The sequence below is a fragment of the Ziziphus jujuba genome, chromosome 2, assembly GCF_031755915.1.
Source record: "Ziziphus jujuba cultivar Dongzao chromosome 2, ASM3175591v1".
Taxonomy (NCBI): Eukaryota; Viridiplantae; Streptophyta; class Magnoliopsida; order Rosales; family Rhamnaceae; genus Ziziphus; species Ziziphus jujuba.
In genome coordinates, this window is record NC_083380.1 from 25,196,651 (window position 1) to 25,268,739 (window position 72,089).

Below are 72,089 nucleotides of genomic sequence, written 5' to 3' on the forward strand. Positions count from 1 at the left end.
TAATATTTTATTTATTTAATATTCTATCCTATATTTTTAATCCATTTTTTTAATAAAATCAAAAGATAAAAATAAAATAAAAAACAAAAATTTAATGATAAATAATACATTCAAATGCAAAGTTTGATACATGAAACTAAATTAAATTCCAATAAAACATCTTTTAATATATACATACATATATATATATATAGGATGAGTCTATGGTGCGGTCCATCCCCATGCAGACTCGCACCACTAACGACAGTTTTGAAAAAAATTATCATTAATATTATCTCTGTATAATAGCATTGACGACAGTTTTTCTCAAAACCGTCGTCAAAAGTGCAGCTCCGCATGCGAACAGACCGCACCATAGCATTTCTATATATATATATATTCACAATAGACTATGCTAGGGATGGATTTCATCATCTCCATTTCTTTGAATTTCACTATAGTTTCCACCACTATAAACTAGAGTCCAACTCCAACCATCTTTGCAAAACCAAAAAACAGCTTTAAAGGGAACATTGGTGAGGTGAACATTTATCCATCTATGTTCAAGTCAATCGCTATAATAGGAGCTCTCCCTCTCTAAAGAAAATAGTTTTTCATGGAAACATTATGAAAAAGCTTACTGGTTGTTCATAGGAGGAAAAGAAAACTCTAAAATATGTGTGTGTGTGTGTGAGAGAGAGAGAGAGAGAGAGAGAGAGAACATTCAAAAAGGTGGAGGCATTGGGAATTGAAATTTTGCATTATTAAATATTATATATATATATATATATGTATATATGGAGGGTGAAAATTGTTTAGGCCAAACCTTATAATTCTAAGATTAGAGAGATATGTTTCAAATTTATAAACTTTAAAAGCTTTTCCATCAAAATTTAACCAAATAGGGCCCATCTAACTTAACCATATGAGCGTTGCTTGGTTTCTTTTCTTTTTTCTTTTTTTTTTTCTCCTATAGTCAAAACAAATATTTTGTCTCTTTTGTAATGCAGGACGATTGAAGAATAAAAGGTTTTGAGCTTTAGGCTCAAGTGGTTTAGACATATTATTGAGCCACTTTTATGGGTTATCAAAATTTGACATAACAAATTACATTCATGATAAACTGGAAATACTTTATATTTTATCTCTCTTGCCACCAGAGGATTTTCCTACAAATAAAAAAATAACAAACATTATAACTTTGGAAAGTCGAATGCATGTTTGATTTGATAAAATATTATCTTTAATCTTTGTAATTTGTCTAATATTATATAGATCATTTTAATTCTATTGTATATGTATCATATATATCATAAGGATTCCATGCTTTATTAATAACAAATATAATAATGTTATATTAGTTTTAGATTGTATTTTTAAAAGTAAATATCAATACAAAAATAAATAGGGATTTATGTTGATAAGTTATATTGTCAAAAAAATTATTACCATACAATATCACCCATTAAAAATTTTTTAACATATACCCATTGAGAATTCTCCTACTATATAACCGATAACAAACATTATTAATTTAGTATGAACAATATTTCATTGTGCGTTAGTAATGTGAGTTCCACCATTTGTAATTTTGCAAACTTGAGATGACATTTCTTCTTTCCTATTCGAACACTCGTAAAATCAAATATACTCCTTTTCAGCATCTGTTAATGAAGAATAAGACTTGTATATATTTTCTTTAAATCTAATACCATATTCTAAACATTTAGTCCATGAATAATAAATATCTTTATCTACATCCTCTAAAAACTATATAATTTTTTTCTCAAGCTACTTCTAAATTATGTTTATAACAATAAACAATAATAAAGAAACATTAATCAAAATGTGCATTTTCATAACTTGTAAAAACTAAGAATAATCATCCCTATACCACATATATTGCAGTGTTATTTCTTTCATTTTTTATTCCACGCATTATAAAATTAGCAAGTGTAAGGTAATTATGGACTATTTTTATTCTAATTCTTTCTACAGCCACACTTTAAATTCATTCTAATTTATAATCATTTTTATTTCATGGTCTATCCAACAAAACTAAAAACCTCTTTTTCTTTTAATTTTTTTTTCATTTTCCAATTCAATTTAAAAGTAATTTGCAGGCAAACAAAAGCCTACGTACAACAAAGCTTAAACCATAATAAAGACAAAAACCAACAACAAAACTCAAAAAGTGATAATCATATCTATTGAGAACAAAGATTTTGCTACCATCTTCAATGGTCAAGCCCAAATAGATTGAAGTAAAAATCATTAAAACTTCCAAATCCATCACATTTTTTTAACATACAAATATGATCGTATTAGTGACTTCATCACATAACCCATAAGTCTTATTCAGCAATATAAATACAAATCAACCTGAAAACTAAAAACAATTTTATCATAAAAAGGGATGAAAATGAATAATGGATTATAACAAAGACAACAAAATTATCATTACCATGGAGTTAAAAGAGTACATGAAGAGCAAGAAACTACAATTCAAACATATTTATTATATAATCTGAACATACAAATAAAGATACTACAAACACATAACAAAGCAAAGAAATTTGTTTTGACCATACAACATAATATCTAACACATAATTAAATTCATGATATATGGTTGCACAATCCTCTCAACTATCCCCATTTTATCCAAGTAACTTTCTAACAAATCTCTCCTTAAAAGCATCATTGAGGGTTTTGATTGTTGACATGAGGTTTATCTTGTCTGAAAAATTTTAAGATGATCATCTTCGGAAAGCACCATTGAATCTAACTCATTGGAAATGTAGAACAGTCTTCATTTCCTTTCACAAGCTTGTCAATCATCACACTTAATTGCTAAACACTTTTTTTGAACATTTCTTTGAATGTTGCAATTGTAGTGGCATCATTATCATCACCTGGTCTATTTCTCTTCCTAATATGGGAGGAAGTGGTGGTGGAACAATTTTAAATTGGCAATGGTGAGCTCTTATCAGCAACAATATTATTCATATTATTAATACTCATATTATCCAAATTTCCTTCTTCCTGATTGACATCTTCCTCCATCTCAACAAGAGTTTCAACTTTTTACCTATTGCTCTATTTTTCCCAAATATAGTAACTAACTGATTAAAAAGAGGGAAAAAGTTTCCTTCCATCCATTAGCATCCATATTGTGCTACGATAAAGATATGAAGAAATGTTAACTAGGTTATTTCGATATTTAGAAATAAACAAATAATTCTGCCATGCCTCATCAATGTCAACCTCAATGCATTTGGTAATATCATTCCATGCAAAATCACTTTTATTCATCAAATATATATAAGTCCATAAGTTTTTTCTTTTTTCTTTTCCACACTTCCTCATCTTTGAATCTAAGTGAGAATTAACTTTCAATCCAGCATCATAACATAACTTTTGTTATGCTTTCTTTATCTTGATCAAGGTTCCGGATCTTAAGGTACTATTCTCATATTACCACCATCTGTCACTGTATCTTCAAGAAATTTTGATAATGTCTCTTTTTCATTCCTAGTCTATGATCTTCTCAATCCCTAGGCTTGAGTATTTTATCCGACATCTATTTCTAAAAATTAACAATAGGATATTTAACCACATAAAAAATATATTAACAATACTTCGATGAAAATAACAAGAGAATATATATATATATATATCATTACACACCACACAAACATATATATATATATATGTATGTATATATAAATAAGTAATTTTTACCCAAAAAGAATTAACTACATATATGTCTACATTGGATAGATCAATTTCTGCATTAAACAATACCAAGAAAAAGAAGTCAACTCATGTTAAATTGTCTCTAACTAATAATATGCCAATAAGCGATCTTTATTACTTTGTAACAATCAACAATATTCTGCAAATAGCCATGCTAAAAATCCAGCCAACTCAACTAGCAACCCATGATGATGCTATGTGGCTTTTTGACGTCGATCTTGGCACATCAATAGTTCGATTACCGTAAAATTTTGCTAGCTACTGGCTTTAAGATGGACAAGGGTGTGGTCTGGCACGTGTGATGTCTAGACTGCCAGAATTCAATCAATTATGGCATGCCCAAACTACTTAAATGTGGGTATGCGAGTCAACCCGGTTTTGGATAGGTTTGTAGGTGTTCACATGGGTTTTGATTTTTTTTTTTTCAAAGGCATTTTGAATAATTTTAGAATGTTGGGTTTCCAAAGGACACCTTCCTAAATATATAAAGACTCTTAGGTCACTAACAAATAAAAATCGAGAACTAGTTTCGATATTGATATGATACTTATGTTTTGGGTGTCAAAATTAGACACGTCGCCAATTTACAAATTTGTAGGGATGAGCTCTACAGTATGGTGTATTCGTCGAACCAAAATTCTTGACAATTTAAAAAATCAAACATGGGACCCACTAACAATCTAGTTGGTGGTAATCAGATGTTTTGGGAGATGGGGTGCTACAATGTACTCCCTCGAAGAAATTTCATCATCGAAATTTGTATATACCTACCAAGATATTGAGGATGGCCCCAGCCTCCTACTGGGTCATAGTGGAAACTCCACATATGCTTGTTGGATGTCCCTTCTGACCTCTAACTCTAGCTGTAGTTGTGGACTATCTTTCAGTATTAATAGATCCTTCTATAGTCTAACCTGTTTATACAATAGTCTGGCCTACCTATGCACTTTATCTCCCATAACTATCAACTTGCTAAAGCTAAGGACCAGATCTAGAGGCTCCTGCTTCACTCTATCCCAAATAAGGATAACTCTTTACAAAGTCCTTTGGATACACACAAAGGAAACATACTCCATCCCATTGACCACACCTAATAAGATATCGCCCACAAAGTCTGCAATCGATATGAAAACTATCTCGACACTGTGTTGACCCATTCTCTACTATCCAGAGCTCTGAGTGTAACCACCTCTCTAAGACATATCGCCTTTGAGACTATGGTTGCCTCCTCTGAATCCTCTACTATTAGATATCCCTAAGCAGAAACTACCTCTCTTGGATGGCTCATGTCAAGGATCATCTAAATATGTACCATCGAAAGGTTGTTGTCGAGGCCTATAAATCTCCATCTGTGGCTCAAACTGTAAAGCTGCCTCTTGTAGAGTTTGATGGTAGGATGATGAGCTCCCAAAATGCCTGCAACAATAAGCTCACCTAACCCATTTAAAAACCTCTACTTATTCTATTTGTCATTAGGAACCATGAAAAGACCAAGCTATGACAGTTTCTTGAACCTCTGCTCATAATCAGTAACAATCATGGTCCCCTAAATCAACCTCTCAAACTCTAGTCTCTTAAACTCCTTAAAGGTTGGAGGATAAAACTCTGCATTAAAAGCCTCTTTAAATTGATTGAAGGCGTGATCTTGTATCTCTCGCTCACCAACCCTCCAAATGAAGGCATTACCCTTCGAAAGAAAACTAGCAATCTTAACCTTGTCCACATCAAACATTACATGTCCTCCTCCAACATCTTCTTAACTGTAGCCAACCAAGCCAAAGCTACTAATGAATCAATGGTTTCCTCAAATATCACTGCACCCAACTCCCTAATCTATTTAATTGTGGGGCACAAAGGGTTGATACGCATAGCAACTTGTCACAACTTCAGCCAACCTCTCTAAACGCTTAAACCCTAAATGTGGCCTCACTCACACCCTTTACTGGCTCTTGCTTATATCTAGGACTACTATGTTTGGAATAGCATCCTCTAATCTAGATAATGAGGACAAAATCAACTCAACACAATACTTAAACTGGGCAAATAAATAAATAAAACTAAATTTAGGAAACAAGCAAAACACTGAGAATAACAAGACAAAGGATGCACATATAAGTGCGAGGCTACAAGATCAATAAACCTAACGCTCTGATGTCAAATTGAAAAGATCACTCCCAGGCTTCTTTTAGGATACCCAAAGTGGTCCCTCCTACAAAAACCCCACCAAATCAATATTGAAAAGTCCAGTGGGACCTCCCCATAAGATGGATATAAACCAACATTATAAATAGAATGTCAATAATACCTTTAAAATATTTTCCATAAATCAATAATATCAAATCAAGAGTTCCAAACCCAAATCTAAAGAAAGAGAAATAAAATAAAGAGTTGGCATTTTAGTTCAATCCATCATAGTAATATAACGAAGTGCAACAGTTTAAAACTAAATAAAAAAACAACATAAATGATAAATCTAGTTGAAGTACAATAAAAGGAAAATACATCAATAATGAAATAATAGTAGCGATAAAGATATGAGATGATAATATACTAGAAAAATTATGAAGATGCCAGACATAGCGTGTGTAACCTATCAGGTGAGGCATAAGGAAACTATTTAAAAATTTAAAACTATAAGATAAGCTCATGAGTGGAACAAAACAATAATATGAATATAGCCACTTAATTTTAAAAAAAAAATTCACTTAATACCTCACTTTCACTCTTTTAAAACGTTCTCCTTCTTACAACCATTTCACAAAATATCTCCAAAACAATATCATAGAAAGAGCATTTCATAATTAAAGAATTTAAAATATAATTAATCAATTGAAACATAAATTTAATGCTGGACAATAAACAATATAATCGTAATTTAGAAACAATAATGAAATATAATAAAACCACCAAATATATATATTAGAGAAAACACATACAATGTACCATATAATAAAACCACCAAATATATATATATATATATTAGAGAAAACACATACAATGTACCACATAATAAAACCACCAAATATATATATATATATATATTAGAGAAAACACATACAATGTACCATACGATATATTTAGTGCTATCAAATGGTGCACAGCGTCTCGAAACACCACTAAATAGTAAAAAAAATATACAGAAACCAATATCATAAAGGAGTAGGAAATGTAATAAAAATACCTTTTAGGCTCCAGAAATAAAATCCGAGGCTTTCATGCATACCAGACATCTTAAAATACTTTATACAACTTTCTGATGGTATATAAATTGGATACCGAAAAGTCCAATTAGGATCCGATATTCAAAATTGAGATTTTTCATCCGAAAGCCAATTTAATAAAATAAACCTTCCATTGAGTCCCATTAATACCTAATTACTCAAATCCAACTTAAATTTTATCTAATTTATCCAATTGTATCTTAACACGGTCCAATTTTTATTCACTACTTAATAAATTGATTCAAAAACTGAAAAATTATCAAACAACAACCAAAATTTACAAACTTTATAGCAATGGAAAGCTTATAGAATGGGTAACAAAAATCTAAACTTATTTTGGTCCAAAAATGTTGTCAATCTTCAAAAAACACATTTGAAAATTTGGCCAAATTTGATGTTGATAAATCTCTCAAACCATGAAGAATTTCGATAAATGGAGTGTGCCAATGGATTTAGAGGGTCAAAAAAAGGGGAGAGGGTGAGTGGTACGGCCTAAAATGGCCAAAAATTTGACCAACTCATCAGCCATCAGAGACGATGCTATCGTGGCTTCTTGGCACCAATCTAGGTGCATCAACCATCTGATTGCCTTGTAATTTTGTTGGCTAGCTTGTTTTAAGATCAAGAAGGCTGTGATCTAGCACATGTGATGTTTAGACAGTCAGAATTCAATAAAATCTAACAAATCAAAACTGTTGAAATGTGAGTATGTGTGTCGACCCAATTTTGGGCAAGTTTGTAGGTGTTCACATGGGTTTTGGGCTTTTTAGAAGCAATTTGGGTAGTTTTAAAATGTTAGATTCCCAAAGCACACCTTCCTAGGTATGTATAGGCTTTTAAGTCAGTAACAAATAAAAATCTGAAACCGATTTAAACATTGATATAATACTGATGTTTAAAAAATTTTCAAAACCATAATTTTCTAGTTGTAACTACGAATTAGGTGTGCCACTAGTTTATAAATTCGTATCGATGAAATCTACGCTATGATATATTGACCAAACCGAAATTGTTAACAGTTTAAAAAGCCAAACTTAAAATCCACTAACATTTTAATTGGTCAAACCCGGTTCAAAATATCAAGCATTTACAGGGATGGGATGTTACATGCACTCTTAGATGAAGAAGAGGAAGAAGAAGAATTGCCCAGAATGGAATGAAGAAAATGAGAGGAACGAAATAAAATAATAAGAAGAAAAAGAAAAAGAAGAAAGAGCAGTAGAGAGATTTTACAGGTCTTCCTTGGATTGGAATGAAGTAAATGAGAGAATGAAATAAAATAATGGAAGTTGAGACTTTTATAGCCATATAGTTGACCGTAAAATAGTAATTTCTCAAAATTCACAAGGAAAGGTCTGGAATGACCTTGAGATTCTTTAAATTCTTTTTCTAAACCACCATCAATTTTGCAGAAAAAAATTTAAATAAAAACCATTTTGCAACTTTGCTAAAATAAATAAATATGAATAATCAAATACTATGCACAAATAGATTCTCATAATTGAATAATTTAAGGTTTCTCAATTCCTAAGAAAATATTTACGCATTAAAATTTACACACAAGAATTCAAGCATTATCTTAAAATAAATTCAAGAAATTTAAGGTCCAACAATTGTAAGTCTTAAAAGAAAACCAAACCAAAAAGAAAAATCCACCATTTTCATAAGGAACAAATAACAAATTTCAAATTTCATCACCAAGCACCATAAGGTTTTCTTGTAATTTAAGAACTAGAAAAGTATAGATTTTTGGGTTGTTTATATCATATTTAAAAGACAAATGAAAAAAAAAAATCAAGATAAACACTAAGAAAAATATATGGTCAATGAATTGGGTAGTTTTATTCAAGAAAATTTTTGGGTTAAATTTGATTTGGTATAGTATCTAATTTGTAGGCTAAATGAATGAAATTTTAATAAAAAACTCTATCCTAAGCATCAAACTCCCACACCTCAGAATACTAAACCTTTTGATATTTAATTTTAGCAAAACCCACCTCCGATTTGCATTTCTTCTTCTTCGTTTGAAATATTTTCTCTCCGTTTACTCAACCCTAAAATTCCCATGGGATGATCTTGCAACCTAAATCTTACACCTCAGTTTACCATGACTTAGAGGGAAAGAGAGTGAGAATTGGCACCAAGAGAGGGAGAGTTTGTGCCAAGCATCAGTGGAGATATGTGGAATGGCCAAGGTCGAGACGAAGCTTACTTTCTCTCTCCAAGCTTACTTCCACATGGGTCAAGACACGTCAATCAAAAATAAGTGGATATCATATATAAAAAGACCATTTTGCCCTTTAGCTATTAAGTTTAAATGCTTAATGGATTGTTTATAATGGTAGGAGCTACTAACGAATCATCAGAAAAGTTAGAGATTAAATTTGATTTAAGTCAAATCTCAAAAGCTATAGTTGATATTAACCGCCCTTATAATATATTTTAAACAAAATAAAAAGGGGATTTTATCTAAGTTTGGTTGAATATAGAATCTAGAAATAAATGGAACGGTTCTATTACTGAATTAAGCTTATGAATTTGATGAGAGATTCCATATTTAATAGACATGAGATTTCAAAAAGCCTAATGATATATTTTTTAACATTAAAAAAATGATATATTTTTCAAAGAAAAAAAATAAAATATATTTTTGTTATTTTATTTATTATTTATAGTTTTGCTCAAAAAATACTATATTAAATAAAACAAAAATACTTTGGGTTTTATTTAAAGTTGAATCCTTGTTAAGATACCAAAAACAAAAGGAAAGTAGGGCGGAGGATGTATCTCACCAAAAAAATCTAGCAACTAAAAAATGAGCCACCTTACTAACTTATCTAGGAGATTAACTTCTTCACTTTTTTTTTTTTTTTTTTTGTGGTAATATATTAACTTTTTTCAATTAGAAGAACAATGGAACCACCATTCCGTATTTTTTTCTACTAAATTTATTAACTAACCCTACCTAGGCGGCTATCTACCAAACTATAATAATCATTACTAGTCAAACTTAGTGTATAGTCAGTAATCATTCTCTTTTTATTATTATTATTTTAAAAAAGAAAACGTATAGTCAGTGATCATTCACACTTTACTCTTGTAAAGTGCATAATATGTAAATCTTGTAATTTTTCTACTGGGTGATGACCTAGCTTATGCCCGCAGCAACACGCCTCATCACAATAGAGGTGTAAATATTTTTACACTTAACCATGTTACCTAATGCAATAAAATTAGTATACATAAATTTTTATTCTACAAAACAATGTTGAATAGTTTATGACATTTTACTGGTATCCTAATACATGTAATTCATGTCAAAATTATCAATTTCTATGTCAAAAAATATCTATATCCAAAATAAAATTGGTGACTTCAAAAGGGAGAATAAAATGATATATTATCTATAGATTAATGTATTTTTCTAGGCAATAAAGCCTAAGGTATAATGGGAGGCAGTAAATAGATATTAAAATTAATTTACATATCTATCCTTTTAAGGACATTGAATGTTATTGCCTAATATAACCTCAATTACATTCTGTAGGAAAAGATTGATATATATGTATTATATATTCTTAAACTATTGTTTTTTTTTTATTATTTTTGTCCAATTATATATTGTTACCTATGAATTAGTTTTAGCAAATTAGTCATACACATTACATAATAATGTAATAAATATTGAAAATAAGTTTATGAGATATGTTACCAAGGTCTACATGGTGAATTTAACTAAATCCAAGTTTAAATGCATGATTGAGCTATAAAATAATAAAGAAACAATAATATTAATAATGTAAGAGTTTTTATACTTTGGGGACAAAATGCAAAATATATCATAGTTTATGAGACAAAATATCATTCACCCTAAAAGTAAATTTTTAAATATTAAAAATATATAATCCTATATGATTGAAATAAGAATTTTCATAAAATTTATTCTTCAATACAATCCAAGAGGCGGTTAATTGTTCTTGTAAATCATATAGGCCTTCTAAGAACAAGATAGAGCTACCTTACCGACCAAGATTTTGTATCGATCACTTGACGTACAAATAACAAATAATTATGTGTTTATATATATATATTAATCAAGCAAAGAAGGTCACTTTTAGATTTTCATCCTAATATTATTATTACAGCTCCTACCAACAAATTATATGACTGTCTTTTTACTGCATGATTCTAATTAATTAATTGATTAATTAGTTGTAGTTGCTGGCCATAGGTACATAATAAGAGAGAGAATGAGATATCAAAATCATGGAAATATTAATAATTTAATATGCATGCATGGTTACTTTCCTTATCAATAATGTAATCTGTCGTGCAAGTTTCCCATTTGGTAATAAGAGATCAATTTGGTAATAATAAGCAACAAATACACCGATAATTTACTGCAGCATAATATAAAACATACATATATATATATATATATATATACTTATTTTATACTTGTATATTATTCTTAGATTATACACCAAAAAAGCTATAGAGACAAACTCTTAAATCCTTTCTTACTCAAAGTCCTCTATAAACCAATTTAATTAGCACTACTGGAAATTATAAATTAAGAAATTCAAAGACATAAACAAACACACACACACACACACACACATATATATATATATATATATATATATAAGCTTCCATATTTACATATATTTGTTTCTTGTAGTAATGAAGAAGCAACAAACACAAAAGTTGGAAAAAGAAAAAGAAATGGGGGCTCACTCTACTTGACCACAATTAGTTAAAGAAAAATGATTATAAAAAAAAAATTAAAAAAAGAAGAGAACTTATGTTGAATAAACATTTTGACTGTTCCATGATTATTATTGTAGATGTTCCCTTGTCTTGAAGATGGGGCATTCTCCCAATATGTTGTGGGCACTAAACCAACTACTCTACAATTTCATGACTTTCATAAAATTGATGTTAAATATAAAAATTTTGCTCTTTGTTATTATTAATGATGATCGACAGCTTATATAATAAATTTTAATTGGAATATATAATTCTATTATTTTTTATATTAAAATTTTAAAAATAAACACTTTAATGATAACATTCAAATTATTATATAACATGTAAGTCTTACGAATAATTATTTACCAATGATAAGAAATAACATTTTTTAAAAATATAAAGAAAATATGAATTGTTTTATAATTTTGAATTGTAAGACTTTTTTAAACTTAGACTAATTAAAATTGAAATAGTTTAATTTAATTAGCAAGCTATAATATATGGACATTTAAATTATTATATAGCATATGAGTTTTACTGGTGATCGTTCATCAACAATGACAAATAATATTTTTTAAATATAAATAAATGAATTTTTTTAAAAGATTTTAAATTAAATTACACTTTTTAAATTTTAGACTAATTAAAATTGAAATAGTTTAATTCAATTAGGAAACTATAATAATATATATATATATTATCCACATAAATATTTGATGAAATTGATTTTTTTTTTTTTTGGTTATATTATCTGAACTATGATTCTTAAATTGATATTTCTTTGTTATATTATCCATATAAATATTTTATGAAATTGACTACTTAACATTCAAAATACAATTTTAAGTGCAAATATATATATTAAAATTGATTCTTTTAAAACAAAATTTATAAAACAGTGAAAGAAAAAAAAAAGGGAGGCATTTTTGAACGATAACACATCTCAATCTTAAAATTAGGTTTTAGAGTTTTTTTTTTATATTTTCTTCCAAAGATGATCAATGAGAAGAAAAATAAATAAAAAGAAAATAACAATAAGAATGTGAAACAGGCTGTGTGCTACAACTAATTAATTTAATAGAACATATATTAGAAATGTAGGACAGGAGGAGTAGTACTATTAACTGAACCACTGGGCAAATGCCAGGTGTGCAAATCTTATTGGGGGCGGCAATTCAGCTGATTAAATCAACAGCCAGCCATATTACCCAACCTGGTCCCTGCTCTGCTGGCCCAGGCATGAAAGAAAAGGCTTCGAAAGCTAGAAAGGTCACCTCTTTTTAGTTTTTCTTTTTAATTTTCTTTTTGCTTTCAATAATTTTATTTTTAAAGTAAATCAATTCCGAGTTTATATGTTAGTTTTGTAAAATAAATTCATTCATTTTTTCTTTGGGGGTATATTTTGGATAATAATTCAAAAATCGGAGATTATTGCAAGAATAAAAGTAAAAATTCGAGATGACATTTCCAACATTTTGACTAAATTAATATACCAGATTTTTTTTTAGCAACGAAAATTGATTTTATTCAATTAAAAGGTCCAGATACTTCCAAAGCAGAACATCGGACAGCCATGAGGGAACTCTTCCATCTATACAGTTTCGTCCACAAGACGTAATGCTTTGATTTGGTAACATGTATTATAAGAAAAAAGAAAGAATCATATAAAATAGTTTACGAAATTGTATAACAAAGTCATATTAATTTTTATAGGTGGACATCATTAATTTATTAACAAGTAAAATTTATATTTATACATGAAATGATTCTATGTATTAAAACCTATGATAAAGATTTTTTTATGAATATCATCTTAACTATTAAATAAATAGATCTAACTTATATAAATTATATTATACAAAATAAAATTTATAGAGTATAAAATTCATATAATTTCCAATTCCTATCCACCCTTATATATATTCAATCAAGAATCAATAATTTTCAAAAAAAAATTATCAGATATTTTGGCACATTAAATTAATGTTACCCATTTTACATAAGCCATAACAACATTACCTATACCCCTTTATTTACCAAAATTAAAATATTACCCATAATAAAAATATATTAGCCCTACCATTTTTTAAAAAATTTATATTATTTTGATAGTATACATAAACAAATATTATCAAATAAAATGGATTAAATAGTATACATAAACAAATATTATCAAATAAAATGGACTCAATTAATAAATTATTCATATCTACTTTCTATATTTTAAAAAAAAATACAAATTTAAAATATCAAAATAAAAAAATTATTATAAATATAGAAAAATATTAATATATATGATAAATAAATATATATATATATATATATATCTATTTTATTGAGGGTTGGGAAATTCAAAATTTTAATATTTTGACAAAGAAATAGTGGCTTCATTACTATGTGTTTTTGGTAACTACATGGTACAATATACACAGATGATCAGAATATATAAATATTCATTGCCATGAGCTTTTATTTTTTCTTGTTTTTTATTTTTTATTTTTTTTTTTTTGAGTAATTCATTGCTAATTGTCAAAGTCTAAATAGAAAGACTGAAAGAAAGACCTGCTTTTTTTCCCATGCTTTGAAGTTTACGTCAGTAGGGGTTTTCTGTAGGGACAAATTGATGATAAATCTATCTACTTTCCCATAACACTTTCTGCTTTTGTTTTGGATTTCGAGTCTTTTAATTCATAACTCTTAAATCCCAAGCAAAAGAAAAAAGTTGGTAACTAGGATTCCATAATTCATGCAAGAATGTCGTCTAAGATTATGAAGAATAGGGCATCAAATGCTCATCTAAACACAGATTTTGATAAATTACAACAAAAGGCAAAAGCATTAATTTTTTCTTCTTCTTCATCAAACTTTAGGAGCTGATTTGATAAAGATTTTTTTTACTAATTTCAAAATTTGTCTTTAATTAAAACCTTCCAATTCCAAATGGAACTTTTAATTACATTTCTTTTTTTTCTTTTTAAGTTCAAAAGTATAAGAAAAATCTAAGGTATTGATTTCTATATGGTCACGTTTGTCGCCTAGTTAGCAAACCAATTTTATTTTCCAGCATTATTATTATTTTCCCTTTCTTTGCGTGTAACAACCATTTTTTGGCCTATATAAACCCCCTTAACCCATAACAAAATTTCCCACACACAATAAAAATTCTCAATTTCTAAAAACCCACCATTTCTTTACCTCCAAAAAGCTCATTCCAAAACTGGGTTTTTTAATTTGACCCCAAAAAAAAGAAAAAAAAAACTGGGTTTTGTGTTTTTTGTTTCATCTTTTTTTTTTCTCCCCACCATGGTTTCTGAGAGGTGTTTATCAAAAAATGTGTGTGTGATTGGAGCAGGGCCATCCGGGCTAGTTGCAGCAAGAGAGTTGAGAAAAGAAGGCCATTTGGTTGTGGTTTTGGAACAAAACCATGACATTGGAGGCCAATGGCTCTATGAACCAAAAGTGGAAGGAGAAGATCCTTTAGGAAGCAAGAGTTTTCTAGAGGTCCATAGTAGTATGTATGCCTCTTTAAGGCTTGCATCTCCAAGAGAGATAATGGGTTTCACTGATTTCCCATTTTCAGTGAAAAAAGACAGGGATATGAGGAGGTTTCCTGGGCATAGAGAATTACTTTTATATTTAAATGATTTTGTTGATTGGTTTGGTTTAAGGGATTTGATTAGGTTCAATACAAGGGTAGAGTATGTGGGTATGGTTGATTATGGTGTGGTTGGGAAAGATTTGAAATGGGTTGTGAGAAGCAGAGAGAAGAAGAGTAGTGAGAAGTCTGTAGAAGAGGTTTTTGATGCTGTGGTTGTGGCTACAGGCCATTACTCTCACCCAAGATTGCCCTTCATTAAAGGTGTATATTTGTTAAAATAATTTTAAATTTCTTTTTTCTTTTTTTTTTTTTTTGCCCCTTTCCCTTTTTTTTTTTTTTTTTCAATGGGTGTGGAAAGAAAGTGGAAAAAAGAAAGTGACTTTGGAAATTCTATGGAAAGGAAATCCACTCATCAATTTTCTCTCACGCTCTTGTCTTGTCAAAAAACAGTGAAAAGAAAACGTGAAAGTCTATGTTTTTTCTTATCAAACAGTATCCAATTACTTTTTGGTTTTTCTATTTGTTTTTGTTTTTTTTTTTTTTTCCCTAATATATGTGTCCTGCTTCATTTTTTTTTAGGTATGGATACATGGAAGAGAAGGCAATTGCATAGTCATATTTACAGAGTTCCAGACCCATTTCGCAATGAGGTATTTATTCCAAAAGTTTTTTTATTACTATTGTTATTATTATTATCTTCTGTTTAGGGGTACTAAAGATTATAGGAGAATTCTATTGCATTTGTACGGTGGGAGTTTCTCTTCAATTGATCCAAATTTGCAGGTAGTGGTGATGGTTGGAAAATCACTAAGTGGACAAGATTTATCAATGGAAATTGTGGAAGTAGCTAAGGATGTGTACATCAGCACCAGATCTAATGTATCAGAAGGCTTATCAAAAGTCATATCCAAGCATGACAATTTGCATCTGCGTCCAGAGGTATTTCCCACTTTCATGTACTTTTTTTTAAGTTTTCTAGCTTATATATGAAATTTCCATTGAAACAAACAATTCAAGAAAAATCACTTTCCTAAGGAGCTTTTAGTCTTATGTATATATGCATGTATGTTTTGTCTACAACACCCTAATGTGAATGTTATCATACAAAAGTATCTCTCTGCTCTGTTCTTTCTTTTTTTTTTTTTTTCTTTCTTTTTTTCCTTTAATAATTCTAAGAACATTGACATATATGCATGAAATTGACAATTTGCAGATAGAATCCCTTGAAGAAGATGGGAAGGTTTTGTTTGTGGATGGTTCTTGGGTAATTGCTGACAGTATCATATACTGCACTGGGTAAGATCCTTACGAACAATAGAACAAATATGAATGGTACCAAACAATTTTACCAATTTGACCTCTTTGAACATAAACCGAATCGAATCCCAAACTAGAAGATTTTCCATTTGTCAAAAGCTTGCCTGATTGTTTGATTATGATTTTTGACTGGCAGATTTTATGTGGGTCCATACTCATAAAATCATAAGCTTAGAGCTCGTTTGGAATCTTTTATTTATTTAATTTTTTTACATCATATAATAATTGATTCAAGTGGGCTTTATGTGTAGGTATTCATACACATTGCCATTTCTTGACACCAAAGGAATAGTAACCGTTGATGATGATAGGGTGGGTCCTTTGTATGAGCACACCTTCCCTCCATCACTTGCTCCTTCTCTCTCTTTTATAGGCATTCCTAGAAAGGTATAACTCCAAAATTTAGCTTTTTGTTTTTCTATGCAATGTATGTATACATAACAGTTGGTTGGAAATTATCTTAAAGTTATAATGAATATAGTAATATTGCAAATTATATAAGTAACATCATAATTAATGAATTTAAAATTAAAATTCGATTGGCTATATTCAAACATTTATCAAGTTATCATATTTTCCATTATAAATTGGAAAATCATTCCAAAAAGATCAAATATGTATAGTAGGCATTTGAAAAGCTATTTAATTTTCTTTCTTGCAGATTATTGGGTTCCCTTTCTTTGAATCACAAGCAATATGGATAGCCCAACTGCTATCTGGGAAAAGAACATTGCCATCATGGGATGAAATGATGAAATCCATCAAGGAATTTTATCACTCACTGGATCAAGCTGGCATTCCTAAGTATAATACACATGATATCGCTAATTTCGAGGTAAAAACAGTTTCTAAAACCATATTTACTTCAATTTTCTAGGTATATTATAAATGGAATAACATAATGAAGGATCTTGGATATGATCATCTGCATCTCCTTTTCCTTTTTTTTTTTTTTTTTTTTAAACATTTATCTTATGCACGTCCTTGTTCAGCTAACCATAAAACAGTAATCATTATTGATTAGTTAGAATATGTTTGGTAAGTTGGTAGCCAAAAAACGCTTTTATAGTACAACTTTCAGTGGGTCAAGGTTTCATGAGGTGGTGGTGCAGCTGTCATTTGTTGTATTTGGAAACAAAGATAGATATAGCTTTTATTCTAAGCGCTTTTTTTTTTTTTTTTTCCCTTTTTTTCCCTTTTTTTCCTTACATATGTAATGGTAATTCTATTTTGCTTTTTGGTGCAGTATTGTGACAAATATGGTGATAATGTTGGGTTTCCACACTTAGAAGAATGGAGAAAACAGCTGTGTATTTCAGCAATAATAAGTCAAGAAATCAACTTGGAGAGTTATAGGGATACTTATGATGATCATCAACTCCTTCAAGAGGCTCTTCAAAGTCCACATTTCACTCAATATGGGCCTCAAGCTTTTCCTCTGTAAAGCCATTCTATATATATATATATATATATATATATGTTATATACATACATAAATGGGTTTTGTTGGACCACAAGTTTAATTATAATTATTTTTATATTCTAGTCTTTCTGTATTTTGACCTTCTTTTGTGAGGGCAAGTGGTTTTGGTGGACTAGGACCAATTTCTATTGTAGATTACAAGCAACATATGCTAGTAAGAAAAAGCAGAGTTGGAAATATTTGTTTCTTGTCTCCCAAAAAAGAAGTGGAGAGAAGTATGGATGTATGTTTAAGTATTCCAATTTTTAAGTAATAAATAAATTCTCTTTTTCAATTTTCTTTTGGAAAAGTTTATTTACATAAGTATTTATTAATGTATACAAATGAAATGCAACAACAAGCAGAAAATTCTTTTTAAAATTTTTATGATTTCAAATGTTACTTTGTGCGGGATAAATTCATTTTTTTTTAGATAATAATTTAATCATTTAAATTTGAATCCTTATTTCCCCAATATTAAAAAATAATAAATAACTTAAAATTTTCCGTTAAAACTTTTTTTTATTCTAAAAATGGAAAAACTTTTCTTTTTTTTTTTTTTTTTTTTTTTGATCCTTTACACGTTTAACATATAATGTTGGGCCTCTAATTGTTGTGGCCCAAGGATTTGTTTATGATAACCATCTTCTATTTTCAAGGGCTTTTCTGATCTTGTTCTTTCAAGTCCACTCCAGGCCGTCATTTGATTTTTAAGTCTATTTCTCATTTTTCACGTATGAAAAATCATGGAGCAAGTAGTGCATGAAAGAATACAAAATATATATATATATATATATATATATATATATATATATATATATATATATATATATATATATATATATATATATATATATATATATATAATTTTTAAATTTTTTTCATATATAAATATTACAGTACAGTACTCTTCCTTTGTGCAATGGAAGAGAAGACAAGGAACATATATATATATATATACATATATATTATTGACTCTTACAACCACAATTAATGGAAATTACAAACTCATTGACGACAAAAATATGTTTAATAAGAATCCAATGCTTCTATAAAATATATACATATTTCAATACTCTGCTCAAGTTAAAATAGGGATACATCAGTCATATCCAACTTTGCGTTAATTTGAATGAAACATTTTGTCTTTCTGCCCCCTGAGTGAATATTTTACAAACCATATGTTTGTAAATTATATAAAAATAATAATAAAAATTAAAAAATAGAAATAAAAATAAGATAGAAGATAATATAGATATTTCAAAGAAACCTGACATTCCAAGATCAAAATAATATGCTAAACATTTTAAAAAGAATAATGCATACCTTTTACATTCATATAACCTCCTTTAAATAGAGAAAATTGCAACAACTCATTCCTATTAACTAGGCACAAACAGCAACTATCAAATAAATAACCTTAATGGCTTGAAAAATAGTATAAGTGATTAAAAAATAGGACAATTAAACCATCAATTACTAGACAGTTAAACTAAATAATATAAAATTAAAAAAAAATGAATATTTATAATTTTTGTGATTGTAACAGAATGTAAATATACAATTAGAACATGAGAAGGTTTGGAAGAAAGTTACAATTTTGCTTTTATTGAATTTTTTTTCTCTTAATAAACAGTCCAATTCCTTTTTATTTTTATTGGATTACTTTCACTTTAATACCATGTATTTTACCGATGTTGCATATTGAACCTTTAAATTTAAAATATTCATATTAAACTATTAATTTATAATTTATTTTGTTTTAATTAAATTTCCAAATTAATTAACAAAAAATATAAAAATTGAAGAAATGAATCAATTTTTTCAATTTATAAACATGATAAAAAAAAAGTTAATTAATTAATTAATTTTCTCAATTTTTTCTATTGGTTAATTTGAAAATTAATCTAAAATAAATTGTAAACTAAAAATCCTGAAGTGTTTTAAACTTAAAATTCAATAAATTTTACAAAAATACACTAAAACGCAATTAACATTTTTTATTTTTTTTAATTTCTTAAAACTGATGACAATCCAATTCAATATGCTCTGTATGGTCATGAAAACCAGATTTGTCGCAATGTGTAAAGCAGCTTGAAAGAAATATCTCAACCAGGTTACTGTTTCTCGGTCTTTTCAAGATATAAGAGAATTTCTAGGAAACAATAACTAGAGACATATCTTATGTAGTCAGACAAGTTGCCTCGTCAACGTCACAATATCCAATTATCGCTAACTATATATATATATATATATATTTTTTTTTTTTTTTTGGTTGTCCTTTTTCTTTTAGAAAACAATGAGCTTTAATTGTCCCAATATTTTATAACCCAAATAGCAGCCCCAAGATGTGGGGTTTCGTGCCCTTATGCATAAACTAATTGCGAAGATGTACTGAATAAATAATATGTAGTAAATAATATGGTCTGGTAATGATAAAGTAAATGAGACAACCAGAATGTCTCCTACATTAACATGAGTCATTCAATGAGAGGTTCACCTTCTGATGATATGAGTTTCAAATTTTGTTTGATATATAGGAAAATGTAGTTGGAGCAACCCCAAATAAGCCTATAATTATAATTATAATACTGATTCACTTTCTAATAAGTATTTGAAAAAGTAATAATTCAACACCATTTAATACCATATGGGTAAGTCAACCATACGTGAATGGATTTTCTATATTTCTTATTACAAGTATTCATAACACTTTGCCTTCATACAGATGAAGAGAGTAGAAGAGTGGGAAAAAAAACAAAAAAAAAACAAAAAGAAAAGTAACAGCTATAGTGCTGACCTCTATAACCAATCAAAAGAAATAATCAAGGCATTGATAAATTAATAAATTTAATAAGTACAGAAAGCAAATATTTGTCAGTATGAATGTCAGACATTTGAAAGCAAATATAATTCGCAAGTTCATTTCTTTCATTTTTTATTATAATATATAATCTATTATTGTTATTATTAATATTATTATTATTATTATATATTTTGTCAACAGTTATTGGCTTTGTGATTCCTATGCCTACATTGAGAAAATAAATAAGAAAGATCCAGAGGAAGATAGCTATAACTGGAAAGTAAGAAGTTGATGATGATGATGATGATGATGATGATGATGATGATGACGACGAGGATGAAGTGGTTGCCAGTAAAATTTGTGATAATGGCAATGGTGTTGGTGGGAAGCTTTCCATCTATCCCTTTCGATGCACAAGCCCTCCCTGCAGTTCTCTTCAACATTGAACATTGTGCTTTTATGGTGCAAAAGTCCCTACACCACTGTGACGAGCCACATGTAATGACGGTGCTCCGTGTGTGCCACAGTGATAAATATTGCTCTGAACTAATTAAATATAGTTGCCAAGCAAATGTCATGGCATGGTTACTGGTTGATCAATGCATGCTTCATTTCTCATGCTTGCATTGTTGCCAAAAACAATGTCAAAGTACTGAGCTTTTTTCTTTTTTCTTTTTTCTTTTTTCCTTTTTGTTTAGGTGGAAGTTTGTGCACTAGTATTATTTTTGGGCCCAAACTTCCGCGTAATAATGCAATGCTTATCCAACCTAGAGAGTAAAATCATAAGTGACCCCTCTATTTCAAACCTCTTTTTGAATATGAGTGATCCCCTCTATTTTAAATCTCTTTTTGAACATGTATCGTTTATTAACATAGTCAATTTTATTTGACATTTTGCATATACCCCTTATCTTCATATTTGTGGAAATTATAAATTAAATTGATGACATTTTAGTGTGTCTGTTGATTATTATCCCTGATTAGGAAAAAAAAAAAAAAAAAAGACACACAACAACAACAACAACCTTACTCAAGAGCGAGACTGGAAAAGAATAAGAGATTTCACTTCAAACAGTACTGTAAGCAAAGCTATAAAAACTTTCATTACGCAAGAATGGGGGATTTGAACCAGCTAACCTGTATCATTGTCATGGGCATTGTTACTTTTTCTCAATCCGTCACCTAAATATACATATATGGAAGTTTTGAAATGTACAAGACAACCCAATGACCCACAAGTTTCCCAACCAAGAAAACCACAAAAACATAAAAAGCAGATTTCATTAATAATTACTTCTACTAATTAAACTCGACTTTGTACAGGCTTCGGATTACAAACCCGGTATCTCTGACCTCTACGCCGCCGCGTTACCTTCCCCCAACATATTATGCTTCTCTCCTCATTGCCCGGTTTAGGGTTACTACCGAGCTGCTTCTGCAGTGAGCCTGCGGTACTATCAATTCCGCTGGAAGTAGAAACACAGGATCGCTTCCTCCCCCTCATATATCCATTTCTAACTCCATATCTAAGTGGCCCTGTTTCCCAACGAGTACCTGCAGCTTCCATCAGCCCTCCTATTGTCTGGAGATCCTCAGTCACCTCATACCTTGATAAAGAGGCAAGGCTTGGGAGAATCTCTTTCTGGAAGTCTTTTCGCTGCCTTGCTCTTCTTGTCCGGCCTTTCCTTGGTTGACTTAGTGGTGAAGACGTAGCAGTTTCTTCCTCTCTTGGCATATTACTTCTAAAGCAGTACTCTTCCACCTTTGTCTCTGTCAGCTTCAATGTCATGGCCTCAAAATAGTCCATTTCTTCAGGTAGAAGCTTCTCATTATGAATATCTTCCTTACTGTCCAAAGCAACTGCAAGCTCATCCTCTGGATCACCTACCAGCAAAGAAACTATCCCAGCAAACCAATCTAGGGAATTATTTGAAGATTCAAATTGTTTGCTAGGGGATTTTCCTAGACAACTTTTTAGCCCACATGATGAAATGGAAATTATAGACTCTGCTGCAACTCTGGCCAGCTCATCCTGCAGATCCCCGTCTTCCTGTCCTGAAGATATAAATGGTGTCTCCAATTGATTTTCATCAGATTCTCCTCTTGGTGGAGAGCACTCTTTGTTCTCTGGACTCACAGGTGCCTCCAAATCAATTTCTGTCATTCGACAGGGAGAAAACTCATTATCATTAATTGATGAGTTCAGATCAATGTGATCTGTGAAACACAAATATTTTCCATTCAGTTTGTTCTCTGTGGCATGTTCATCTGCACCTAGTTCTATTTCTGATTCAGAAAACGAATCAAAAGCCATGTTCAAATCAAGTACAGCATCTTTCTCTTTGCTCTTTACATCTTCAAATGGCTTCTGAATGGTTTTGCAGGGGAAGCCACTAGATGAAGAGTGGTCACAGAAAACACTAGGCTTCCCTTTACACGAAAGATCACTTGCTTCCCCCTTCTTTTGCTCAAGATCATTGATGCATGCAGAATAAGCTTGGACAGTGACAGATTCTACCAGGGTTTGATCTTCACATCCTTTACCGGCTTCACCATTAAAAGCCGGCTTTGCTCTAAGCCAAGGGAAACCCCTCATTGGGTCTTCATGCCTTTGCACTCCATGTGTTTTCTGAATGCTTTGAGAAACTGAAACATCTGAAGAACAGCTAGGTGGCATGATATTCAAGTTTATATCACTAGAAGTCTTGACCTTCACAGAATCCTTCTGTAACTTTGTACGGCCATGGTTGTCAGACACTGAATCACTGTCATCATTCCTGACGTGAGTAACAAAATCAAGTGATTTTGGATTAGCCTTTGACACCTTGGAATCCATCTGGGAGACATTGCTAAAGCTGCCATTAAGGTAGATTTCACTATCAGATTTTAGACTACATTCTGAATTCTTTTGATTATACAACATGTTCCCATCCAGCTCCGGCCTTTCCGCTGATGACTTAATTTTTTTACTCAATGGTACAGATGTGTTAAAACACGGGAGGGCTTGAACAGCTATTGGATGCCTCTCAAAGTCACGTAATTTTCTCATAGTTACGAGGGATGATGACCTGCAGGTCATTTCTGTCTCAAGGACATGCTCATTCGAATTGCATGCATAAAAAGCACCACTATGTCCAGAATGTCTATCATTGTGGGACCCAAAATTTGTTTTGGAGTTCTCCAATCCATATAATGTTCTCCCAGCACATGACTTGTGGTTACTCTGATGAAAGCTTGGAGCATCACCATAAAAAACACAGTTTAATCCATTACCCTCCAAAACTGGTTTTCCATCACTGTTACACACATCCTGTGGTAATCTCCTCAAAGGATAACTTGTTACCTCAGGAACTTCAGCAATCATTTCATTGTCTAACAGATCACATTCTTCAATATCAATGTATTCATCAGCTGAAAGCTGAAGATCCAATATTTTTTTCCCCACTTTCTTGCATTTGGACTCGAGTACTTGCACATCCTTGGAACAACCTTCAGATCTAGCAGGATAAGGACATGCTTGTATGTTCTTCCCTTGAACTACACTTAAAGGTGATTGAGTGTGTCCAAGACCTGAAACAGACATTTGAGCGTGTGAAAGGTTTACCAAAGGCAAGCTAGGGGCTTGAATTGACTTTTGGGATGAGCTTTGAGACAATGCAATCTTCGAACATGCCACCTCAAATCTTAGATCATGTTTATGTAATTCATCCCTTCTTATTTCATCCATTAGTTCCTTTTGTCTTCCGTAAAGGCGATGGAGCTCCTGAATCTGGGTGGTCAAATTACATTTCAGGCATAATAAAGTGTTTAAGAACCATAAGAGAATTCATGAATATCAACATACTTAGAAGTAAAGATAAAGGAAGCATTCAGACATGCATCTTCAACATCATAATTCTATTGAATTTCATATTGCCCCAGTTAGCATCAAATAGAAAGTGACACTTTTCTATTTGAGACTTAAAACTACTACTGAAGCTAAACAACATGGATTTTACTCTCCTAACTATCATCAAAGCTTCGTAATCCCCAGTCCCCATCATAAATCTGAGTTCTTGACTATCTGTTTAGACAGTTTTTGTTTATAAATGCACCTATAAATCATATGATAATATTTTAAACACCTATAACTACCTATTTAGATGATAACTTAATGTTATGATAACTATAGTGATTGTATAGGACTGTAATCTATTGATTATGATCAGCACATGCTAAAAACACATGAAGCTGAATTTGGCATACCTGATCCTTAAATATGGTCTCCTGCTTGAGCATTGTCTGCTTCAGTATTTCCTTATTGTACCCCAAAAGTTGACTGGGAGATAATGGTAACATGAAGCCACTGTAGTAGTATTCACTCTTCATTGTTTTATCATCACAAATTAGTGGCCATGTGCTTCCATTAGTATCCATTCTATGATTCCTTGTAGAGTAACATCCTGGGAAATGGCTATTACACTGCATGTTTGCGCCCATTTCCAGCATTTCCATATATAACGTAACACAAGCTCTGCTGAATAACACAAAATAAAAATAATAAGTGCACTCAATTCCACTAAAAAGTTAATTGACATAACAAAAACTAATAATAGATTAGATTTCAGTTCACTGAACAAAGAAGACCAATTGTTATTCTTATTTTTATTCCTTTAACAGCTTCCACTTAATAAACTTCAAGTGCATAATTTCCTAATACTGGAGCAGTAAAATGGAAATGCAGAATAAATTTAATTCCTTATCATTTGGGTTATAATTTCCTTCTCGCAGCTTTCCAAATCATTTGCATTTGCTAAGCCGTTCAGACATACAGTGAACCTGATAAGTAGTTCTAAATCTCATATCAGCAAGTAGTACAATATCTTGAACTTACACCGCCAAAGAAGTTTTCGCAGGATTCTCCACTTAAAATTCTAGACTCAAGCATGAATTTGTATCCATAAAAATAAGACACCAAAATAAGTTGAAACTTGATTGTGATTAAATACAAATAAGTGGAAAATTTGTATGATCATCCATTTAAAATAACTTGTTAACAGCAAATCTAGGAAAGTTAGCCCCTTCTTAGCACTGTTAGAAAATATCTGTTACGATTTAGTTACTTAAGATGCAGATCTTACAAGATGAACAATCCTAAAAATTAACAATGGCACAAATTTTTCATAGATCTTGTCAAACTGTACACTGGGTTGTCATAAAAAGGTTCTTAAAACTGAACATTACCTTTTGTACTTTGCAACAAGACATAGTTAATAGCCCCAAGCTTGAGAACATAATGAAGACAAATATCAGCAAAAGACCTCTTAAATGGACTTTAACAAGTAAATGAACTCAACCAAACCCCCACACTATTTTGACGCAATGCAAAAAGCTTTCTGCGTCCCATGAACTCATTTTTATTTTCTATTTCAATTTCATTTTTAGGAATGAAAAAAAAAATTTCTTCAGGATGTGAATAGAAGCATTCTCAACGTTAATGAAACTGCTTCAGCCATAGGGATCCATAACCAGTGTCAATTTCAAATTATAAGAAGAAATTCAATAATTTGAGAAAACAGTGAATGCACGGCAAGGTGTTTATGAGTTTAGGGAACAACGGAAATGCTATCATTCTAAGTGGTCAAAATTTATATGACATCTCTGCATTAATTCAAAATATCCATTAAAAAGTTGAAGAAAGACCAAATGTAATCAAGCAACAAGAATATTCTACTAGAAGGAAACAACTTAAAAGAAAAAAAGGAAAAAAAATTTAAAAAAAATAAAAATAAACCAAAATTAAAAATAAAAAAAGGTTGAGTTTAGAATCAGATGCCCCACAGAGTAACATATATACCCAATTAACAATGAGTTCCAAGATTGAATACTTTTCTCGAAACTAATCAAATCAGGATAGAAACAACTGATGATTTTATCAAGAATATGCCTCAGGAAAGTGGAAAGCTGAGTGTCAAAGTCATAATCAAGATATAACAAAAATTCCATGAAAATACAAAACCAAAGAAATTTCTTCAGATCTTTTTAATATACTAAATAACAAGAAAAAATAATATTAAAAAAACAGATAAACAAACCGGAAAATGAGATGAATATATTAATCATCAACAAAAAGCTAGCTCCTCGAACAATGTTACCCAAAAAACCAGTATTAAAATTAATCAAGAGTAATGAAACCAAAAGAGAAATGAAGCACAACCCATCTAAACAAAATTTCAGACAACTTCAAGGAGCATAAAATTTCCAGAACAGAATATAGCAGAGAAAAGAAAAAGAGAAAATGAAACAAACCCATTTACAGAAATGACCTTAGACCATCAAAAACAATCAAAACCATTTGGAAAAAGTAATTACCTCAAACTTGAATAAACAATCCCCAGCTACCTCCTCAAAAACCCATCAAAAAGAGTAACTCATTTTCACAACTCTAACTGCCATAGATGATAGAGTACCAACAAAAGACGAAGGAAAAGGGAGGGGAAAAAAAAAAAAATTACCCATGAATCAGGGAATCGGAATAAAAAACAACAAAAGGAGCTCAAACATCAAAGTGGGCATTTCGGAAAGGCCATGAAAAGCAGATAAAATGGAGATTTTGGATCTGCTGGGCCATTCTCTCAAGGAAGATATTGAGAGAGAGAGAGAGAGAGAGAAAAAGAAATCCCAGATAAGAAAATACACAGAAACAAACGAAACTTACATGGGAAGAGACATAAAAGTTGTCAACACCCACTCTCTCTCTCTCTCTTTCTCTCTCTCTCTCATCCTTCATTTCTATTCTCTCCTCTCTCTCATTTATGCTTTTGATTTTGGATTTTTGAGAAAATTGGGTGTCTTAAACACCCTCTAGATTCTCTCCGCCATTTTTTGTTCCTGCTATAAAATGGAAAAAAAAAGAAAAAAAATTGTAGAGTATTTTTATAACAATTTTTTCAGATAATAAAAATAAAAAATTTTACAATATTATTGAAATCAGAAACAAGCTCTTAAACAACCTTGATTTATCCAATTTTATTATTTTATTTGGAATCTTTAAACATTACTTTTTGTTTGTTGTTTTTTATTTATTAGTTACAACTTCTAACATTAGTCAGCAGTGGACCCCATTTCCACAATTATCAACCAAACTGATCTTATGAACTTTCTATTGATTTTCATAATTGACCCATTACTTATCTCTAATTGCACAAATCTCCTCCATTTTTTTTTCTTTTTTTCTTTTTTTTTTGGCTCAAATTGTGTACAGTTAAAACTTGTGAGATGAAAGGGACTTGAGATTTTTTAAGGGACAAAATTGTGAAGCAATTTTCACTCATCATGCTTTATATACACCTTTTTTTTTATTCATTTATTTTTTTTTATCACCATATTTGATTGAAAAGTTAAAACATGGTCCTGTTCCAAATAGTTTAATAATAAAACGATTGATTTATAAAGTGATTCAATCTGAAACAGTTAAATAGTAAAATTATTAACTTAGAAAATGATCTCATCCAATAGAGTATAATGATAAAGTTAATAATTTCTCATATTTGAGAAAAGAAAGACAAAAAAGAAAAAAATAAACTTTTAAAAGTGAGAGAAATTAGAGGAGGAGAAACAAGTTAAGTTGCTTTCCATACCCAACAATTGAATACTCAATTTACCTTTTTGCCCATCCTTGCAAATCTGACAGCAAATACAGTTTGCAACAGGAAGGTTAATAAATTCAAAATAAATAAATAAATAAATAAACCTAAGAAGATTAATATATAATGGGAAGGTGACACATTCTAATCAAATAATTAATGATCAAGTATTCTTAAAACTCTTTTGCTTTAACTAGAAAAACCATACACCACAAGATAGCAATGTTGTTGGTGAGTTTGTCAATCTCATCATTTTGCCTATATTTGAGTTATTAATTCATGACCCACATCATTATTTGGTCTTAATTTTCCAAAAATATGTTCAACTTTTGAAATTGGCAAAGGTGTGACAAATATAAGTCATGTTCTAAGTAGGATTATAATAATATATCTATAGTGCTTAAAATAATAATAATAATAATAATAAATTATAAGCACATTAATATAAACACATCAAAATGTAATAATTTCTTGTTCATCAGCTTAAAATCATGGGGTAGAGGTGTTTTAATAATGAAGTCACATTTTTAATGTGTGCTAATGGTGTCACTTGCTACATTTAATAATGGTGTCACATTTTCAATGCTTGCTGATTGAGTCACTGCCAAGTTTTTGGAACAAAAAGAAAATTTTAATTGCAACTAAAAATTTTAACTAATTTTTTTTAAAAAAATTGTGAAGAAATCAAATAGAGTTTGCAACTAAACACATAAATTAAAGTTGGTAAAACAAGTATGTATATTTGAAATACTCATAATTCTTAAATTTCAGTTTAATTTACAAATGAATCAGACAATTTTTAATCGAGCTGCATAAAAACTTTTGGATCGCTGTCCACCATCGCATAAAACATCCCCATTAAAACGTAAAAAGCAAAGAAGAGTCAATTAACAAAAGCCTCCAATCAATATCAACTTATTTGTGACATATTAGAGTCTCAATGGAAGATTTTTGTCTCAAAATTTTTCGAGGAGTTGAAATCCTTCTGAAGAATTTGGTGTTCACATTCATAAATTCACAAAAATTTTCAACATATTACCCATTTATAATTGAATTCATAGACTTTCCTACCATTCTTAACCTTATATTCTATTTTATGCAATTTTTTTTAGAAGTCATCACTATTTAATGGAAAGAATGTATTAAAGATGGAACAAGACTACAGGACTCTTACATGTCAAGAGAAATAAGCTTTTCCCACACTTTCCATGCAGCTTCCCTGGCTCCACCAAAGTCCATTCTTCAATTTATCTCTTTTAGAATTAATCATAAATCACAAGAAAATTGCTTTTCATTTAATTAATTGACGACCTTTTTTATACTATCAAATGTGTATGCATCAATTGACTATCTTATTACTAACCATAACGGTTTCATTATATGAAATTAGACCCTTCTTATTGCTATTAGGCAAATTGATTAATTTTCAAACTATTGTTCCTGTTCTATAATTATATTAAATGAGTTAAAAATAATTTTTTTATATTATATATTTACTAATGCTAGAAATACGAAATTGGATACCAAATAATATGGTAAAATTTAATGCTATTTTGGTATTTTTATCATTAAAATTTGATATTGGCATAAATTATCCAGTATAAAATTTCAATGTCAATTTTACATTTTAGCATTAACACTCAAACGATAAATGTTTTAATAGCTATGAGGCACACAAATGGTAAAAAATCCATTTCTTTGTCTAGGCCTACCTCCATTCAAGGAAATATTGAGGTAAAAATATTCAAATTTGTAACTTTTGCTTGAAAATAGGGTGTTTGCTACTTAGAATGGCTCAAAGGACAATATAAAGTAAAAGCTAACATATGTATACATAATAATCAGTATATATATATATATATATATATGCATGAATTCAAAGATAAACAATATTAAAACTGTAGATGACACAAAAACATGGAGAAAAATGCCTATTGATACGACAAGAGATAATGATGTCGTATCAATGAATTCAAGATGGGAATTATACTAATATCTATGGAAGAAGAAAAGAACAAAGCACATGGAACCTAATATGCAACAAAATTGGTAAGAAGGAATATTTATATTCATTTTTAAACCATTAGAAGAGGAGCATATGCCTACCAAAAACGTAAGCAGAGAGAATTTGAAAAACAAAAAAAAAAAAACAAAAATTCAAATAAAATAGACTTTATCAGAACTTGATAACAAAAATAAATAAATAAATAAATAAATAGTACAAGTCAAAAATTTTGGAATTTTGAAAATATGATATATCAACTTGTACACGAAGAATGATTAAATTAGTTATGAATTGCTAATAATATGCTCAATGAAATGAGTCTGGATTAATCCTTTTTTTTTTTTTTTTTTTTTTTTAAGTTTCAATGTCCATGCAGGGACAATTTGGTGGTAAATCCATTGTTAGTTTGTTTCCTTGATCAGTAATTTCAAATTCCAACCTTCACTAACTTCTTCTTCTTCTTCTTCTCTTTTTTTTCCCCCCCCCTTCTATCACTTTCTGATTAGTTGTTACTAGGTTGATATTTTATCAATTTATTATTATTATTATTATTTTTGGTGGTGCTTAGGTCTTGTTTCCAGTTTTACTAGACATATTTGTGTCTTAAATTTGATTTCAATCAAATAATTTATTTCTTAATAATAAGAAAAAGAATATTATGATTTTTTTTTTTTTGGGTGAAAAGAGTGCTTTGAACTAAATTTGTAATTCAATTACAATCGCAAATTAAATTTGGTAAATTTTCAATTACAATGACAACTTATTTTGTAAATTGCTGTTTTATTTATTAGCAAACCTCCACTAAACCCTCTACAAATTACACATAGAAATTTTGCTTTCACTTAAAACTTAATTCTACTTTCTTTTCCTATGTATCTTTTCTAAAAGGGACCCCTTTCTCTGTTTCCCACTGTTGTTTGAAAATTCACTTTCATTCACAAAGTTTATGCATCAAGCAACCTCAACTTCTCACTGATTTTTATTAATATTTCCACTAGCACAAATTTTACTGGTAATTACGAAAGTTCCATTTCAAGTTTACTCAAAGTTTCAATTTATCTACCAAAATCTTCATTGAAACACTGCCATCTTTTTATCTTTTTTCTAAAAAAAATAAAATAAAATAAATTAGATGTGAGGAAACTCAAATTCAAACTTTTTATTTGAAAAAAAAATTGACTTTGTTATTGAACTATCTTCAAATCAAAGCATCTAAACAATGCTAATTCAACATATTTTGTTATTATTACTGTTATTATTATTATTATTGTTATTTTATATTTAGATCAATTATTTATTTACATAAATTTTTAGTTCGGAGAATAATTTATCAAAATCTAATAAAAAAGAAAAGAAAAGAAGACTTTAATAAAGGAGCCAACTAAGCATTTTGCTAAAGTTCAGGCAAAGGAATTTGAAATTTGGACAAATTTAGAGGGAAACTTTTATATAATTCAGCCCAAATTTTGTTTAGCTTTTGGCTTTTGCGAGAGAAATGAAAGCTTCCATCCTTTATATTAATTGCCACAAGGGACTTTGCATGTAAATTGTGAACATTATTTTTTCAATTCAAATAATTCGACGAAAGAACTTTTTGTTTTCTAATTAAAATTACACGTGTCCTTTTCTCTCTAATTATTAAGATCTTTTTCTCCTTTTAATAAGTAATAACAAAAAAAATTTTGAACTTAAATTTCCTGATGGAAGGAGTATCAATCAATTATGCTACCCAAATTATCTAACCAAGAAGAAAAAAAAAATTGAAAAAAAAAAACAAACATAGGATAAATATGCAAAATCAAGCCCAAAAAAAAAAAAGTTCATTTGTTTTCAAATCCATAAATTATTTTCACATTTATAATTTAAGAGCCAAATACATGTTTCTAAAGATTTTTTAAGTTTATAAACTACACAATTGGATAACAGAAAATTCATAATTTTTAAAAAATTACTAAAACAACATTCATGAACCCAAATTTTGAATTCTCTATTTTATATTTTTCTTTTTCTCTTTTTTTTTGGGTGAATAATCCTAAATAACATGGTAAATACTATAAAATTTCACTTTAGCTCATAATTTTGTAATCACGGATTAAAAATTTTCGACCATGCATAATTTATTTAAGAAAGATTTAGAACTCTTAACATCTTCCATTGTATAATAGCTATATTATATGTTGCTTTAGAAGATCAAATAATTTTTAAACTTAATTCAAGAAGGTGAAAAACTTTAACCAACTCTTTCATCCAAGGTCAAATATTTATGAAAAAAATACTTAAATAACAAAATATAACCATAATTTCTAAAAGTACATATGTAAACCTTTAAAAAAAAAAAAAAAACAAAAAATTCAAGACACATTCTCTTATAGATAAATTGGGCAGTAAAGTAAAACCAAGAGGTTTCAATTTCTTTTGTGATTTAAATATGGATAAATTAAGGCCCTTTTTTGAAAATATAGTAAAATATAGGGGAGCAAAAAGAATTATCCGTACAAATTTCTTTCACAAAATATATATTGCGGCTAAAATTCTCTGGTGGGTCCCGCACTCATTCCTTTGCTTTCGCTGTCCAATCCCGATGTCGACCTTCCTGGACTTCCATTTTAATAACTCGACGCGATTTTCGCGGAAATATACAGTAATGCCACTGTGGTACTAAATGACTTATTTGCCCCCACAATTGTCCCTGCTTCTCACTTTCCCAGATCTGCCCTTGGGCCCCGAGCCGGTGGGCCCCCACTTATCTCCCCCATTAAAAGTAAGCCTTTTTCGGCTTTCAATTCTTTCACCTGGTAGTAGCTTGCGTATGGTAATCAAGTGTACGCATGTGTATATTACCATGGTGGTCTCACTTTTTCCTTTTGCCAATCATGACCGTTCCTTTTGGCACTTGATAAGTGTCAAAATTCGGTACAAGATTTTATATTTAATTAATTTATATTTACTCCAACATTTTCAGATGTAACTTTAATTTCCCATTTAAATACAAGTGAAAAATTTTATTTGCATATTTAAGTAGGAGGTAGTTATCAAGGAAGTTATAAAAAATTATTTAAAACAAAATTATAAGAGACATAAAAAACAGCAAACTGACTTTTTTTTTTTATGAAAAATAATTTATTTGTTACTCAAGACAAAGTTGATTCTGTGGCTCAACTCTGGATCTGTTTCTTCTAATTATGTTTTCATTTTACCATTTCTTATGTTGACTTTCAATGAAATTATATTTAAAAAACGCAGACTTGGACATGTCATATGGATTGCTACTTTAATGGGCATGGCCCAAGAAAGCAAGGCCCAGTTTCTGTCAACTTAAAAGAAAAAAAAATTCAATTTTCTGATTGTATGTGACTTCTTTTATTTCTTTATCTAATGTTTTTCATATTTCTGTGTCCCTTTCCTTTTTCAAGGCATATTATTTGCTTTCAACTTAAATTAACTAATTGATTATAATTACTTGCACAAAATATAAATCTAGCTTCTTTCATATGAATGACTTTTAATGCTTATATATATATATATATATATATATATATATATTTGTTTTTCATTATCACTGCTTAGTTTGTTTTATTTGCCTTACATAAAAAAAAGAGAGTGAGAGAAATTGTATAAGAAATAAAGTGATCAAGAAAATACTACGAAAATCTTATCTTGTAAATTTCTGATTTAAGACCTACACTTTCATGGATTTGTTTTTTTAACAGTATGGATTTTTTAGTATGGGTGTATTAGTGTTCAATTCAAATTTCTGATGAGTTTCGTGTAAAATTTATATGGGTTTCCTTTTTTTTTTTTTTTTTTTTTTTTTTTTGTGGCTTAATTTTGAGAGTTAAGACAAAGGCTTACATCAACTTTGAGTATTAATGGTAATAAAAAAAATAATCAATAATAATAATAATGAAAATTACAAGAAGAAAGATACTAATAACTAATGATCATACATGCATTTATATTTGTAACAATTTTTTTTCTTTAAAATTATTTTGAGATGGAAGATTCGAGCTGGATTTCTGACAAAGAAAACAATCGACTTTTTCATTGAATGTGAACTATTCCAGCATGGAGACTATTCGTAACAATAAATTTGCTAAGAATTCACTGTACCAAAGATTGAAAATTATTATTTTTACTTTCATTGAGTGTACTTCTACCAATTACGAAGTGGATAATATAAAATTGAAGTAGAGTGGCTAGCTAGGAACCGATGAAAATAAAATCAGCCAATGGGGGGGACAAGCATGGCCATAAAGGCTGGCCCTATTATGATATGTTTCCACTTTGGATTCTCAATAAGATGTTAATGATGGTCCATACCCACTGTGTCCTTATGATCACGATCAAATAAGATGAAGTAGATAGATGTCTCAACTAATGCATTCCCACAAGGACATTTTCAAACATCAAGTTGCACAAAACATTATTGCATATAAAAAAATTCTCACAAACCCCATTTGGCAGATGAATTGTATGAAATGACAAGCACCACAGCATCAAATTACATGTGCTGCATGTGAGAATGTGATATAAGCTAAGCTTCACAAAGTATAATGGCAAAGTGTTTCTTTCATATGATTCCCCCGTCCCTTAGGATAAGAATTGATCAAAAGCTCTAATATTAGGGTTGGTGACTCAGCTTGTTTCATGTCTATCAATTTTCCCACATGGATTGCATAATGTATAAATAGTACATAATATATAGTCTGAGTGATGATAGTCATCTTGTCCTAAAATCAATTTATGTTTAGTTAAAATATGTGAAGAGATAAATATAAATAAAATAATGATCATCTCTTTTTAGAACGAGGGATTATGAACGCTCTCATAGATCCTGGTTGAATCAGGTTTGGAGCTAAAAAAATTCTCGATTCTTTGGCCCAAATATCATGTATCCCAAAGAAAAATAAAATGAAAAAAATTAGAAAGAAAGATACACAAATCATAAAATTATATTGCCAGGGAAATACATAAAATAAAAGGATCAAAATGGCAATGGTGTGCTAGTAATTCACTTTGACACTCACCAAAAATGCATTAAGATTTTACACTGTCAGGCCAGAGCAGCTCAAAATAACACCATAATCCAATATGTTTGCAAAGCCTTGGCTCCACAGCCCTGGAATGGTCTACATTCAAACAAACATATTCATTGTGGTACACTAGCTTTGTCTGTACATATTCTTAACTAAAGAAAGCTTCTCTTATATATATATATATATATATATATAGATATATATATATATATATATATATATATATATAGAGAGAGAGAGAGAGAGAGAGAGAGAGAGAGAGAGAGAGAGATAAGCCCAAAAAACAAAAACAAAAAAATAAAGCTTCTTTCCAACACTTTGCTGCTCTGATATGCTCGCACAAAAAACTTAAAAAAAAAAAAAAAAAAAGAAAAAAAGAAAAAAAGAAAAGGAAAAGTAAACTGAAAAACAGTACCAGAAATTCTCCATCACAAACTACACTAGAAAAAAGCCTGAAATAGCAGGAAAAAAGATATATAGGACTCTAACTACTATTACAGTAGACATAAAAGGCTAATCATGATACACAGAGAAGCTCTGGTTGGAAAATTTACAGTTGGAAGTTGCTGTTTTATTTGTTAACTGGGTATTTCCGAGAATTTTTTACTATCTTTGTCAGTGCTGCTTGACCAAGATCAAGACCACAAACATCAGCCAAACGAACAAGATAAAGCAAAACATCAGAAAGCTCTTCTTCAAGATGTTCTTTGTCAGCTGAAGTCCAATTGGGAAGTCCTCTAGCAACTTCACCTTTCCATTGGAAAATCTCCGAGAGCTCTCCAACTTCCCCAACCTGCAACAATCCAATGCAGATATAATATAATCCATGAATTATATGTAATCGGATGTTAACAACCACCTGACAGATGATTTCTTTATATATATATATATATATATATTATTCTATCATTGTAAACAATAATAAATTTAAAAAAAACCAAAGGCGAAAAAAAGTTATAATATTGTTGGAAAATCCATGTAAAAAGATTGATGATGGTGGTGGATAGTTACTAGTGCTAGAAGGAGATTCCTTGGACTGTGGTATTGATCCCAACCTCTCGCTTCAGCAAACTCGGCAAGTCTGTCTCTGAGTTCTTGAAGTGAAACATCCTTATTAGGTTTTCTTGGACACTCATAAGAATTCTCCATTTTTTTTTTTCTCTACTTCTAGCTACTTCTAGTTTTGTGCTTCAGCTTATGCTCATGCATGACCTAATTTAAAGAAAATCTAAAGAAAGAGAGAGAGAGAAAAGATTTTGATGGCTTCCAATACTTTTGAATAATTTTTATTTTTGGTTTCCAAATTTAATGGGCTTTTTGGTATAGTGGAGGGGCACTTGAGTGTACCCTGAAAACAGTAATCATGTGAGGTATGGCAAAGATGTCCCCATCTTTCCATCCATGACTTGAAATCACTTACTCTTCCACCTCCATTTTTATTTATTTATTTATTTATTTTTCAACTGGGAATATACACATCAATCGGTCCATAACCCCATTTTGGTTTTGAAATTCACACGTTCATAATAATTTTAACATTGAATTTTTTATGATTAATTTTTGAATCACATTAATAGTTAGAATTTTAAAAAAAATTAATTATTAATCAAATATGAATTTAATGATATATTTAAAAATTATTTAGCTAAAATAAATTTTATAAGAACTTGATAATAAATAATTTTTTAAATATTAACTTTTAAGTGATGTAAGAACCAAAAAAGAAATACTAATGGTAAAACCATTATGTCAATTTAATAGAAACCTAGATCTGTGTCTATGTATATATGTAGCTTTCCTCTTATCAAGGAATCCTTGATTTAATTAAATCCAACATACTCATGTGGTTAATGCTTATTGTTTAATTGCACCATCAATTATTATTTATATTCAAATCTAAAAATCTAAAATAAGATGTGATAACTACTCTTAACACTTACCATAAAAAAATTTAATTTATTAAATTTTAATGATTTCTTGACTAGAGAATTCTTTTATGTATATATGAGTATGTGAAAGTAAGTTTTATTAGAGAATTCTTGATTTAGTTAAATCAAATATGATTATGTAGGATGTGATAAGATAAATTGATAATTGTTAATTGAATCCAATTTTAAAATCCTAAATGAGTTGTGTCAACTTTTAAACCACCTTCCACATAAGTAATCTCCGAACACAAAGTGTGGAATCCCTAATTACAAAATCTTTATATATAAATACATATTTATTAATATCTTATTGAGCGATATCTAGCAATAAACGTCCATTTATATGTAATTCATAGAGTATCTCATTCTGAATTACATGGCATCGAACATTTTATATTACTTGACTGACATCTAGTTATATATAGTCCATAAGGCATCTCACCTTAAAGTATATCTAATTAAATATTAATTAAACTAACATAAGCTATTCAAGGTAGCTTAGTAAAAGAAAATTTTCTCTATAGAATCTAAGTCTCAAATTCTATACAGGAATCTAGCTTTGTTCCTTTAGCATTTCGGATTCATATATCCTCCACCAAGCATATGATGGATGCTGATAATTGTATAACAAGTAGTAAATATATATATATATATATATATACACATTTATACTTGAAGAATCATGTAAGATTTTGTTTCTGTTTGTCGATGGAATTCAAAATATATATATATAACAAAATTACAAAACAACATTATTGGTCTTTGCAGTAGTGCTAACAAACTGAATCCCAGAATTTTGCAAATTACAATATGGACAAACAAACTATGAGATCTGATTTTATCGAATCATGTATTCCATGCCCCTATACTTTGTCATGTTTTTCTTATAGGCATGTCTTTTCTGCTCTGTGCCTTTGAAATTTCTGGAATTTTAGTTATGATCTGGAAAAGTGTCTACATGTAATTCAACCAATTTTCTCAATTTACAGTGCATTTTTATCTATATATATTATATGCGGAAAGAAAATAAAATATATATGGGCTTTCAGGCTTTCATTTATATATATATATATATATATATATAAGTGTGTGTATGTATGTATTTTTTGCATATGCCTTGCATGTTGGCAAGCATTTTTGTCCTTTGTGTATCTCTCTCTCTCTCACTCTCTCTCCCCGTAAAAGTTTTCACTTTGAGATCAGAACCGATGAAAACCCCATAGGGAGAATAAGAGAAAACCACCTTTGAAAACATAGATTTATTCTCTCCTTTAAGACGAGTTTAATCATCGGGAATTGTAACTGATTCATAGTCATATATATATATATATATTAGCCTTAGCGGAAGAAAGTTAATAGGTTTCCAGGACAATAACCACACATGATATATTTATTATGTCTATATATATATATATATATATGTAACAAATTTTAAAACATAAAACATCCATTAGTCAATAACTTGCATATGCTCTCTCTTTTCCATATATGAGAAGATGTGTATTTCCAAATATATATAAACTCAATCACATGTGAATTTTTTTTTTTTTTTTTTGGTATTCCTCTATAATTTGCGTATCTGTACCGCTAAAGCTCCCTAACATACTTGTATTTCCTTAGGAAAAATACTTTGATTTGATTGGTATATCAAAGGCTTTTTTTTTTTTTTTTAAATTTTTTTAATTTTTTATAGCTCGAAAGTATATCATACGCCTTATTTACATGTGATTGGGCCCCATGAATGGATATGTGAGTAAAGCGTATGGTACGTTCGTCCCCACTGAAGATTTTCTCTTTCTTTAGCTGCCATTTTCATGGTGTGAAATGGGCAACTTTAATGTCGAACTGTTTTCTTGGCCATTATGACACTTCTTTCTCTAGCCATTCTAAAAGAATGCCATGGCCGTACTTCGATATCAAATTGACTGTATGGATGATTCTCAACTTTATGGTTCATCTTTCCACCTAGTGCTCTATTTTTATTGTTTTTATTATTGTTTTTTTTAGAATTAAGAATTAGTCTTCATAATAATGAGATGATTCACATTTATTGAGTTAATACTTGCACCAGGAAAACCCGCTCAAAATTGTCCCAAAAAAAGTAATAAAAAAGGTACACCTGCCAAAACACAAAGCATAAAAAGCATAAAAATTACAAAGCAGGCCGATGTTTTTTTTTGTGTCCACGGACGGTTTAAGTGACAATAATGATTCAAATGGTAAGTTTAATCTCGACCTATAATTAATATATAAAATTAATAACATTGTAATACCTACACTCTAGTTTTGGAAAATTGAACTTTTATTCTCAAATATTTAACGTTGCAATTTAAATTTTTTAAATTTCAATTTATTATATTTTGATAAATTTTATTTTTTGATTTACGGCCAACCATAATATCATTATTTTTAACCAATATTAAAGTATAATTTTTTGCAATTTAATTTTTTTTATTTTCAAAAAAAGAAAAAAAAAAAGAAACATTTATAATGCCCCTAAACGTTAACTTCTGTTAACCAAAAAAATCCAATTAGATCAAAATTAAAGAAATTGAAATTTAAGAGCCTATATTAGCACATCTAAAATTTGAAAACTAAAAATTCTAAAGTGCAGCTAGCCCTAATATATAATATAGGGAATATTTCAACTATACCTCTTAAGGTATGGGATAAATTTTAAAATATTCGTTAGATTTTTAACAAAATCATTCATATACTTTTGGTGGCAGACTAATTACCTTTATAGTTTTAGTAAAATTAAACTACTTTGGAATGCTTTTTTTATCCTTCTTTTTTTTTTTTTTTTTTTTTTACAAAAATGAATTTTTTTGATGATTTTGTAAAAATTAATTTGAAAACTTGAAAGTTATATTAATTTGAGAGTATGTTAGAGAGCAATCTTCATTTGAGAGTATGTATATATATATATATATATAAATAAAAAAAAGTAAAATTTTTAGGACAAGATGTCAGTGTGTATGGTGTAAAGAACCAGCTTCTTTATATATATATATATATATATATATATATATATTCTTCAGGTGATAAAACTTTCCCCCCCCCCCCCCCCCCCCCCACTGGGCCACTCTAGTCTGTATCCATCAGCAAAAAGAATCTGAATTCCTGTACGCTAACCAAAATTCCTTCTATACCATTTTTGAGGAATGGTTCCAAATAAATATGCTTTCCTTATTTTCACAAGACAATGGCTTTCATTGCTTTCAGTCTCACCACATTTTGAATTCTTACCTTCACTCTCTCTCGTATAGTCTATCATCAAAATTAGACCTTCTCATTGGTTCCCCTCAATCAAAGTTAGCCTATTGAAATATGTATATAAATCATCTACTTAGCACTTAAGATCAGATTATATATATTGGGACGCAACCATAATTCACCAATAAGGGTGTCTTCTGTTATAAAAATAAAATTAAAAAAAAAAAGCAAAATTTCCTATTATACCAAGTAATAAAACGCTGGCTAATGAAATCATCCAAATTAGCCAGTAATATCATTCAAACCATATCTCAATCTTTACTAATTCAATTCAAAATTACTATTTTAATATGAAATTAATTTTTATTTAAAAATGGCAAAAATTCATGGTTTTCACTCTCCTACACGGTCTTTTTTTCCTGGAAAGAAGCCAAATTAATTTTTTTCCACAGCCCAAAAAAAAAAATTAAAAAAAATTCACCAATATCCAAAATTATTAAATAATAATAGTAAGAGTGATTCTAGTTGTACTACCAAAAGATTTTTATACAGCCTTATTTATTATTAAATTACTAAGATACTCTTTTAATTTTTATCTCTCTTATCAAACTCTAAGATACAGTCCCATACTTGCATCATTTTTTGTGCCTCTTTTGCAAAGCCGTGTCTTCTTCTCTGTTGCCCTTTGCCTTATGGTTTTTGGCTTCTTCATGTCCATTGTTAAAAAAAGTTTTGATGTACATATTTGTGTTTTATTAAAGAGGAATCTCCCATTACTTGCTCGAAATTAAAAAATATGTTATAAAATTCTTAAGTAAAAAGAAAATCAAAGAAAATGGATTTTAAAATGGACTACAACAGAAATGGGAAATCTATGGCTCAAAGAGATCACTAGAGATGGAGGGATCATCGTAATGGTAATTGAGTCGTCGAATTTTCTGACGGGAGTCTTCATTTTAAGCGAAGAAAGAGAGAAGAGAAGGAAAAGGGGGAGGAAAACAAAAAAAAAAAAATATATATATATATATATATATATTTTAGATAATAGAAATTTATGGAACTGTGTATAATCTAAATGGAGTTGTAAAAAGAACTTTTTTAATACCAAAATTATTAAAATATTTATCAAATGATATAATAAATAATATAGTAATATTTAATTAATTTTTTTAATTTATTTATTCATTTAAAGATTATTTAAATATTTAGATCATCTTTTGTTTCATTTTTTTTCTTTTTCTTTTCGTTAATGAAAAGAACATTCTATGTTTATATATAGATATAATACAAATACTATTTTTTTTTCAATTAAATTGGATGGGCATGGGCTCTTTCTAGTCCAAAAACTACTATATATTATTTAAATTACATGTAATAGGATGTTAGGTATCCATATAAATTGAATCATGACTTCGAGTAGATATATATTGATAAACTCAAGTAACTAAACCACTCAATATATGGAAATCAAGAAGATAATGGCAGGATTACAACAAGGTCTAAATAAAAGAAGTGCTAACCTCTATATTTTTTGAGAATGTGAATATTGTCTATGTTGTATTTAGTACGTGTTCTTTTAGGCTATGAAGAGGCAAAACATATGATCCTCACGGGTACTAAGTCCTGTCTAGGGGCTGACCTGCTGATAATAGGCCTACTAGCTAGCTTTAGCCTGGTATGAAATGCATTATAAGTTTCACACATGCCATTCAGTGACAGCTATCTCCCAATAAAATGAGTGCTTATTCCACAATTTGGATTTTGGGAGAACCCCAAAATAAAAAATAATAATAATAATAAAATGAAAAAAGAAAAAAAAAAATAATCCTTGTGTGTTTTGGGAAAATTTTGTTATATGTTCTTGATATGACCTCAAAAAAGAAAGCACCCATATGTAATTGTCACCTCTCTGCCTCCATCAGAAAAGGGTTTTCTATTTAGATGCAAGAAGGAAGATAAGAGGCACTTGTTAACTTCTTTTAAAATGCTTTCCAAGGAAACGTGTTTTTGTCGCGTTTCTAAGATCAGATTCTTTGTTCTCATTTTTATGTATTTTAGAGCCCTCTACCAAACCGAACCAACTATAAACCACCAAAAGTCTTATATTTATCAAAAATCAAATATTTCATAATCTAGTGGAGTAATAATTTCAGGCAAAATGAACTTTTTGGAAGCAAGATCTATTTAAAACTTATAAGACTGTTTCACCAAAAAAATGACAAGAGAAAAAAGTGCCCAAAGTAATGGGCTAATAGTATACATAGTATCACCACTAGAGTTTTAATTAGTTAATGAAGAGAGACTTTTGGCATGTGTGTTTCATTGTGTGACAACAGCAAAATGTTAAGCCCAAATTTAAAACATATGCATTATCCACAAAAAAACAAAATCCATCATTCATAACCCAAGCTATCAACTTTTATTGTCCATAAAACAGGTTGCAGAAACTGTACAATTAGAATTCCTCAGCTTTAACGTCAACGGCAAACACCTCTATACATGGCCACTATACATGGTATCCCAGCGATTAATAAAAAAATAAACATGGAGGTCAAATTTTGCACTAATCTCTTGTAATCTAATAATCTCATAGCTAGACTTTTACACTCGTAGGGTTATAGCTGTGATAAAGCTGCCGTAAAATGTGGGGTTGTGTGCCCCATTTGGCTAAAATAATCCTGGAGTGAATCTAGCATTCAGCACATAGAGAATCCCAGCTGACACAGAAAACCACAGGCTTTTTATATGCAGGTAATTTTATCTAAGCCAATGTTGGCTAATTCTGTGATTGTGTCATTTTCAGTTTGATCGACATTTTTGTTTTGCCATGATTTAATACAAGAAAAAACTACATGAAAATGAGGTATATAACACATGATATCTGATGCGAAAAACTTTACCTATAAAGGCTATGAACCTTACAAAACTGGCTACTCCTCCAGATAAAATAATTACCAGGACTGATTTCTTATACTATTCATTTTTAAAAAAATAGTATTTTTGTATTTTCTTTTACCAATATAATATTTAAAAGGGAGATCTAAATTTTCTAAGAAATGAAAGCGTATTGAAATGTGTCATTGATAATAAATTGGCGTATTAGTTTGATATATATACCATACATATATATATATATATACATACATACTTGCACAGTGACATAGTAAATTATACGTACACAACTTTTAAAAATATATATATATATATATAAAGGCTATGAACCTTACAAAACTGGCTACTCCTCCAGATAAAATAATTACCAGGACTGATTTCTTATACTATTCATTTTTAAAAAAATAGTATTTTTGTATTTTCTTTTACCAATATAATATTTAAAAGGGAGATCTAAATTTTCTAAGAAATGAAAGCGTATTGAAATGTGTCATTGATAATAAATTGGCGTATTAGTTTGATATATATACCATACATATATATATATATATACATACATACTTGCACAGTGACATAGTAAATTATACGTACACAACTTTTAAAAATATATATATATATATATAAATAGTTGAGAATCAAACACAATAAATAAATAAATATATATATATATATATATATATTTACATGGACACTACCAGATGTTGAGCACTACCAGATGTTGGTGTAGATTTTCCTTTTTTACCACAAATCTTCCCTACGTAGTCAATACGTAATCAATAATGCATCCGCAAATAAAAACTCTTTTCTCAGTACTTATATTATCATTGTGAAAACTTGAAAACTTGTAACTGGGTAATTTAGAGATATCACATGCTGTTTAAGATTCTAATCACAACATTTTTGAAATTAAAGATTTAGAAAGGTGTAAAGCATGAATTAAATTTATAAACTAAAAAAATGTAAATACGAAAGGCTTACCATTTAGGCTAAGCCCCACTTGTCCATAATTGTCTAGAATTGAAGATAAAAAATTGTTGGGGGAGAGAAAAGGCTATAGTGATTGTTAGAAGGAGAAGTAGCATACAGGATAGCTACAAATGTCCATGGAGTTCAATTATCCAACCTAACTAATGAAATATAGTTTATCAAAATATATATATATATATATATATACATATATAAAATAAAATAAATAACAAATAATAATAATGAAACATAGGGATGAAGTATGCTATAATGGAGGTGAAGGAAAAACAAGCAGATTATTTGGGGTGGGTTTGCTTTTGGACCCAAAGCATCTGGACTCTGTATGATTTGGGTTATATATAATTCATATAATGAAGCCCATAAAAAAAATGCACAAAAGCTTGTTTTTCAACTCCACATGATTAAAGGTCCAGCATCCTAAAGTTCATGAGAAGCATTGGAGCGCCTTTTTTGTTTTTTTTTGGGTGGGGGTTTCAATAAGAAATGGTCAATAAAAGAAGCCATGAAAATTCTTCGTCTTTTGGCAACATTCTAGAATTGCAGACTAATGACTTTATTAAAAGCTCGAACAGTTATTTGCTGGCGTTAAAGTTAAAGGTCGTTCGCATAGACAAAATTTTTTTTTTCCTTTTTTTTTTTTTTTTTTTTTTTTTTTAATCTTTTTCCAGTTTGGTTTGAAATTTGGTGGTCATTCTCATTACTAGTCATTTTCCTTTAACTAGCTGAAATGTACTTTATGTAAAGGACAAGTTATAGCAGCATTAGTCATGGTGGGACAACATAGAATTGAGTATTGGCAAAATTGAAGGAAGAAAAATGAACAAAATCACAATAATGTAGTTTGATAAATTATGTACCATGTTTAACCAGCACAATGTCTGCTTTCTGGGAAACCAAATGAACTATATAGAGCACTGCTTTCTACAAAAACCATAATGATCAACTCTCAACCAGAAATGAAAAGATATTTACTTTTATTCTTTTTCTTTTCTTTTCTTCTCTGGGAATCAATTTTCCCAAAGAAACTTTCTTGAAAATGGGAAAACATAGGAGACGATAGGAATTCAGAATTGAAAGCATTGTACAGAAGACCTTTTCATCAGCAAAATCGAGTAACTATTTTCAGCTTAATGAATGATGAATGTTTCTGTATACAAGAAGAATTACACAAGTAATGAACTATAACATTCTAAGCTATTTTTGTATAAAACTATATAACACAATATCATAATGAACAATTTCTCAAAATCTCAAAATCTTAATCATCATGGAGGAGATGAGCCATAATTAAGGTCCCCTTGTGGGCTTACTATCTTTATCAGCATAGCTAAAACCTCCTTCATGTTTGGTCTAGCCTGAGGTGATTCAGCCGTGCATTTTATGCCAATCTTCAGCAGCTCAGACATCTCCTCTGCCCCTTCAACCAGACCAGACCCCAGAAGAACAACTGGCATCACAGCTCGGCTAAATCCATATCGTCCATTTCCCATTACCCGTTTAGCCCATTCCACTAAGCACTCTTCTCCTCCATCTACTGCTCGCCTCCCGGTGGCCAGCTCCATTGCCAGTACACCATAACTATATACATCACCTTTTGTTGTGGCATGCCATGTCTGGCCATATTCTGGTGCAACATAACCAACAGTTCCAGCCACCATTGTGCTCACATGACTATCCCCTGCATCTACAACTCTAGCCAGGCCGAAATCTGTAACTCTAGCCGTCCCATCCTTATCGAGCAGGACATTGCTAGCCTTCACATCACGGTGTACAATGGGAGGGTAGCACTCATGGTGTAGGAACATCAAGGCACGCGCAACATCAATTGCAACATCTATTCGTCTCCGCCAAGATAGTCTCAGCCTGTCGGATATAAGGTCCTCCAAACTTCCACCTTCCATGTACTCATATACCAATATTTTCTCTGATCCATCAAGGCACCAGCCATAAAGTGTGACAAGATTTGGGTGAGGCCAGCCAAAGCCATTTCCACTAAGAACCTCCATTTCAGCTCGGAATTCCCTTTCACCCTCAATTCCTTCTCTTTGAAGCTTCTTCACAGCTACTTGCCTTCCATCAGGCAATAATCCTCTGTACACTGTTCCAGACCCTCCTTTCCCAATAATCCTCTTTTCTGAAAATTTTCCTGTAGCTTGTAAAATGTCTGAATGTGTAAACGCTGTTTTGTCCAAACGAATGACCTTCACCGTGTCTGATAACCATGGTGATGAACTGCTTGAACTCGAAGCAAATTCGTTTTTGTATTTTACATCCTGCAAGAGATACCCTGTTGGCTCTATTGGGCCCTTTAGCATCAAAAAGATTATGAGGGACAAAACTCCACAGACCAAGAAGGCCAATACAAGAACTAGGAACACCAAAAAAACAGTGAAATTCGAAGGCTTTTTCGGCTTGCCATTCGGATTTGTATGTGGCTTATTCGTGGAGTTACTGATAAAATCTGGAAGAACAAGGAGGGGATTACCATAATAGGAATATTTATCAAAAGTTGCCAATTGCCCAGTTGAAGGAATTACACCAGAGATGAGTGGATTATATGAGATGTTGAATTTGCTAAGCTCAGTTAAGTTGCTCAAGCTGACAGGGAATATTCCTGAGAAGTTATTGTAGGACATATCAAGATTCTGCATACACTTAACAATCCCAAGTTCCTCAGGAATTGCACCAGAGAAGTTATTCTTAGTGATATTAAAGACTACAAGTGGCAACTGGGCAACCTCTGAAGGGAGCTCACCATAGAACTTATTGAATCCCAAATGCAACATACTGAATTTGTGCATCTTTCCAATCTCTGAAGGGATTTCACCTGTCAGAAGATTCTCACTTAGTTGAACATAACCAGAAATCTGAAACGTTCGGACTGCTGAACCAGGAGCACATATAGGGAATAGCCCAATTCCTTTAAGTAACCTATCCCAAATGCTTCTACAACTCTTCCTTGTGAGGATGGTATATACAAAACTGAATGGAGGGTAATCTGCAGGAATCCACCTCCTCATTGCCAAGCACTCCCCAGATCCAGCAATGATCTTGTCATTATCGTTGGAATTTGATTCGAAAGTTGGTGTAGCATTTCTCCCAATATTGGTCAATTCTGAAGGGATTTTTCCGCTGAGCCTGTTGTTTGCGAGGTTAAGCCATAACAAGCTGCTGCAATTCCCCAGCTCCTTTGGAATTGAACCTGATAGGTTATTGTTTGCAAGCATCAACCACAAGAGAGAGCTCAACTTTCCAAGTGAAGCTGGAATAGACCCAGCTAGATTGTTGAAGGAGAGGTCTAGTGCTTGAAGGCGTGCCAAGTTTCCGAACTCTGCTGGTATTGTACCATTAAACTGATTGAATGCAAGCATCACGAACTCCAAACTTAGCATTTTAGAGATTTCAACTGGTAAAGGACCCGAAAAATTGTTGTAGCTCAGGTCCAACCTGGAAATGTTAGGCAGATTGAGGATTCCTGAGGTAATTATACCTCCGGTGTATGAATTCCCATGCAACACCAGAAACTTCACCTGCCTAAATTTTCCAAAAATCTCTTGCACGTCACCTCTAAAGTTGTTCTTGCTCAAATCCAAGAAGGTCAACTTTTTCAAGTCCAACAGGCTCTCTGGAATCTCTCTGGAAAAATTGTTGCTTCCCAAGAACAAAGCTTCTAGACTCGAAATGTTTCCAATCTCGGCCGGAATTTCCCCATTAAAATTGTTACCAAACAGATTCAGAATGAACAAATTCCGGCAGTTGGAAATCTCTCCAGGAACTACACCATCAAACTTATTCTCTGACAAGTCCAAAACCTGCAAACTACAATTCTGAGTGAAAATTGAGGGTGAAAGAGTCCCACTCAGCTTGTTTTCAGATACTGAAAACTCTGTAAGCGTTGCAGAACCAACCCATATATCCCCAAACAAAGAGTTAGCACTCAAATCCAAGTACCTCAAATTTAAACATCCTTCAAAACAGTTATCAATCTTCCCAGTAAAATTATTAGAAGACAAATTTGCAACAACCAATTTGTTGCAAATTGCCGGGAAGCTTGACCCGATATCATCAAGAATTCTATTGACAGACAAATCAAGAATTTCCAATTGATGCAACCCAGATAAGTTAAGCTTTCCTTCAAGAATATTATGGGAGAGATTGAGGAATTTGAGGCTCTGGCATCGACTCAGGTCCTCGGGAATGGTTCCACCGAGGGTGTTTGTGGAAAGGTCAAGATGAGAAAGTGCAGTGAGCTCGGAGAAGTTTGGGAAAATCTCGCCGGCAATGGAGTTCTCTGAAAGAACGATTGAAGAAACCCTGCTGCCATTACATGAAATTCCATGCCATTTACATGGGTCTGTGGTCTGATTCCATTCTGAGTATTTTCCTTGGTTTATCCGATTGTGCTCTTGAAGAAAAGCCTTAAGCCTTAGAAGAACTTCTTTGTCTTTTTCCAGAGAATCTCCGGTTACTACAGTCCCTACTGCAAAAGAAAATATTTTCATCAAAACAACAAATTAAAAAAAAAAAAAAAATCTTTCTCGGAAAAAAAAGAGAAAAAAAGGTTCTGGGAAACAGGCAATTGAGCTCCAGAATTTTAGGAAAGCAGAAAACAGAACCCACCCACCTCGGGAAAGCAAAAATTTATTAAAAAATGTAAGAAAATAGTAATCATAAACTATAAAAAAAAAATTTAAAAAAAAAAAAAAAAGATACCCACTAAGAATTTTTCCAAAAGTTTTCAGCTTTGTAGAAGTAAATTTCTTGTGATGTTTAATAACGGGATTTTGTTCTTGGCCGCCATGGAAGATGAAAAACCAAGCTCAAGCAAGAACTTTTATTATGGTGTTAATGAATCTGAATAAAGAAGCAAAATAATATTTAGGACTAGTTTAGCACCTGCTATTAGGATTGAGAATGAGAACAACGCCATGCGCCATGGTTCTGTTTTCTTGTTAGACATGAATATGATATCCTTCCTCCAATTCTTCCTCTTCTGGTTTTTCTTTTTTTTTTTAACTATTATTATTATTTTTTTCCCTTCTTGTTCTTCTTGTTCTTCTTCTTCTTCTTTCTTCTAAATTTGCAATCTTTTTTTGGCCGTTTGATCAGGTGGAAGACTGAAGAATCCCATGAATGGAAAAACAAAAGAAATTCAAAGAGGAGTAAATAAGAAGGTTCAAAACATGACAAAGTTGAACATGTAGGATTGTCGTTGAAGAACAGCGCCAGCAAATACACCAAACCAACCTTGGAACGAAATCCTTCTCAATTGTCCTTCTTCTTACTTTTCCTGTTCAAAAAAAAAAATTAATTAATTAATTAATCAAAATAATGAGAATTTTTGCTTGATATTGTGTTAATCGTTTTATTTTTTTTGGTATTAATATAATATTATTTAAGGATTTAAATGGTTTGGAAACATGGAGGGAGGTTGAGCCGCACATGTTGACCGGTTTTGCTTAAACCGGCTTTGTATTTGACTGATCAAAGACGGACGAGACAATCACAGGGTCTATGTGCTTCATGTTGGTTTGCATTTTAAGAAACGCTAAGATTTTTATTTTTTATTTTTTTCTCATGCTTTGTATTTGAGTCAAAAAGTCATGCTTTATTATGAAAAACCAAAGATAAAATTTAGTTGTTTTTATCAAGATCTAAAACCCATCCGTAGTTTTAGAACTTAATGCTAAAAAATTACAAAAATTTGGAAATTTTTTTTTTTGGCCCTTTTACCCAAAAAAAAAAAAAATAATAATAATAAACAGAGAGAGACGGAGGTTTGAAGCACCAATATTTCTATATTTTTGGCTAAGACCCTGTTTGATATGCTTTGAAAATGTTTTTTTTAAATTTTGAGGCTAAAATTTTAGGCTTGCACAATTTAAAACCAAATTAAGTGTATATTACTCATTTGAAAAAAGTAAAACTTATCCCAAAAAATACCAAATTAATTTTTCTATTTTTGCAAGCTTACAGTTAAACTCATGACTAAGATATTAGTGAGATGGTATATTTTTTAGATATTAGAGTCAATTAAATGAAACCTTAAATAATTTTCTTATTTATTTCCTATCATTTTCCTAACGTAATTCCTTACAAGTTTTGAATTGTAAAGGGTGTCCAAACACAAGGCATGCAATGCAAGCAAAGCCTTAAATAATCAAAACCAGATTTTCAAATACTTAAGTAGACTAAAGAGTGGATTAATTTAGAGAGATATTCAATTAACATATTGTAATGGTCATATTTGTCACAGTGGTAGATGGCCTAACAAAAAAATAATATAGTCATTAATATAAGAATGTGAAATTAATGAATTTTATGGTCTAATTTTTTTTTTTTTTATCATCATGTAAGCTGAGGTCATACATGGATGCGCTTAGCTATTTACTGAATAGACTTTTACCAAACAATGGATTAAATGGACAAAGTTTGGAAAATTATCTCTGCATGGTGAATTCTAGAATCTTGAACTATGTGAATGCTAATTTATCTCGCATTTGCCAACATGTTTAATTTTTATTTTTTATTATATATCTTTTTAAAAACTGTGTATAGTTTTATTATTTTAATTGTTTATTATTATTAATTAGTAGTAATTAGGGCTTATCACATATATTAATGGTTAGAAATATGAAAAAAATAAAAATCAATACAATTTTAAGTTGTATTTTATTTTGTGTTTATGTTTTTTTTTTTTTTTTTATATTTATAGTTAATAAAAATGTCTAACTACCATTAACTAACATGAATAAACCATTAAAATAAGCAAAATACACACAATTTGAAAAGAAAAAGTTTTTGAGCATGTTACCAAACAACAAGTTATCTATATAATTTTTAATTTGGGATCCAAAGACTTATACAACCCGTTAATCATCCACCTTTTCCATGTTTGCTAACAGTTTCATGCCAAATTGATTTATCCGTACAACCAGATCTAAAAAGAGAATTCTAAAAGAAAAACAAAATCTAAAACCATAGTCACAAAATTATTTTTCACCAAAAGTATAGAATATTGAGCATGTGAATGCTAACTTATCTAAAATATTTTTCATTTGGAATCCATAGACTAACCAAAGCAATTATCATCTATTTTTCCATGTTGCACACATGGTTACATGTCAATTTGAAGTTACATGGCATTTTGATTCTCCACAGCCACCCAAAAAAAAAAAAAAAAAAAAAAAAAAAAAAAGAAGAAGAAGAAGTGATCAGTAGTTCTAAAAAATACAAATACAAAATCCAGGATCACCAATTTTTTTTTTTTTTTTTTAATTAGTGGTAAGAAGATTCAAATTCAAGATCATGTCCTGTTATTGTGTTATCACTACATGCACAAAATCACCAAATATATTTATCAAGTTTTAGGTACTCAAAAATAGGACACCATTTTTGTTGGTTTTTAGTGGATCTTATGTCCTCTGCATGTAGGTTTTATTATTATTATTATTATGATTGTTTTAAAAAGTATCTTTCTTTAGCACTATTGAAGAGTTCAGATTCAAGTATAACCATTTTGATAATAAATTGTATTTAAAAATATTAATAAAAAATACAGTTTTCTACCATGGTTTATTAAGTATACAAAATATACTCTTTAAAATGATTAATTTATATAAATGTATGGTTATATATATATATATATATATATATATACACACACACACAAGGATGAGGTGTCCCACTAAGCAAAGACATAAAGCAAAGAGCCAAAATGATAGAGGGATTTGACCAAAGGACCTCAGCAATTTCTCATATTATGGCTCATGACATGAAGCCAACAATACGGTCAAAATCAGAATCCTTGGCCGCCCATCAAAAATTCAACCATAATTTTTATTTTATTTTACTTTAATTAAGCTTTAAGATGTAATTGTGTCATAAGTGATTTGCTTAGCTGAGCTCTTGAAAACTGGATTAAATCACAATTTAAAAAATAATTCGATCAAGAGTACCGTTCGTGTGTACTTATACGTGATTATGGATTTATGGACTAATTTAATGTGAAAGTTGACAAATTAAATCAAGTTCATTTTGATTTAATATATAATATATTCCATACCATGCGAGCTCTTCAAATTTTTTTTTTATTATTTTTATTAAATCGTATTTATAAATTCAAAATCACGAGCACAACAACTAATCTTACGTCGATGATGTTGATGGTATCGTAAAAATATTTATCTTTAAAATAATGTGATTTATCATAAAAGAACGGAAAAAAAAAAAAAAGACTGTCTAAATTCAAACAACAAGATAAGCTTTGGTACTCATATCCAAATAAATAAAGTAATAAAAATAAGCCATGAGAAAATATTAATAATGAAGGTCCTCAGGCATCAGCATATATGTAATTTCCTTATTAATTTTAGGATTTTTGGATATGAAATTATTTTGAAATTTTTTTATGTAGAATTAATACGAAGTGACAATTGTAATAAAAGTTTTGTAAACTATTGTAGAATCATGAATTGCAATATATTCGAAATTAAATAAAAAAAATTTCATTTAAATTTGACTGAACCTAAAATTTATAGATATATTCTCAATTATATCGTTGAACTAAACCTACAAATAGGAAAAAGTTTTAGGATTAGGACCCATAACAAATGGAAGCATTTTAGGTAATTCCCAACAACTTCAACGAAACGGTTCTTGCATATAAGATTTTCTTTTTCGCATATTTTCCGAGAAAATACAATGTCAATCATAATTTAAAGGCTGTTAGTTTGGTAATGTTATTATGTTCAATTAACCAGATCATAGATAAGATTATAGTCCAAAAGAAATTATAAATAACTATTGGCTATGGCCCCACTGAGCAGGTAACTTTGAAAATATGTGGTAGTGGGGTATCCAAAATTTTTATCAGAAGGCTAGGACACCGTTTGAGATATAAAATATATTTTAAATTATAATAGTGTAAATTTTTCGCATCGGATTTCGTCAAAATCTCCTTAAAATTTAAAAATTTAAATTCGTAGTGTTTGAAGCCAAACTAAAAGTGAAAGAATTAAAATAACTAATTAAGATAATCAAATATTTTAAATAATATTTATATATATAATTTTTTTTTAACCAATGCACATAGAGATCAGTAGTTAGAACCTAAAATCATATATCCCAAAACTAAAAGATAGTAAAATGTGTTAAAGACCAAAAATAAAAAATAAAAAAACTAGACTCTTATTTATAAACTTCCTTTAATAATTATTTTTTAATGTAAAAACTAAAAAAATTTCGCAATGCAAAGGAGGAAAAGTTTAGAAACAAAAAATACAAACAAAGCTTTGAAGAACAAAAAACCTACGTGTAATTTATTTATTTATTTATTTATTTTTGCAAGAAGCTAACTATAAATTAAGACAACTAACCATTAATAAATATCCCTATAGGAATAGGTTGTAAGATAATAATAAATAAAATTTCTATGACAACAAAAACGAGGAAATTTATTATCTTGGAAAATGACGTAAAGGCATTTATAAAATGCCTCTATTTTCTAAATATTCTTCTTGGATGGTAGTTTGGTCAAAGGAAAAAGGATGTTTGCCTCTAAAGCATTTCTTGGATTAGCTATGTTTTTTTTTTTCTTATCTTTTTTTTTTTTTTTTTTTTTTTTTTTTTTTTTGTATAATCATCCATGGTTGCATTTTTAAGTAAAGCTATGCAAGTCTATACTAATCACATTACCAACTTTTATTTGGGAAAAAAAAAAATTTCATTTTAATGGCAACCTAGGTTTACTTTACTTTCATTGGTCAGGCCTGAAAATGACCTATCAAGATTGATAGACAATGTGACGATGCATGCAGGCCAAGCTGGTGGTCCATATCATGTTCATGGATTTGGCTTCACGGCAAAGGTTAATTAAAAGGGTTAACATCACTCGTGGGGCAGTCAAGCTCAATTTTGCTAACCATAATACCTAAAAAAATTAAAGTCAACATGGAAGACTCCATGTTTGTCAACTATTGAGTAATTTAATTTTATGAGTATGATATATTGCTAGCTACATGTAGTTGCGGTGCTCTTTTCAATTATCCTTCATCTAGCAAGACAAAACTATATTCCAACTACATAATTTTTGTATTCATTATATAATATAAAACAAATGAAAAATAATTTTTAATAAAAGAAAAAAAAAAAAAGATTATGTGTTTAGAGACTTCAAATAAAGGGGCTATGGAATAGAAGAAATTTCCAAGCAAAAGAGGGTCAAACATGCATACCATATATCTTTATATATTTTACAGATTAATAGAAACAAAATTGAAACACTCCACAGTTTGTTGTCTCTAATAGATCTGTATTTCTAACTTTGATATAATTTAAATAAGATAATTTTATACTTAAAGTTTGTGACAACGACATATGATGAGGTAATTGATGAACGTTGCAAAACATTAAAATTTTACAAAAATCATTTTTTTTCTCAAGTAGATATGCTTAACCATTTAAAAATATTCAACCAATGCCTTTATATACAATTTAATTAAAAAAGCTATTTATTTTTTTAATAAAAAATAATAATTTACTTTAAACATTCAAATGATAACCATATATAATCAATTTGAGTAGATCTAAATAAAACAAAATTCTGCGAGATTTTATTTATTTATTCACTTACTCACCTTTAATAATTGTGCAGGTAAGATTATAACTTCTTATAAAGGGGCATCTAATTGTTCATCCATAACCAAAAACATATATATCTCTGTATTCTAGTTTTACCAAACGTGTCTTTTGAGTGCTTTCTATTTCTCAATCAGCTATATGGAATTAAGAATTCCAACTCCCTAAACTAAAATTAATTACAAAATCAGCGAGAAATCCAAACGAAATTAATTATTGGGTTAATTTTATTCATCTCCTTTAAAACTGAGCCTAAATATTTATACAATTTGAATCTTTCTGTTTCAAAAAGATCATCAACGGTCCAAAATATCATCATATTTCTCTCCTATTGTTTTATTTATACTTGTTAAATTAATATCATCCATTTCCTAGATGCAGTTTTACAAATTTGAAAAATTAAATTGTAACTGGTGCAAATTTTAAGGGTACAGATGAAATCTACTCTTAATTATTTTTGTCTAGATGACAATCTTCTTCTTTTTTTCCAATTTGTATCTTAAAATATTATAATATATATATATATATATATATATATTTTGGGCTATGGTGATAAAACTTTATATAGCTGGCTTGCAGCGCTTGCCCATGTACTTATACCAATAAAACAAGTTCATACAGAATTTCAAATTGAGGTTCAAAACACCATGTATTAGTACCTTTTTTTATGAAAGCCATGTATTAATGCCTTGTCAATACTAAAAACCAGTCTAATTAATTGATAACGTAATAAACAAGTTGGCATTCAACTAAGCGGCCTCTAAGCATGCTTATTGAATTAGGACCTAAAACAAGTTGCTTAAAATATCAAGTTCAAAATATATATGTAAATATAATTTTGCTATAGTAAGCTTATACACTTATTTTATGGAACACATGTAGCCTTTTTTTAACATATCCCACAACATGACATACAATTCCTAAATTTTTTTTTTTTTTAATTTCTAGCAACATGTTGTCATACATAGAAAAAAGTTATACACATTCTATAAGATAAGCATGCAAACTTATCATAGTAGGACGATACTTATACACATACATGTAGAGTTATTCGTTCATTTATTAGCCTTTGAATTGCTTTAAAAGATGAAATTTAAAAATCGATTAATAACCTAATATAAATTTAGTGATATAATAAAACTCATTTGAAGAAAGTGAACACTGTAGGACCTGATGAACCATAAATGCATTTTTGAATATTAATCTATTAAAGCAATCAAATGGTTGATAATGGAATCTTATAGTAAAACTAGCAGGACAACCCAATACGAGCCTTTGTATTTTTAAATTACTTTAAAAGATGAGATTTAAAAATCAATCAATAACGTAATATAAATTTAGTAATATACTAAAATCCATTTCAGGAAAGTGAACCGTGTAGGACTTAATGAACCATAAATGCATTTTTGAATATCATCTATTAAAGTAATCAAATGGTTGATAAATGAAGTCCTAATAGTAAAACTAGTAGGACAACCTAATGAGCCTTTGTATTGTATACCATACATACAATCAGGCTCCCATATGGTCCATCATAACTATATATTTCAATTTTTGGATTACTTCAAGTGCTGAGATTAAAAAAATTTATTTGTAGTTATTTAGGCAAGATCCATTTTGCCCAAATAGGATTTTACTATATCACTTAATCCATATTCAATTTGAATTTTAAATTTTGGCTTTTGATATAAATTAGGGGTTAATAATGGAAAACTCAATATTAAAACCATAACATTCGTCTAATGTGAGTCCGACTATTTATATATATACATGTTGTGGGAAAAATAAGCTTAAAACACATGGCACAATCATAATCATCTACTTTTAAAACCATTAAATATAGTAACGATGACTATCAACTAGGCTAAGTATTGATCTTGTTACTCGACTTGGTATTGGTTTCATCTACTTAATCAAGAACTTGTTTCGTCTACGAAACTAAGAATTAGTCTTGTCTACTCGACTAGAAACTGGTCTCAATTACTAGAATCACACTAACTAGATATAATCTATACTATTAATATAACAGATGTTATGGAATAAAATCTTCATATGCTTAAAATTCAATTGAGAAAAAATGACCTATATTTGAATTAACTACCATTTATTTAAATAATATGACATTTAAGGATATATGATAAAATTCAATGATTATCTCATTGTTTAAACTGAGATCTAATGAGATCATATTTAAATGGTGTCGTCATATTCAAAGGTCCAAACACTCCTATAAATAGGTTTTATTCCCTCAAGAATTATAAAATCCTAAAATTCCCTTTACTATTTTTGTTACAAAACACTATGATTAATTTTTGACTTAAGTGTTAGAGTGTCTTTGGCTGGCACCACATTAATACCATAAGGATTTAACTATATTTTTGGTTGAGTTTAGTAGTCCGATAATAATAGGAAGCAGTTGAATAGCAATTGATTAGATTGAGAGATGGTCGTTTAAATGGATGAGTAGTCAACTAGGCAAATTGGTGGTCGATGAATTGCTGGTTAATGAATGATCAAATTGAAAAAGATAAAGGGGGTTAAATTTTTTACATCAACATTTGGCACCTAAAGAAGAGCTGAGCCACTTTGATTGGACATGATTCTACAATGAGCTCACAATATAATTTTCAGAATGTTGATGATAATTTTCGATCTAGTACCAATCCTCCTAACATTGAAGAAATTATCTCCTCATCTTACTCAACCAGAAAGAAGAAAAATACTAAAGCATGGTTATATTGCTTGGCTTGAAACAATAGAGAACCAAATCAAAGGCCTCGATTACAACATGAGAATTCTACTTGAGCAAATCTATCATAATCAAGAAGAATCACCCCTTGTTCAAAATAAGCAAAGAGATAGAGATCCAAGTAATGATGGACAAACTGTTGATCTTTCATATTACACAGAGCAATAATTAACTATGGTCCAATCAACCAAAACACAAGAAAGGTGGGCAAGATCTAACTTACGTCATCAGCTAGAAGCCAAGTGTCATGGTCAACATGAAAAATTAGAGGATCCATTGAAGCTGGTTAATGAAACAAGATGGAGGAAGATGTGAGATAGCTGAAAGAGTAGATGTGAAGTCTAAGACTCAATGCTGCTATCGAACTAATTGAACGAGAAACCGAAAAAGTAAAATCCTTATTCATAGAGGAGATTCTACGTACACCATTGTCATCCTACTTTCAACTACCATCAATTGTTATGTATAATGGTGTTGGTGATTCAATTGAACAAGTAAAGTCGTTCCATAAGTTGACAGATTTTCATGAAGTAAACTACTTGATTATGTGTCAAGTGTTTTCTATCATGTCATCTAGAGTAGTAATCAAGTGGTTTAGAAAATTGAAACCAATATCTATCAGTTCATTTTCTCATATAAATTGATTGTTGATTAGTCAATTTGTTGGAGAAAAAGTGCTAAACAAATTTTCTATACATCTTCTGCTTGTCAAATGAAAAGACAGATAATTGTTGATGACACGATTCAAATAGCATAGGTAGTTGATTACAATGATGATATATATGAGGCATTATCATTGAGAAGTTTCTTTGGTCATTAGGTAAATATCCACTAAGAAGCTTTCCTAACTTACTCAATAAATCGTAAAGATTCATTAATGCAAAAGAGTTGGTTAAGGCCAAAAGAATAGAGAAAGGAGAGTCGAGCTAGACTTATGATTGAATCAAGAAAAAGACTAGTAATAAACAATTTGGCTAAAAACCACAACGTGCACCAAAACCTTGTTTCTAAGGTCACACATTTCACACATTTCTAAATACCACTTGTTATTGAATATTAATGCGAATTAGAACCAAAACTTATTGAGATGGCTAAGCAAACTAGCATTAGATTCTCAGACGAAAGCCCAAGATGGAAATCCTAAACCTTTATTTGGTAGGCAACTTAAATTATAAATCTACTTATTGAGATGGTAAGCCCTCACTTATTTGGTGGGCTCACTCAAAAGATACGTGTACTGTGAAAAGGTAAACAACCAATGGTCGATAAATCAATAAACTATGACATCACAAATGACAATTATTTTGTATTCAACATAAATGTGTTACTACTCTTGGTCAACTCAGCTATAGTCTATTAAGCATTATCCATGATTTGTTGGTTATTAACTATAATTAATCAATATTCAACTACGGCATATGTCAAATTCAATCATAAGCTACTTGTGCACACTATTATAAGAAATTATTTAATGTTACACAATAGTTTGGGGGGCTTATGTTGTGAGAAAATAAGTTCAAGACACATGGTATAATCATAATCGTTTATCTTTAAGATCACTAAAAATAGTGGCAATGATGGTAAACTAGACCAGGAATTGGTCTCATCTACTCATTTAAAAATTGGTTTCATCTACTTGACGAGGGATTGTTCTAATTTCGTCTACTCAACCAAGGGCTGGTCTTGCCTACTTGAGCAAGAATTGGTTTCGTCTGCTTGACCAAAGATTGGACTCATCTACTTGACCAAGAACTTATCTTAACTACTAAAATCACACTTAAAGGATATAATTTCTACTATCAATATCACAGAGATTATGAAGCGAAGTTTTTGTACGCTTGAAATGATATAATTTCTACTATCAATATCACAGAGGTCATGAAGCAAAGTCTTTGTATGCTTGAAATTTGAATGATAACAAATATGATCTATATTTGAATAAACTATCAGTTATTTAAATAACATGATAATATCTGATAAAATCCCATTATTATCTCATAATTTGAACTAAGATCTGATAAGAAAAAATTCAAATAACACTACCATCTTCAAAGGTTTAGACTTTTCTATAAATAGTTTTCATTTATCTAAGAATGGTACAATCTCAAAATTCCCTAATATCTCAACTACTAAGTACCATAATTGATTTCTAATTTAAGCGTCAAGTGCCTTTGGCTAGTACGATACCAGTAAATCTGGAGTTTAACCTTGTCTTTGGTTGTGAGTTAATAGTCCAATAGTGACTAGAAACAATTGAATAGCAATTGATTAGATGGAGAGACAGTCAATTAGATGGATAGACAATTAGTCAAACGAGGTGACAGTCATTTAGATGGACAAGTAGTCGACTAAACAAACTAGTGGTCAAAGAATTGGTGGTCGACTAGTTGTTAAATTGAAACAGATAGGGGAGGTCGAATGTTTTGCATCAACAATACAGATTTAATTTAATGGACTACCTAACTCATCTTATTGTGTATAATAATGATATGACATAGTACTAAATAATGGTGAAATTGAAAATGCGTATATAAAGAAAAATCCAATATGATTTACATAATATACAGCAAAAATCCAATATGATTTACATAATATACAGCACTTTAATTATTTGTCATTTAAGAGTTTATTTTTCCATACTAGATTTTGAATATTAAAAAATGAAAAATGCAGTAAATTAATATTTCTATTTATGATTTTCCAATTCTACTTTTATGTAAGAACATCTCCAATAGAAAAGGCCATTTTATTATTGACATTTCTAAAACTTTTATTAGTGTGAGCTCTCCAACGGTAAATATCAATGTCAATTCAAATTTAAAATAAGTTATCCAATGGGATATGCTAAAATATAGCATTGGGAAATATAAAAATTTTATTTAATAAAATGTTTAAGATGTTTAGGTGTATGGTCCTACTATATTTTGTTTTTAACAATTAAACACTCAAACCACATTTAAATGGTATGGATCTCACAAATTCTATTATAGAAGGATCCATTACAAAAAATTGCTAGCATTTTTGGTGTAAAATTTAACACCAAAAATGCAATTGGCAATTTTGCAACTTGCAATTGGAGTGATCAATATCTATACCCATGCAAAAAGTTCGTAATACTATGGCAATTTATAATCCCATTAGAGATGTTGTAACTTTATAGGATAAGTTAAATAGTCTACTATATCGTTATGTATAAATGTTTCAAAGATAAAGTCCTACTAAATGATAGGGCAATGCCCCTTCCTATTCATCATCATGTTGGAGCTTCTTTCCAGGATGCTCTTTAGCTGGGAAACGGACCAGAAATTTAATGGCGTCAAACTAAGCATAACCTCTCCCTCTATCTCTCATCTTCTATTTGTGGATGATGTGCTTTTCTTCTATAGAGCCAATTCAAAAGAGGTAAAAAATGTTCTTAGATGTATTCATTTTTATTGCAAATGGGCAGGACAACTGATTAACTTCGATAAATTCAATTGTTATTTTTCAAGAAATATCATTGGGATAGCTAAGGCAGTTATTAAAGGATGTCTGGGGATGAAAGAATTAGAAAGCAAACCAAACACCTGGGGATTCCTCTCGCTGTGAGAAGAAACAAACTGACAGCTTTTGAAGACCTTATAAGGAAGGTTGAGTTAAGATTCCAAGAATAGAAAACCAAGATGCTGTCCCAAACTGGAAGGCCTACCCTAGTCAAACATGTGGAAACTTCCATACCTATTCATGTGATGTCCACTTATTTGCTGCCAAAAAGCTGGTGGGATAATTTTGAAAAACTTTCCAGAGCTTTTCCCGAAAAAATGAGACTACATCGTCAAGAAGTTTTACTCTAGTTGCTTGGAAGAAGGTACACCAACCAAAATATGTGAGAGGCCTTGGAATTAAAAGGATTGGAAGCTTCAATAGTGATTTGATTGCAAAGCTTGGATGGTTTCTTTTAACTGATGTAAACAGATTGTGGTTGAAGGCTGTCAAGGCCAAGTACTTCCCTTTCTTAACATTCATGAAGAGTAGGAAAAAAAGAGGTTGTTGTTGGTTGTGGTATGGGGTGATGAAGTCCAAGTCTCTCCTAGCCAAGGGTTTGTGTTTTAGAGTTGGAAAATGTGAGAATGTCAGCTTCTGGGAGGACCCATGAATACCGATAACTTTAATTTTTTGCCCTGAACAAAAATTTCAGATCCTCCTGGTACAGATGGTATGATGAGCTCGTTGAGGAAGAGTAATGGGGACTGGAATGAAACCTGCCTTTCTAACCTTTTTGACCATCCTACTATTATGAATATAAAAAGCATGTTTTGGTCAAACTTTGCCTTGAGAGACAAACTTATCTTGTTAGGCTCCAAGTTAATGGAACTTCTCTATTAAGTCAGCTTGTAGAATAGAAGAGGGTGAAGTCAGCACTACAGACTCTTAGTGGAAATCCTTGTTGAAGAGTCAAATTCATGAGAAGTCTACATTCTTCCTATGGAAACTCTCAAACTCTAACCGTCCCTTTCTTTCCAACCTAGCTTCCAGGGGAGTGGGGATTGAGTGTGACAGATGTGTGCATGGATGTGATAGTTTTGAAAGTGAAGTGCATCTAATTTTTTAGTATGATTTGGCAAAAAGGTTCTAGTTTGCGAGCCCTTAGGGTATAAGGTGGGAGAATACAAGCTGCGTTGATCTTTTTTCATTCCTAAAATACCTTGTGGAACCTGTTGGCGTGCTCCCAGTTCACCCAGATGACAAGGATAATTTCTTTATTTTTAGTGTCATCATAATGGAACACTTATGGTGGATTCGAAACCAATTATTGCACAACGATCAGGTCGGTAGTACTGAAGCCTCTCTGGCCTGGATTGAGAGCAAATATAAGGAGCTTTCTATGGCTTTTGAGTTTCGAAGAAGACAGGGTTTAGACAGAAGGCCAAAATTTTTTTGGTGTAAACCTAGTACCGGATTCATAAAGCTTAACACTGATGTAGCTATGGCAAAAAAAGGAAGCTTCCTGTCTGTTGTAGCTAGGAATGATAGAGGAGACCTGCTTCACATTTACTCTTTCAAATCTCCCATCTCTATCTCAGTAATTGAGGAGCTGAAAGGAGTGCTGAAAGCCATGCAATTAGCTTCCATGCAAAGGTGGACAAGAGTGTGTGTGGAGTCTGATTCCCTCAATGTGATCAACTGCCTTGCAAGCGGATGAACGAAGCCCATGCATTGGTCCGCTAAGTTCCTAGTTAAAGATATTATTACTTTGTGTTCTCATTTTAGTAACTTTTCTTTTGTCTGGACTCCTAGAAAAGCCATCAGGTTTGCCCATCTTGTAGGTAAATGGGCTGTGAATAACTGTTTTGCTTGCTCTGTTAACGTTTCTTACTTGTTCAGTTCTGTTGTGTCTCAATTGATTAGGGATAGAGAGTCTCGGACCGCTACTTGAATCGGGACCTATTTTTTGGTCATTTCTTTTGGTTTTCAATGAAATCCTAGTATTCAGTCCAAAAAAAGGGAAAAAAAAAAAAAAAAAGAAGGAGAAGAAGAAGAAGAAGATAGGGCAATGCATGTCCAACAACATGTTATGGAGACAAAACAATTTTTTTTATATTTTTATTTTATGTCTCATTATGGGCCTTGTATCACCCACCATTCATTGGGCAAGCTCATCTATTTTTATTTTTATTTTTTTTATAAAAATTATATATTATCTCATTTTTCTCTAACCTTTGATAAACTTGACAAAACTAAACAAAAGAAATATCTATGTAAATAATCAAATGTGGGTTTGAACCGATTCTTATGAGATGACATTCAAACGATAAAGGATAGATTAAAAAGAATAAATCAATTAAGGCCGAAAAAGACAAATATCCTGGTAATTATATTGAATATGACTCCAATTTCATAAGGTTTATTTTTCCTTTTCCAACAAAAATGGTTCATTTAATGAGGCGAACTATTTTTTTTTTTTTTTTTTTGAGTGATGCTATTTACAAGACGGAAATTTCTTTTTCCATTGCACATTTATTTAAATTACTTAAAGGTGTTTTGATATATATACCTACATATATATATATATATATATTTTTTTTTTTTTTTACAATTTAATTTTTTAGGATTTTATGTTGGCTGTCAGCTGCCTTGTTGAACATGGTTTTTTTTTTTCCTTTTTTTATTTATTTTTTTATTCTCTTTTTAATTATTGAAATCAAGTGGGTATTGGGTTTAAAAACCTGAAGATCGTTTTCATGGCTTTAGATGGATGTGTCGCCATAATTGTAGAAACTCTAGTAGAAGTCAACAATGGGGGGGTACCACATCTCAGATGGAAATGTTAGTAGAATAACGAAGAAGCTTGTTAAGACATGACGAATGCACATTTTCATGAGAAAATTTGGTCCCCTCCACGTGGCTGGAATGTGTATATATATATATATATATATTTTATTTTTTTTTGGGAAGAAACCTAATAGTCGATATGATCAAAACCCTATGGAATAATATTTATGAGAGATTGATCCAGGTAAAACAGATAGGTGTTTTGAAATTAAGCAAGAAAATGTGATTGAAAAATAGCGAATATTCAAGGTGAGTAAAGAAGATTGATTGGAATAAAGTGAATATTATTAAAAAAAATATCGTCACCCATGGATAGAGTCTTGCTTGAAAGCTTTTGGAATAATTTTCTTTTCAATTTTCTTGGCGTGCAATAGTGAAGGAAAACGGGATGGAAAATTTGTGTGGGATTAGAAAAAGGAGTTTTTTTTGTAATTTTACAGGACATTGCAGTAGGAGTAGAAATTTGTATCGTGTAAGTAGTATTACTCTTTTTATACATTATATATATATATATATATATCAAAAAGAGTTAAATAAAGTGTATTTTATTTTGGTAAAATGAAATCCATTTTTAATTATCATTGAGTAATACTTGATATATATATATATATATATATATATATTAATTAGGTTCAAACAAAGTTTATCATTTTATTTTATTATTTTAATAAAATATAATTTATTTTTAATAACCATCAAATCACATAAAAAATTAAAATTTAAAATTTAAAAACTTATCAAATATATATTTAATATTATATAAAAAAATAAATTAAAATTATTAATAAGTATAATTTTAATTTTTAATTTTTGATAGAAGGTTAAAAAAATAATCTACATTAGATTGAGAACTTATTTAATCCATATTATATATTCTTTATCGGCTGATTTAATTGACCAACTTGGAGCTTATTGGTGCTGCGATGGCAGAATAGATTTTTTCAAAATGTCTTCAAAAAGATTTGTTTCAGCACACGAGTGCATAATATTCTATGTCCTTTATGTTTTTGTCAGAGTAAAGGACAAGTCAGTTTTTTTTACCTAACACATGCGATACAGAACAAAAATGCTCATGTATTTGTACATATAATAGCTAGCATCCAGTAGCAGAAAGACAGAGAATTTTGTGAATTTCTAGAAGCATAAAATTCAAGACTATTGGAGATAAGTTTATGCTAGTCAACTCTGAGTTCTAATTAGAGAATAATTAAAATTAACAATAAAGTTGGCAAAATAATTAGCGCAAGCCTAATTTAACCGGACCTACAAAAATAAAAATCTAAAAATAAATAGATAAAACCTGGATCTCAAATAAAAGCCTGTGGTTCTAGATCACGACAGATTTTTGTCTAATTTTAAACACATGAATCATGTTTCTCAAAATAAAGTGTCCAAGATCAAGTTTTTCAAAAAGATCTTTTTTTAGTCAATATTCAATTTCTTTTTTTTTTTTGGGCATTTTAATCAATTTGATCAGGATGCACGAAATGTAGAACCATCCCAATACTAGCCACATGTGACCAAATTTTAATTTGTGGTCAATAAAATGTGCTGAATTTTGGAAAAAAAATTAAAAATTTATGTGCTAGTTTAAGGGGTGGTGCATAGCATTCCACTAGTGTGTATGAAACCTTGACCTTTAGGACCATGACTTTCATGAAACAAATAATAGATACACACCGGCTACATGCGTGGTCAATAAGAAATCCTTATATTAGCATCCATTCATAAATGAAACAGACTAAAATTTCTCCATTTGCTTTTGCTGATAAATGATTAAGTATTGGATTCAGATGTAAATTTATTAAAGATAGTTTTTCACTTGTGGTGCTTGCTTTTTTTATTTTTTTATTTTTAAAAAAATTAAGATATATATATATATATATATATATATTTTTTTTAAAAAAAATAAGTTAAAGGAGAAAGATTTAAGTGCAAAGCAAATCATATCCACCATTTGTGGATCATCACCAGACGTTATTGTAATTTGGGTTCTTCTTAAAGGATATAATTTGAGATAATTTGAAATATCATCACCAAAATACAAATTTATAATTTTCTCCTAAACATTATGTTTCTTTATTATTATTGTTTTTTAATATTGGACCACTTTGGGACATCCCATTTTGCAATGTTGTTTAATCCTGAGATATGGTAGATATTTAAAAAATAAATAAATAATAAAAATAAAACTCTTTCAATTTATCCCAAAAGAAAATTTAAGAAATAAACATAATCCAATGTTCAAAATTTTGATATCAATGGAAATATTTAAAGTTTAAAATATAAAAATATCTATGAAAATATAAAAAATTAACAAATATTAATAAAAACTCATAAAAATGATAGATATTGATGGACATTTATTTAAGAAAATGGAAATTTTTTATCATTTTATTAACATCAACAATATTTATAAAAAAAATTGATAAATTTATTTTTAAAAAAAATCATAAACATTTTCAAAATTTTCATAAAAATAGAAATTTCCATAGAAATTATAAATCTTTTAATCAAATTATGAAAAATTTGATATAGATATTATTATAAAAAATTTCATAAAAATTATGAATAGATATTGAAAAATTTAGATGAATTTGCTTAAAACTAAATTTCATTTTTATATATTGAAAAGTAGAAATTTTAATGAAAATTTCACATAAAATTTCGATAGTTTGAGTTGACATAATTTTTAGGACAAAATTATAAATTTGCAGTACGGTGATCAAATTTCTTGGCCAATTGCAAGGTGATAACCTTAGTCCCCTTAGAGGCGGGCAACATCCAATATGGAAGTACACGTGCGCACCAAAAAAGCAAAAAAAAAATTTGACCAAAAATGTGAAATTGATGCTTCTTTGGTAGGTCACAATTATTAGATATAAATAGAATATATATTTGCACATTGACAAAATGGGCCTTTATGCGGATATTTTTGACAAACAGGGGTGCGTACCGTATAGCATACTACTTTTTTGTACCTTAAAAAAAATGCCTAGAATTTGCTGCTTTTTTTCTTTTTCTTATTTATTTATTCATTTATTATTATTATTATTATTCACAAATAGCGATTTGGGTGTGTGTTTGTATAATCCTTCATAATTAGTCTTTATCTTCTAACATGACCAAAACCCAATTCTAAAATCACAATGCATGCCATATAATAGATATAAACTGCTTCTTCAACGGAATCTCTTGAAGATCTAGGCCGTCCATCAGTGCGGGACCCCTGAATTGAAATTGGGTTGCACTTGAAAATTGATGGGTCCCTTCTGAGTACACTTTGTCATATTAGACTTGATTTCATTGATTGTTTTTATGCTTGCAATGAAGCTACGTTGGTTGGCATATTTCCTTAAGAGTTGTTGCCCTTCACCAATTGTTAAGGATCACAATTGATGCGGTAGTTAAAGGAAAAAAGTAAAAACTTATGTTTTCAACCAACACGAATTGCACATCAGTTGTTAGTAGATTTATTTATTTATTCTAATTTTCTTTCATGTATTCCCTATTTGTCAATAGAAAGGTGGGTGTATACAGTTTTCTGTCAATTGTTTAGCAACTCAGACTGCTGTACTCCACTTTGGACTGACCTGACTAAAATCCAAAAGGTAAAAATTCTAGTCCAAATTATTAATTTGCAACTGGCCCAAGTTTTAGAATTCATGTCAGCTTGTTGCAGGGACAAAAAGGCTTGCATAGTGGCAAGGGGAGTCGGGCTTCCAAAACCCAAAAAGACAATGTTCATCAATGAGGTCCTGTCACATGAAAACCCAATTCAAATTAAGTATCTTGCGAGTTCTATCAAGCTGCTGAGAAACCGTCTATTTGATACAAGTTTGGCAGAAGTCTCCTTGCTAGAAAAGCCACTCGATCATGTTGATAATCTGAACCATATCGAAAAAGCTGTAGTAAAACCACAAAATTGGATGTACCTTCTAAAGAATAAAGTATAAATGAGAAGAAAAAAGAAACCAAAGTGAAAGAAAATTGCTATAAGAATCACAAACACCCAACTAAGGCTACATTTGGTAGGATTTCAGGGTTTCCATTTGGTTTTACACATAATGTAGCTGAGGCGATGTTGTTGACGAACTTGGGAATCTTGGAAGGATGACAAGAAAGAGTGCCAAGTGATACTTTAAAAATCTCTGCTTTTTTTTTTTTTTTTTTTTTCAATTGAATTTTCCTTCTCTTTAAACCAAGGATAGCATGGCAGATCCAGTAAACAAGAGAATCCATCAACCAACGACAATTTTCAAGTCTCGATCCTCATTTAAATGATATTAAACACAGATGGCGTGACAGATTACATGCTACAAAGAGGATATAACATTCTATATATTTAAAAAATTTCTTCAACTTACACTTTGCCACCATATTCAAAAATATTGAGCCAAAATTACACAAAAAGGACCTGATCTACGATGGCACCATAATATTTACATATCTTGCACGAAGAAAGCGACATTGAGAAGGATTATTTTGTTGACCCAAATAAAGGAAAAGATAAAAGCAAATATTACAAATCCTAAAAATACTGCTTCTCTTGCAGAACTTTAATTTCCAGCAACAATTATAGTCTTCTAGCTACGCTTGCCAGTAGTTATGGGCTTATGGTAGAGAGAATCTGAGGACAAAGAAAACCCAACATTCAGTCGAATTTTTTTTTTTTTTTTTTTTTTTTTTGGTTTTCGGCTAAACATTCTAGAAAATAATTAATTATTAATGCTAATGAATGGTTAAAAAGAAAGAGAATAGGCTTTTAGTGGCACAAGGGCTAACCTTGTCAGTAAGTATACGAAATGACTCTGAATCCATAGCTTTATCAAGTTCCTAATGTATCGAAGAAAGAAGTTAGCAGACACTTAAAGCATCACTTTGAATTAACATTATACACCTGTCTTAATGAAACATACTTGATAAATAAAATACTTTGATCTTGACTAAAGTAGATTACACTACTCACATTCTCTGCATCTGGAGAGCAATCAATCTTAGATATCAGTTTCTGAAGGTTTTCATCTTTCAATGCGTTGCGAATTTCACTGGAAGTAGCTGCAAAAACACAAGCTTCTGACATTTTGTGGAAAAAAAAATTACCAATCATGCTTCAAAACTGTAATGTAAAAAATCTATATATTTTGAATGTTTTTGTGTATGATATATGCCAAATGGTCCATCCCCTATCTTGCCGCTTTGTATACTGAAAGGTTATATGTCCTAGTTTGTTTAAAACCCTACCTATAGCCTCTAGTTGTGATCTCTGCAGTACTTCACTTGGTTTGTGAACACTCAGTGGCCTCCCTATAAGTGATTCTGAACCAGTAGCTGGAGGATAAGAATAAAAAACAAACACGAAGAATTAAAATACTCAGAGGAGGTTTGTCTGAACTAAAACTATAATATAAGATCAATCAGAGAAGCCATCAAAGGAAAAAGAATATTAATCTATATATATTTCTACGAAACGAAAAGGTAATCCACTGGAATCTGGACAGAAATATTGATATCAAGACTGAAAATTATATTGCATGTTTCCTTGCACATCTCATGAATAAAATAACATTTTGTTTTCATCCTCTATCAAACAAAAGCCAGATTAAGCTTGAGAGCAAATATTAATTAAAAGATATTATTAAATTTAAAAATTTATGCAGAATGCACTTGGGAGCAAAGTTATAACAGTAGACATTTCATATAATTTGAACATATGATAGATATTTACAGAAAAACAAATCTGCATACTTGGTATTTAGATAAACCTAAAAAAGCAATTTTTAAACTTAATCTAATGAAGAACCTTCAACTACAAGCAAGCCTGTTAGTGTATAATCCCCCTCATCAATATGGGTTCCATAAAATTATTAATTATAGACATCAACACATTCATCAAATAAAAAGTCAAACCCCAAGTACTTTTGGTTTACCGAATAAGTTTAAAAAGTTCATCATAAAATGTAGAATGACAGAATTCTTACCTAACTTAGGCTCAGAAGACAGTGGCTTAGAACATGGTATTTCTGCCATTCACATAAGCGTAAGTCAGTCCTTAATCTTATTACTGATGGCTTAATATATCGTCAAGATGTATAACACCAAATCTGATGCAAAAAATGGTATATAAAAGGCAGATTTTCTTGAACATATACTTCCACGTAGTTAGTTGGACACTGTAATTCATACTTCATATTCTTGTTCTTTTTTTCATGTAAATACGACCAACTGTTAACACATTTATTAGCTTTCACACAGCTACTACATCTACTGAGGTTTACCCATCAATCAAGTTCATTCATTTTTCCCCTGTCTAATTGAAGTTACAAACTCTGCCTAGATACTATGGTACTCACCTCTTCCATATTGTTTTATATTAAGAGCATGCAAATAAGATAGAACCATAGTTCTTAATGCAAATTTCTGTATATGCACTTCATCTGTACAGCATCAATACCCGGCTTTCAACTAACAGAATTTAGTAAATAATCTGCTTCAATTTTGCTATCAATGTGCACAAGCTTTTACTTAGTGACCTAACAATTCTACAAGAGTGCCAACATTATCACATAAGTGACAGCGCAATTCATGCAATGACATTATTCCCTAAACTATAAAATTATCCTTTCCCCATTTTCATCTACTTCTTGAAGTAAGCTGCAATACTTGTTAATGCAGTAATAGTAAGAACAAAACAGTAATAGTAAGAACAAAAAAATATATAAGTCACATACCCTTGTGTTTCTTAAAACAGGTAAGAGAACAACTGCAACCAGGAAAATACAAAATAAAAGATCAACTATATAATTCAGAGTATTTCCATATTAAAATTCAGAATCTACTATTCAGTGTGATAATTATCTTTGCTTACTAAGGGGCAAGACACGAAGGACACTTATATTTAGATACTGCATCGTTACAAACTTGACATTGACGAGGACCCATTGAACAGTTTCACTTCTTATAGCTCTATATCGCCTGTCCACGAAAGATTGAATAAAAAAAGAAAAAGAAAAAAATTCTCAGTAAACAAGCATACCCTTAACAAAGAGTTTTCCCCAAAAAAAAAAAAAAAAAAAATGTCAAGAAGAGGTTCCTGCAGGAAGAAATTACAGCTACCCAGTTGTTTTTAAATAGTTTTATGAACAGGAAAAAAAAATAAAAGAATAGAATAGCTTAATGTATATAAAAGGGGAAGTTACAGAATTTTTGTGAGATAAACAATAGGATAAACCCTGAAAGCGAAATTAGAAGAAAACTTACTAGTAGCAAAACCCAGAAGCTAGCAGAGGTCCAATTTTCCGGTACCCAGAAGCTGCCGGAGGTTCAAGGAGGATTCTGGCGGAGGAAAGGGGCTGAGACGGCAACGATGGTCGGAGGAGCTTGACAAGCCTGCAAAATGGGGATTAAGTTCAAAGTGAGAAAGGGATAAAAGAAGGAAGAAAGTTCAAAGCAGAGAAATAACACTAACCGGCGGCGAGCATCCGCGTCACCGGTGATACACCGGCGGAGAGACAAGGAACAGAGGGAGAGAAACAGAGTAAGTAAGGAAGGGCAAGAGAATGTGCTCTTAAGGAGAATCAAAAAGACAAATGCACCCTTTTCTTATTAGAGCATGGGGGAGCGTATGTAAAACCACTGCTCGAGCCTGTAGACAAACAAATGCACCTTTAAAACAAATAATAATAATAACAATAGAATAACAATAAAGTGAATATATTACACGCACAAAAAAAAAAAAAAAACAAAAAAAAAGAAAAAAAGAATAAAAAGTGTTTTTAATAAAAAAATGTAAATAAAAAAGAAGTTTT

The 72,089-nt window shown here is 30.3% G+C and overlaps 5 protein-coding genes across 8 annotated transcripts; 1 reads left to right on the forward strand and 4 right to left on the reverse strand.

Annotated features, from left to right (window-relative positions):
- The first annotated feature begins 14,854 nt into the window (after positions 1 to 14,854).
- LOC107419166 (flavin-containing monooxygenase FMO GS-OX-like 9) lies at positions 14,855 to 18,387 on the forward strand. Its single transcript, XM_048473041.2, has 7 exons — positions 14,855 to 15,569; positions 15,888 to 15,958; positions 16,092 to 16,247; positions 16,522 to 16,604; positions 16,877 to 17,012; positions 17,287 to 17,460; positions 17,872 to 18,387. The coding sequence occupies exons 1-7, from the start codon at positions 15,014 to 15,016 to the stop codon at positions 18,067 to 18,069; spliced, it is 1,374 nt and encodes a 457-aa protein (XP_048328998.1). The 5' UTR covers positions 14,855 to 15,013; the 3' UTR covers positions 18,070 to 18,387.
- Positions 18,388 to 21,971: 3,584 nt separating this feature from the next.
- LOC107408800 (uncharacterized) lies at positions 21,972 to 27,815 on the reverse strand. Of its 2 annotated transcripts, none has more exons than XM_048473554.2 (3): positions 27,245 to 27,815; positions 25,139 to 25,406; positions 21,972 to 24,662 (listed from the first exon to the last, which is right to left on the reverse strand). In XM_048473554.2, exons 2-3 carry the CDS (start codon positions 25,385 to 25,387, stop codon positions 22,197 to 22,199), a joined length of 2,715 nt encoding a protein of 904 aa, XP_048329511.2. In that variant the 5' UTR covers positions 25,388 to 25,406; positions 27,245 to 27,815; the 3' UTR covers positions 21,972 to 22,196. The 2 variants fall into 2 exon arrangements, with proteins under 2 accessions (XP_048329511.2, XP_048329509.2); XM_048473552.2 differs by having other exon boundaries at positions 25,139 to 25,409.
- An 8,136-nt stretch (positions 27,816 to 35,951) lies between these two features.
- LOC107419174 (uncharacterized) lies at positions 35,952 to 36,900 on the reverse strand. The gene is made up of 2 exons (XM_016027918.4): positions 36,571 to 36,900; positions 35,952 to 36,352 (listed from the first exon to the last, which is right to left on the reverse strand). The coding sequence occupies exons 1-2, from the start codon at positions 36,706 to 36,708 to the stop codon at positions 36,131 to 36,133; spliced, it is 360 nt and encodes a 119-aa protein (XP_015883404.1). The 5' UTR covers positions 36,709 to 36,900; the 3' UTR covers positions 35,952 to 36,130.
- An 8,775-nt stretch (positions 36,901 to 45,675) lies between these two features.
- LOC107419176 (probable LRR receptor-like serine/threonine-protein kinase At1g74360) lies at positions 45,676 to 49,882 on the reverse strand. Of its 2 annotated transcripts, none has more exons than XM_016027920.4 (2): positions 49,479 to 49,882; positions 45,676 to 49,059 (listed from the first exon to the last, which is right to left on the reverse strand). In XM_016027920.4, exons 1-2 carry the CDS (start codon positions 49,540 to 49,542, stop codon positions 45,848 to 45,850), a joined length of 3,276 nt encoding a protein of 1,091 aa, XP_015883406.3. In that variant the 5' UTR covers positions 49,543 to 49,882; the 3' UTR covers positions 45,676 to 45,847. The 2 variants fall into 2 exon arrangements, with proteins under 2 accessions (XP_015883406.3, XP_015883405.3); XM_016027919.4 differs by having other exon boundaries at positions 45,676 to 49,062; positions 49,479 to 49,881.
- Positions 49,883 to 68,595: 18,713 nt separating this feature from the next.
- Positions 68,596 to 71,917, reverse strand: LOC107419172 (uncharacterized). Of its 2 annotated transcripts, none has more exons than XM_048472922.2 (9): positions 71,750 to 71,917; positions 71,542 to 71,670; positions 71,150 to 71,256; positions 71,013 to 71,044; positions 70,263 to 70,304; positions 69,526 to 69,612; positions 69,251 to 69,357; positions 69,067 to 69,117; positions 68,596 to 68,911 (listed from the first exon to the last, which is right to left on the reverse strand). In XM_048472922.2, exons 3-9 carry the CDS (start codon positions 71,221 to 71,223, stop codon positions 68,888 to 68,890), a joined length of 417 nt encoding a protein of 138 aa, XP_048328879.1. In that variant the 5' UTR covers positions 71,224 to 71,256; positions 71,542 to 71,670; positions 71,750 to 71,917; the 3' UTR covers positions 68,596 to 68,887. The 2 variants fall into 2 exon arrangements, with proteins under 2 accessions (XP_048328879.1, XP_015883402.1); XM_016027916.4 differs by having other exon boundaries at positions 69,251 to 69,339; positions 71,750 to 71,913.
- Between the last annotated feature and the right edge of the window lie 172 nt (positions 71,918 to 72,089).

Bases quoted from the DNA above. Each gene is read 5' to 3' on its own strand.
- LOC107419166 (XM_048473041.2), top strand. From the start codon at position 15,014: ATGGTTTCTGAGAGGTGTTTATCAAAAAATGTGTGTGTGATTGGAGCA. The intron at 15,570-15,887 runs GTGTATATTTGT...ATTTTTTTTTAG, and splicing joins AAGATTGCCCTTCATTAAAG to GTATGGATACATGGAAGAGA. The intron at 16,248-16,521 runs GTATTTCCCACT...GACAATTTGCAG, and splicing joins ATTTGCATCTGCGTCCAGAG to ATAGAATCCCTTGAAGAAGA.
- LOC107408800 (XM_048473554.2), bottom strand. From the start codon at position 25,387: ATGGAAATGCTGGAAATGGGCGCAAACATGCAGTGTAATAGCCATTTC. The intron at 24,663-25,138 runs GTATGCCAAATT...TTGACCACCCAG, and splicing joins AGACCATATTTAAGGATCAG to ATTCAGGAGCTCCATCGCCT.
- LOC107419174 (XM_016027918.4), bottom strand. From the start codon at position 36,708: ATGGAGAATTCTTATGAGTGTCCAAGAAAACCTAATAAGGATGTTTCA. The intron at 36,353-36,570 runs GTAACTATCCAC...GGATTGTTGCAG, and splicing joins GGAATCTCCTTCTAGCACTA to GTTGGGGAAGTTGGAGAGCT.
- LOC107419176 (XM_016027919.4), bottom strand. From the start codon at position 49,542: ATGTCTAACAAGAAAACAGAACCATGGCGCATGGCGTTGTTCTCATTC. The intron at 49,063-49,478 runs GTGCTAAACTAG...TTTCTTTTGCAG, and splicing joins ATTCTCAATCCTAATAGCAG to TAGGGACTGTAGTAACCGGA.
- LOC107419172 (XM_048472922.2), bottom strand. From the start codon at position 71,223: ATGGGTCCTCGTCAATGTCAAGTTTGTAACGATGCAGTATCTAAATAT. The intron at 69,613-70,262 runs GTAAGAATTCTG...CTTATCCTCCAG, and splicing joins GTCTTCTGAGCCTAAGTTAG to CTACTGGTTCAGAATCACTT. The intron at 69,358-69,525 runs GTAGGGTTTTAA...ACAAAATGTCAG, and splicing joins ATCACAACTAGAGGCTATAG to AAGCTTGTGTTTTTGCAGCT.